This window comes from Malus domestica, chromosome 10, assembly GCF_042453785.1.
Source record: "Malus domestica chromosome 10, GDT2T_hap1".
Taxonomy (NCBI): domain Eukaryota; kingdom Viridiplantae; phylum Streptophyta; class Magnoliopsida; order Rosales; family Rosaceae; genus Malus; species Malus domestica.
Window position 1 is genome coordinate 5,304,440 of NC_091670.1, and position 72,089 is coordinate 5,376,528.

Here is a 72,089-nt window from a genome sequence, read left to right on the forward strand (position 1 = left end):
CCGCAAAATCTTATGTTATACTTAGCGAAAATATGAATAAACTCTTAAGTGTTAGTGAATCTATTGTTTTGATGAGATACGCATTTTGCGAAACTAGTTTCAACGATCCAACCGTCAAACTTGTTCGTATATGCTTCGAGATTGCATATGCCAAAAATTGCAAAAAACAAACATTCAGAGATCAAGTAACGGGACAAAACTTTTCGACGGTTATAAACGAAAAATCACAATTTAACGGTTATTTTAACTCCGATTTTGATGATTTTTTACAGCTACACTCCTTGACCCTATATAAATACAATGAATGAATTCGATCTTCAATTTAAAATATTTACACTAGTGGATACCACAAAATCTTATGTTATACTTGATGAAAGTATGAATAAACTCTTAAGTGTTAGTGAATCTATTGTTTTGATGGGATACGCATTCTACGAAACTAGTTTCAACGATCCAACCGTGAAACATGTTTGTATATACTTCGAGATTGCATATGCCAAAAATTGCAAAAAACAAACATTCAGAGATCAAGGAACAAGACAAAATTTTTAAACGGTTATAAACGAAAAATCACGATTTAACGGTTATTTTAACTCCGATTTTGATGATTTTTTACAGCTACACTCCTTGACCCTATATGAATACAATGAATGAATACGATCTTCAATTTAAAATATTTACACTAGTGGATACCACAAAATCTTATGTTATACTTAATTAAAGTAAGAATAAACTTTTAAGTGTTAGTGAATCTATTGTTTTGATGCGATACGCATTATACGAAACTAGTTTCAACGATCTAACCGTCATACTTGTTTGTATATGCTTCGAGATCGCATACGCCAAAAATTGCAAAAAAAAAAACATTTAAAGATTAAGTAACGGGACACAACTTTTCGACGGTTATAAACGAAAAATCATAATTTAACGGTTATTTTAACTCCGATTTTGATGATTTTTTACAACTACACTCCTTGACCCTATATGAATACAATGATTGAATTCGATCTTCAATTTAAAATATTTACACTAGTGAATACCTCAAAATCTTATGTTATACTTAATGAAAGTACGAATAAACACACTAGTGGGTCACTTTCATTAAGCTTTGAGTTCTATTGGCAATGTTTAAACTTTTGAGAAAGGCTTCACAACCTTGAAAACAAAAACACTTTCATTTTGCATATCCTTGCACATTTAATATTTGTAATAGATTAGTAGTGTATGGATGTATTTTTTATGAGGCTCTTATTTTCGAGTGTAGATGTAGTACTTAAGCGACAAATGTGTTTTAATGTTTTGAACTAATATTTATGTGACAATGTGTGGTATGTGTAAATTTAAGAAAAAAAATATATTTTTCTTAACGGGTCATAATGGGTCATAACGGGTCGGGTAAAGTGACCCGACCTGTTAAGGACCCGTTAAGATAACAGGTGTGACACGACACGACCCATTAAGATAACAGGTGTTACATGAAAACGACACGAATACGACTGACACGACCTGTTTGCCAGGCCTAGATCATGCCCACATACACGTTCTTTGTTTTTTCGTTTGTGTTTGTTTCCCTTTTTTTATTTTAATTTTTTGGGATCATATAGTGAATAATTTATAGAACTTATATCAAATTTAACAAGGTGGCATTCTGGGTGGCGGCGGCAGCAACTTTTCCTCATGTTTTCCGTTCTTTACAATGAGAACGGTGTTCATTCCCCAGGTTAAGTGACGCTCCAAATGGCAATGCATTAACCACACTCCTGCATTTTTTTTTTCAGAAAAGAAAGATTGAAAATTAGGATGAAAAATTTATCAATCCCATATATTAAACAAATGTTAACTAGTTGTCGATGAGATTAGGAGAAGAAAAAAAAAGCATGCGGCCACATTCTCGTCACTTATGTTTGTTGTTGACGTGTTAGACATAAAAGTTCGTCACAAGTGTAGGAACGTGTGAGAATGTGAAAAAATATGGAAGAGGATCCTCTCCTGAGCATTGTATGGGGATCCTCATGACCAGACCATCTGGACCGTTCAAATTTAATCCAATGGCTCCAAACAGGGGGACTCTCTAAAAGTTATAATAATTGCAACCGTTGGATTAAATTTGAACGGTCCAGATGATCTGGTCATGAGGATCCCCATACAATGCTCAGGAGAGGATCCTCTTCCAAAAAAAATCACACATATACAAAAAAATGTCACCATGTTGTAAACATTCCTAGTTTAAGTGTGATTGTATAAATCCTGGATTAGATTTGATTCTAGTTATCCTTTTCTATTGTATCTTGTATTCCTTGGGGATGAAGGAATATCCTTTCTCTTTATATTACTATAAATAAATGCACAATGTAGAAGGGATAACAACACACATTCCCCTACAATTCTACAAACACATCTCTCTCTCTTCTTCTCCTTGCCGCCGACCACCCTAAATATTGTCAGATAAAATAGGCTACAACACGTTATCAACACATTTTTACTTCTGCGCTTAGGAATCTGACGCTAGAGAATTTTTCTGCATCAAACCAGTTCATCCATATCATCATGCAATCAGGTTCTTTCAAAACAACGGTTTTTAACTCGATATTTTTGCAACCTTGATAGCATGAACATTCACCATGATACATGACCCAACTTCACGTTTTACGAATTTTAGATTCTACATAAATTGTGTATGCCTCGTAATCATAATTGTTGAATTTTTTGAATTTGATAGTGGTTATGAATTGCATCAAATATATTTGTATATGCATCAAATTGAATTCAATTAACATATTATTGTTTTGAATATGCATATAATTGAATTATATATGAATTAAAAAAAAAATTGGGAACCTAGGGTTCTTTCGAACCCGTGACCACCATCCTGCAGATGGGTTTCCCCAAGCCAAGCCGAGAGCCTGCAACTCTCTTTCTCCCTAGAAAACCCACAGAGCCAGAAGCTCCGAGTCTCAAAACCTGACACCTTTCATGGTGTCCTCGACCATGGCATGGCCTGTAGCCATTGCCTTGAACCTTTGGTTCATGTTGCTGACGACCAGAAGTCGTCCCACGTAAAAAAAATTGGACTGAGATTCGCTGGAATCTTGTCAGAATTTTTTTTTGAAATTCTGATTCAATTTTTCTAGGGTTTGATTGAAACGATTGAGATTTTAATATCTCCAAGTTGTAATCATAGTTGAAAACACCCCGAAAGGGTACCCCCGAGTCTTCCCGTCCAAGATTTGGCCACCTGCAGTGGCGGCACCAATCACCTTCTCCAGTGGAATCACCTAGCCTCGCTAGGATTTCTTGGATCAAGCCTGACCCCAAATTTTTTGGGCCTGGCCTTGACTCAGGCTGAAAAACATAAAGTTTTTTTTCTTTTGGGCTCGCCACTGCAACCCCAGTTCGACCCACTCATTTTTCGGCCCAGCGCTGCATCACACCAATCCAAATGGGCTTTGGTGTTCTCCCGTGCCTAGCGCTGCAGCGGAACCCAGCCCGTGCAACTGCTGTGCTTTCGCTGCATCGTGATTCAAACGATTGAGGCCTTCTTTGGGCCTCTGCCACCTGGGCCTACGTCTGCAGCCTAACCCTATGCATACGGGCTTATTGCCCTGTCTCGGCCCGACTTATTTCCAGCCCAGATTGGGCTTGGACCCCTCGACACCCATGCTTATGTATTCTTTTTGGGCCCCGAATTTTATTTGCCTAATTATTTTAGGCCCAATGGGTTTTATATTTTTTCACCCACACTTTAACTTGGCCTGAAGACCAAATAAATTCAATTATAATTATAAACCTAAAATTATATTTTTCGCATATTCTTGTTGCATATTTTGTTTGCATATATATTTGTGTTTGCTTGCAAGAATATATGAACCTGAAGTTCAAAATTATTTTGAAACCTGAAGTTTCTTATAAACATGCCTTGTTTGAAAACCTGAAGTTTTTCATTTAAACACATCACCCATAAAAACCCGAAGTTTTTCATGCAAAATTAAACCAAATCGTGTCTATTAGAACCTGTATGTTCTACTCCTATGTGAATGGATTGATTTTTCTCCATTACATTAACCACATCTTGTCCATCTATTTTGTGATAGGAACATGTCGAATTTGAACAAACTCGATTTCACCACTTTAGAGGTCTCTGGAAGGAACTACCTCAAGTGGGTCCAAGATGTGAAGCTCCACCTCATTGCAAAGAACTTGTGTCCTGCCATTGAAGAAGCAATAGACGAGCCTGTTGGTGAAGCTGGAAAAGCTACTGCTATGATCTTCATTCGAAGACATATTCATGACACTCTGCAAATTGAATATCTTGCTGAGGAGAATCCACATGCACTATGTGTTGCTTTAGCTGATCGTTTTGATCACCAAAAGGACATATTTTTGCCTGAAGTAAGACACGACTGACAACATTTGCACTTCCAAGACTTTAAGTCTGTGAATGAATATAATTCTGAAGTTTATTGAATCCGATCACTTCTCAAGTTTTGCAATGAAACTTTGACTGAAGAAGATCTCTTGGAGAATACCTATTCGACCTTCTCTGCTTCTAATATTGTCTTGCAGCAACAATATAGAGCTCAAAAGTTCACTAAGTTATTGGATTTGATCTCTGTTTTACTTATCGCTGAAAAGTAGAACCAGCTGTTGATGAAGAATCATCAAGCTCGACTTACTGGGGCGACTGCTATGCCTGAAACACATTATAGCAATCACCAATGCCCAAAACGCCAAAGAGGGAGTGGTAGGGGCGGCCAGAAGCCATCCCACCAAGGTCAATAGAGTCAAGGCCCATCCAAGGGAGGAAACAAAGCCTAGAAGTGCCCAAACCTCGCTCTCAAGGCCCCAAACTTCAAGAATAAAGGCAAAGCACTTGAAACCATGGATGCGGACATGTGCTATCGCTGTGGTTCAAATGACCATTGGTCCCGTGTTTGCCGAGCTCCCATGAAGGTTGTAGATGAATATCATTCTCGTCGTAAGAAGTTTGAATCAAACTTCATGCAAGTGGACGAACCGGAAACTATAAAGATGGAGGTTTCTGATTTTCAGGCGGATACCACCCTTAGGGAAGATTAGAATCTTAGACATAGACTTATTTTTAGTTGAAATAAGACAATTGGGGCTGAATTCCACCTAGTGGCCTAACCCCTCTTTCGTTTTTGGTTGATTTTTGAACAATTTTCCTTTCTGTTTGGATTATTAGTTGGTGATTTGTTTTGGATATTAAGTTTTAATCCTTGAATAAATGAAAATATTTTGAATTGATATTTGTTTTTATAATAAACTTTTATGCATGTGACCGATTCAAATTAATTCTTCATTTTAGGTATGACTAGTAGGAAAGTTAGTTGTCTGGCAGATAGTGTAACCACGCACACAATTTTGCATGAACGCATCTATTTTACTAACTTTATACCTAAGAATGCACCTCTGACAACCCTCTTAGGCCCATCCAACCTGATAGAAGAGTACGTTAAGGCTGTATAATGTTGTCTAATGGTACAATCTTGACCATTTCTGAGGCACTCTATTCTCCACGTTCCGGAAGAACGTTGTTAAGTTTCAAGGATGTTAGAGATAACAATTACCACGCTGAAACCCACGTAGAAAACAAAGTTGAATTTCTGTGCATAACTTCCTACGAATAAGGCCAGAAGCGTATTTTAGAGAAGCTGAAACGTATCCCAAGTGGTTTGTTTACTACGACCATACGCCCCATTGAATACCACTATGTGGCCCGCCCTACTATTGGGACCGCGCACCAAATTACACTTTGGCATGATCGTTTGGGACATCCTGGACGAATAGCGATACGTCGTATCCTTAAATCTTCACATGGGCATCCACTAACCTAAAGTTTAGGTTCGATCCAAGGAATCACATGTCAAACATGTTCGATGGGAAAGCTTATTACTAAGCCTTCTTATGACAAGATTCATTCGAATCCTTCCATTTTTCTACAACGGATTCAGGGGGACATTTGTGGACCTATTCACCATTCTTGCGGACCAGTTATATACTTTATGGTTTTGGTTGACACTTCTACACGTTGGCCACACGTGTGTTTGTTGTCCACAAGGACTGCTGCATTCTCCAAACTGTTGGCTTAGGTTATCAAGCTCAGGGCTCACCACCCTGATTATCCGATCAAATCTATTCGATTGGATAATGCTGGAGAATTCACATCTAAAACTTTTGATGACTATTGCATGTCGGTTGGGGTTGAAGTTGAACATCATGTACCCTATGTTCACACCCATAAAGGCCTGGCAGAGGCTTTCATTAAGCGCTTACAAATGATTGCTCGATCGTTGGTCTACGTACTAAGCTCCCGATTGCTGCTTAGGGTCATGCAATATTGCACGCAGCAAAGTTGGTCCGCCTGAGACTTGTTGTGACACAACCATTTAGTGCCCTTCAGTTGGTTACCGGATACGAACCCAACATATTGCATCTGCATGTTTTTAGTTGTGTGATATATGTGCCGATCTCACCACCCTTACGTACAAAAATGGGGCCTCAACGAAGGATAAGAATCTATGTCGAAGATGATTCTCCTTCCATTATTCGTTATTTAGAACCTTTAACAGGTGATCTGTTTACTGTTCGTTTCGCGGATTGTCACTTCTATGAGACAGTCTTCTCGTCGTTAGGGGGAGATAAAAATGTCAACATTTTTGAAGAAAGACGCGAAGTATTGTGGACGACTCCCACTTTGTCTCATTTAGATCCTCGCACTGCTCAGTTTGAAACTGAAGTGCAGTGCATATTAGATCTCCAGAGCATAGCTTAGAGCATGCCAGATGCTTTCACCAATCTAGCGCGCGTGACAAGATTACATATTCCAACTGTGAATACGCCTGCAAAGATAGATGTACCAAATGTACGACAGACTGCCCTTTTGGAAGCCCGAGACGCCAATCTTGGTGATCCACGTACATTAGTGGCTAGCCAATCATCTGCCCCTACACAAAAGCGTGGCAGACCCCTTGGTTCAAAGGATTCACACTTTCGGAATAGGAAAACCACGACATAAGGTAAGGTCCTGAAGAACCGTGAAATTTTGGTTTATTATGCTATCTTGGATGATGTGTGGCGTAGAAATGAGATGATTGTCGACGATGCCTTAGCATTTACAGAAGCTACTGAGATCATGTTGAGCGATGACATTGAACCGCGTTCCGTTGATGAATGTCAACGTAGAACTGATTGGTCAAACTGGATACAAGTAATCCAAGTCAAACTTGATTCGCTTGTGAAACGTAAGGTGTTTGGACTTGTAGCTCCTACTCTTCAACATGGGAAGCCCGTTGGCTACAAGGGGGTTTTCGTTCGGAAGTGTAATGAGAAGAACGAAATTGTGAGTTACAAAGCTCGTCTTGTTGCACAAGGCTTCTCACAACGCCCCGGGATTGACTATGATGAAACCTATTCACCCGTTATGGATGTAATTACTTTTCGCTACCTTATCAGTTTGGTAGTTTCCGAAAAATTGGATATGCAGCTGATAGACGTAGTAACCATGTATCTCTATCTGGATCTTGATACGGAAATCTATATGAAAGTTCCCGAATGACTTACATTGACTGGTTCAAATATTTCCAAACCCCGGAACACACTCTCAATTCGGCTGAGGTGTTCATTCTACGGTTTGAAACAATCCGGAAGAATGTGGTATAACCGTCTAAGTGAGTATTTGAGTAGTTAGGGATATGTGAACAACAAACGATACCCTTGTGTGTTCATTAAGAAGTCACATTCTGGATTTGCGATTGTTGTAGTATATGTCGATGACATGAATCTTATTGGAACTCCTGAAGAGCTCGCGAGAACTGTTGCACACCTGAAGTCAGAATTTGAGATGAAAGATCTAGGTAAGACTCGATACTGTCTCAGTCTCGAGATAGAGCATTGTTCAGATGGAATTCTATTACATCAATTGAACTACACCCAAAAAATGTTGCGCCACTTTAATGAGGATAAAGCGAAGTCTTCGAGTACTCCTATGGTTGTTCGTTCGCTAGATGCAAAACAAGATCCCTTTCGTCCGAAGGAGGATGATGAAGAGATTTTGGAGTCTGAAGTTCCTTATCTAAGTATGATAGGCGCTTTATTGTACTTAGCTCAATGCACTAGACCCGACATCTCCTTTGATGTTAATCTTTTGGCAAGATACAGTAATGCACCTATACGCTGACACTGGACTAGCGTGAAAGACATCTTTCGTTACCTTAAAGGTACTACGAATTTGGGCTTGTTCTATCCCTACAAATCCTCGAATGGTGCCGCACCCTATGCTCTTCAAGTTGATTCTCACCTTGTTGGTTATGCCAACGCATGATACTTATCTGATCCGCACATGGCGCGCTTTCAAACGAGTTATATCTCTATCGTTGGAGGCACTGCAATCTCTTGGAGGTCAACTAAACAAACCTTAGTTGCCACTTCGTCTAACCATGTTGAAATTCTTGCCTTACATGAAGCAACTCAGGAATGCTTTTGGTTGAGAGCAGTAGTGGGCCATATTCGAAGCTCCTGTGATCTTCATCCCGCCGTTGATGTCTCGATGACGATCTTTGAAGACAACGCAGCTTGCATCGAACAGCTCAAGAAGGGTTACATCAAATGAGACAACACCAAGCACATTGCGTTGAAGTTTTTCTTTTCACATCAGCAACAAGAGCATCAGAAGATTGAGGTCAAGCAAATCCGTTCACAAGACAATCTGGCCGACCTCTTCACCAAATCACTGCCGAAGACGACGTTTCAGAAGCTTGTTCATGGAATTGGTATGTGTAAACTTTCTAAGTTGTAACTTTGCTATTTCTCTTTGGAATTATGTCAAACTCAGAGGGAGTAGATACTTGCTTGATCTTAATGTACTATTTTTCCCAACGATTAGGAGCATTTTTCCCACTGGGTTTTTGCTACCTAACTAGGTTTTAACAAGACACTTACTTTGGGTTGGTCATATCCCCGATGACGTCCCGTAAACGTTTATTTGACTTTTGCATTTCTCACCATTTTTCCTTAGACTATGGATTTTGTCCCTCCTCGGGTTTTTGCCATAGCCTTAGGGTTTTTTTAGTGAGACTTACTACTTATGCAAGTTCCTATCTTATTGAGAATAAGCGTTATTCCTTAGAATCGGTGCCAATGAGTCGACTTCCTCAACTTTTGCATGATGCTAAATCTACCTTGAGTATTTACACACTCAAGGGGGAGTGTTGTAAACATTCCTAGTTTAAGTGTGATTGTGTAAATCCTATATTAGATTTTATTCTAGTTATCCTTTCCTATTTGGGAATGAAGGAATATCCTCTTTCCTTATATTACTATAAATAAAGGCACAATGTAGGAGAGATAACAACACACATTCCCCTACAATTACCATATAGTTGTGCCCAAATTTGGCACGTTAGCATCAATTTGGCAATATTAGTCTCTGATAATTAATTTTATTAAGATTAATCATTTAATGACTGACTTTAGGAATACTTACCCGGATTGTCGGCTTTGAATCTGATGGCAGTCCAACCACTTATGGGCACAGTGGCAGTGTTCCTCATAGGAGGATCAACGAGATTGTAATTTAATGGGTCCTGATTTTCGTCGAAGTTCCCTGGCCCTCGTCCTACTATAAAGAAGCTATAGCCGTGCAAATGCATTGGATGATCTATCGGTGCAGTCACAATCGTCCCTTGAAAAACAATTTCCACATTTGCTCCGTATTTAATAACTTTCACCTTTGTCGCTTTCTTTGGTATCTGTACTAGGAATGGTAGGGTTTCACCGGTAAAATTAAACACCAGCGGTGGAGAATTTGGGAACCCCATTTTGTAGACCCCATGAATGTGATAGTAGTAGGCTTCTAGGATGTCTACTGTTGTGGGGGTTACAAAGCTTATATTGTTCATGCTAGCGGATAGGCGGGTGCCATTTGGAGCACATGAATTGTTGGGGCATGGCAATGTGTTGACTGAAATTGTGGTGAGTATTCTTCTGGTGATGTTTAACGGGACATCAATTGGGTGGTCTTTATTAGCAAGGCTTCTAAGGCTATCAAGGAAATTGAAGGCCGAATTTGTGTCGTTGTAGTACGGAAGGTAAGGGAATACTGGAGTTGAAAACGGAGTGGAGTTACCACTGTATCGTAATATTGCTGTGGTTGTGGTGTTGTCAAAGGCAATAGAAGGACTGCTTGAGTAAGCCCTAGCAGCCATGTAATATTGACCAACTTGTTGGTTCGTGAGCAACAAGGCATCCATGGTTTGTCCTGGGGATATTGTGACATAATCTCTTGCCACCGGCTTTGTGTAGCTCCCGTCTACTCCCACCACTGTGAGGTTATGTTGAGCAACTGAGAAGAAGAGAATGCTATTCATTGCCGCGTTTACAAGTCTGAGCAGATGGGTCTTGTTTTGATCAACAAAGAGTTTGAATGTATCTGCAAAATTAAAGAAGTGGATTGAAGAAATTTGAAAAAGTCTAAATTACTCGAAGTAGCCTTTAATTAATAGTTGTTCACATCCACAAAGTGAAAGTAGGTCACGTGCAAGACTTGACTCAAAATAGCATGCTGCGGAGAGATGCAAAATAGTTGTATATACCTGGACCTGAGCAAGGATAGAGGTCTCCGGGCTGTCCATTTATGGTGTGAGCATCGGAAACATTGGGTTCTCCTCCGTTTCTAACGAATTCTTCCAACACTGCCATTACATCGCTCTTCCACCACTGGCCTGCGTTTTCAACAAGTTTAAGCTGTTTGTTCAAGAGACTCCATTATTAAGTATACGTATGCCTATATTTATACTTAATTACTCAGTAAATTTAGGATTGCTTGTGCTCAAATTTATTTCTTTTTCCACATATGTAAGCCGGTGAGTTTAGGGTTATTGTCCTTATTTTTGGTGATCGGGAATTGATATATATGTAGCTCCTCGTTTAAACAATGGCTTTGATACCATGTAAACTATGAGTTGGAGAGGCCAATATGTATTACACAGCCCAATCGACTGGGGTTCCGTTATATAATTATTTGCCGTAATTTAGTTTGCTTAAGAAAAGCACCTAATATTATTGGCACTTCTTCGTGATCAGGTTTAGGAAATGGATAGCTAGCTCCTCGTTTTGGATAGACAATGATTGCTCCATGAACTGTGGCTCTTGACCAGTCACTGTGTGCATGCCACCAGATGGTTCCCTCCTCTTCTGAAAATATAATCTTTTGTGTGAAATTATCCCCAGGTTGAATTGGACATTGCGTGATGTATTCAGGGCCATCTGACCATGGATTCCTTGGTTGCCTTACTCCATGCCTGCGAGCAAAAATTGCATTTTATTTTACAACTTCTTGCTCCAATTTGTTTACTGAGCCATATACAGACTTAATTTAAACTAATTAATTAGTTAAATTACATAGGAAGTCACATATTGCATGTTAATTATATATTACCAGTGAATTGTGATGTTGTGGCTGCCTTCGTTGTGGACATTAACATAAACTGTATCACCTTTGTGAGCTCGTAAAACTGGTCCAGGAAATTTTCCATTTACTGTTAATATTTTCTTAGAGCTACACAGCCTTGTATACGTAGCTTCTTTCACCTGCAAATCCAAAATATACAGAGTAACTTGAAGAAAAACTCAAAAAAATAATAAAAATAAAAGATAGGCATGCACGAATGCACTTGAAGTTGAAGAAAGCATGTACATACCACCCAATGATACTGGTTCGATGCAGTACAATCAAATGAGAAGAAGTATAGTAGTAGTAATGATAAAATTTGCACGATTCCAGCACTATCTCTCTTTCCAGACCACATAATTTTTATTCTGCTTTTGCTTCTACTTAAAACACATCTGAAAGCATTCACTTGGTCAATTTATAGAAGTTGTAGTACATCAAGTTAAAGAACAAATGTATTTTCCATTTTTTATAATTATCTCAATGATAGTGAAGTTATAGATAAACATGAAAATTTGTACATGGATTGGTCACCTACAAAAGTTTACGTATATTGATGGGATAATACTTTAGTACTCACTAGTTAGTACCATATATATTCACTTTTTAATTTGGCTCAATCAAAATATGTCATATGTTTTTTGTTTTTAAAAGTCCAAGAAAAATTAAATAACATATGCACTATTTTTTTTAAACAATAAAAGTTATTAAACACGCCTTATAATATTATTGGACCACATCTAAAATGTGAGTATATAAAGTACTAACTAGTGAGTATCTAAATATTATTCTATTTGACGCTATATTTACTCTTTTTTTGCAGTTTTTCATGCAATTAAGTTGTGGAACCGGAACATTTCAATTTTTTAATATTACTATGTTGCTTATTATTATTATTTTTACATAAAAACAAAGAAATAAGTTAATTTAGTCAATACAGCTCACTATACAGCTATTTGGACCACTGTCCCTTTTTCGTAAATGTGGTAACATTCTTCTTTAAATATATATGATTGTATCAAAAAATTTGTGATAAAAATAAGGAAAAATTACACATAGAGGATACTTTAATATTTAATTTTTTTATTAAGACAACATGCTTTTAACATTTTAAGGAGAGACAAAAGTTAATAGATGACATCATTGACCTTTTTTTTCTTTAGAGTGTAAATTATAAAAATACCCAAACGACTACAATTCTTTGCTTGACAAGGGCCTACAATTCTCCGGAGGGTATTGATCGAGTTCACATGTATCCCCACCTTGCCCAACTTGAAGTTGTAATCAAAGTCGAAAAGCAAGCCGCAATGGATTTGATTCGTGACAAGAAAAAGGAAAGAGCTTGGATATGCATGTCCCTTCATGCATTTACTAATACTATTCTAAGTCATGCATGAAACCTACACATTTGTCCCTTCATGCCACTTGGATATATATGTCCCTTCATGCCACTTGGTTATAAGCAAACATCATGCATTTACTAATACTATTCTAAGTCATGCTTGGTTATAAACAAACATCATGCACATCATGCATTTACTAATACTATTCTAAGTCATGCTTGGTTATAAGCAAACATCATGCATTTACTAATACTATTCTAAGTCATGCATGAAACCTACACATTTGTCCCTTCATGCCACTTGGTTATAAGCAAACATCATGCACAGGTTGTTTACTAATTAGTATTACTACTATTAAGCTTGTATCATGACCGTTTTCTTTCTGTTATTCATACGCCCAAGACATTGTAAGAAATAATGTTGATTATTCAAAACGAATCAACAACTAGTTGCACAGGGTCACAGTCAATGATACTCCCAACTTGATAAAAAAAGAAAAAAAAAGGAAGTCTGACTTCCAAACTAAAATAAAATGTATAAATACAGAAAATTGTTATTAGCACTTCAAAAATTTCATTTGGCACTCCAAACTTTTTATAATTAGAAAGAAAAATACGCTTGTGCAAAGAGTAGAATGAGATTTTTGGAGTGCTAATAACAGTTCCCTAAATATGTCATAACAAATACTGTATGTGGCATTGACTTAGACTTTCACGAATAGGCTTATAATTTTTGGTATCTAATAAATATCTAGATTGAAAATATCCATCGATCTACAAAATTTTCTCATGGAGGTACCCATTTTTTTGCCACAAATACCAATATAGAGGCTAAAAGACAATATGTTATTAAATTCATATGTGGTCGAGATATTTATGAATTCAATCATTAAAGCGCATAAGTTCAATGATACATTCAAGTTAGATCAATTCCCGAAATTTTGGTCAACAATAAAACTGCTTACCTATGAGTTCACCTATAAAACGTGCAAATGCAATATACTTTTTAACCACAGTTCTATGTATTGTGAATTTTTTTTCCGCAACTTTTGTGGCATATAGAGGCTAAAAGATACTACGATATCAAATTCATATATGGTTGAAATATTTATCAGTTTAATCATTAGAATGCATAAACTCAATTACACATCCATGTTAGATCAATTCCCGAAGTTTTGCTCCACAATAAAAACTGCATAGCTATAAGATTCTCATGGTTTCGACAAAAAGTTATCATGGACATACCCATTTTTCTACCATAGATAGGAATATAGAGGCTAGAAGATTCTCATTTAATTGAAACATACCAAACTCATTAAACACTCTAACCAGAAGCTCATACCGATTGTGGAGCCAAAAATAATCACAAGGCGACACATGAATTTTTGGGTTAAAGGGACAAAATTACCCTCAAGGCATACCCGGATTCTTACACGCGAGTAGTGGGCAATCAACCCTCAACCAAGTCAAAAGTGCCCAAAATAGGTAATAATTCAAAACATATTTCATCCATCCTCATCAAATCCTCTCCACAAGGTAAACCCCCAAAACATTCCTTTCAAAATTATATTAATTAGCCAATTAATTGATTTATTACCTAATTAATCTATTAATTGGCTAATTAACTACAAATTACACCCAAAAATGCCACAAAGGGCTGGTCACCATCTCTCCAAAGGGGACCGGCCATGCCCTATATATACCACCCCATTTTCTCTAAAAACCTAAGTTCTACACTCTTGCTAAATTCTCTAAATTCTCCAAACACTTTTCCCTCAAATTCTAACTTTGGCATTGGAGGTTCTTCGGCCAAAGCGCCCCACTCCCCCCAATTCATCATGGGCGTGTGACGCTCTTGGCCTTGACCTAAGGTGTTGTTTGTTTTGTAGGTGCAATTTTGTCCAGGAACAAGGAGGAAGAAATTTGCATCCACACCGATTATTAAGCTAGTTAGTGCTCTAGAAATTTAGAGATGTCAAATGATGAATAAAAGGAAGAGGAAGAGGTTTGGATGACTACAGAGGACTAGATGGGGGTGCAGAATGACAACCATGGGAGATGGAAGGATTTTTTTAAAGAGAGAGAGAAGGGGATTTGCTCCATGGAGATGATGGACTGTTTAGAGTTTTATTTTTTATTTTTAAGTATATTGAGTTGGGTGTAAAAAGAAGTTTGATTGAGTTGAGTTTTGATAAGTAAAGGCGGTTTCGGAAATAATGTTGGGTGTAAATAGATAATGATAGATAAATCAAATACAATGTGGATATAAAAAGTAAGTTGGGTGTTGAGATACAAAATATGGGTTCAAATAAAATTTCCCTATTAATTTTGTTAGAGTTGTGAGGGTTGTGTTATATTAATAGCCTTAAAGCCTTAGGAGTATGATTGATATTTTAAAACATTGTTTTTATGCTTTTAGGCTGAGCTTTAGTTGTTTTTATGTTTTTATCTCTCATTGACATGTTTAAAAACTAGTGGAGTTCTTTGAAATATAGTGAAATTTTTTGTCTCTATATATAAAACTCCCTAAAAATTAATAGATCTTTTCTTAGTTGGTGAAAATAATTATTATATATAGTCTTTGAATGACAAACTTATAATTTTCTACATATCTGAAGAATTTGGAAAGTCTATTACGATTAAATCATGGAAACTTTAACGAAAAGCTTCCTGTACTGTTCACTTTAACAAAAACCACATTTTTACACTAAAAAGTCAATCCTGGTACTATTTACTTTACCCTTTATTTTGTCCTTATCGTTAAAACTCAAAATTTTCAAGTTTTTTTCATTAGTTTTCCTTTAAATCATAGTTACACACATTACAGAAACCAATGGGAATTATTGGTTGGTGAATTTAGTCAGTGCCCCAACCTAATAGATGTCTAGGACGATTTTGCCTATATTTGGAATTGGAATGGCTCAACTAAGTTTTAAAGAGCATCTTAGCTGAACATATATACTGACAAGTTCTAGGCCATCAAAGTAGCCTTAATTTGTCGTGTTCAAGTTGTAGTCTAGCTAAGTTTTAAAGAACGTGTTTGCGACCTATGAGTACGTAAAACACTATAAATGGCCACAATACAATTTAAGCATCATGTCTCAGTTTAGTCTTTATTTTCAGCTAAGGTATTAATTTTAAGATTAGAATTGTATTTTGCTCTGAAAATGGGAGTTTGTCTAAACAAGTGGATAACCGCGATTGATTGACCGCCAATAATTTTAATTAAGGTGTCATTGCTCAAAATCTTATTAACTTGAATATTTTGATTGAAGGAAAAAAAATGTTAATTTTAGTACTAATTAAAAATTTACTAACCAATATTAATAAATTTTCCCTAAATTATGCAAAGATTAATATCAAATACGGATTTTTTACTTTTTACTCAAATTTGAATTGTGTGAAATATGATTAGATTTTTTATTTTTTAAACATAAAATGTTTTATTTTTTAAATATAGCTACGTTTTAAATTAAGAAAAAGGTTAAATTTTATAATAAATTATGGGTATATTATAGATTAAAAAAATAAATAGATATTACATTAAAAAAACAGATACAAACTTTATTATAAATATGGGTATATTATAGGTTAAAAAAAATTGAATATATAGATATTACATTAAAAAAATAGGTACATTTTACAAAAAAATTTGAGTACACATTATTATATAAAAAAGTGGTACACTTTTTACAAATAAAAGAAAAGAAATTATGGGTGCAAACAAAAGTTAACAAATATAGGCACAAATAAAAATTAAATATATGGTACAAATGAAAACTAAAAATAAAATTGGAACATTATATATAAAAAAAATTGGTACATTTTTAACAAATAAAAGAAAAGAGGTGCATTATAAATATATGAATAGTACACTATAACTAAATTATTGGTACAAATAAAAGAAAAGAAAGTATGGGTATACAAATAAAAGAAAAGAAATTATGGGTACAAATAAACTTAAAAAATATGGGCACAAATATAAATTAAATATATAGGTACAAATGAAAAGTAAAAAAAAAATTGTTACAAATTAAAAAAATGGTTGCAAATTAAAAAATAGGTAGAAATTAAAAAGTAGAAATATATTGACACACCCCGACCCTAAAATCAGGGCGTGCTGGCCGTCACGCCCTGATTTTAGGGTCGGGGTGTGTCATATATGGTACAATATTTAGCCATAAGTATAAATATACCAAATGAACCGTTTTTAATTATAAAAATTTAAATATGCTGATGTGTAAACCTTTTATTGTTGAAATAATGACATGAATAAAAACTAAAAACCTTAATCGAAAATTGAAAATGAATAAAGTTTTAATCAGTGATATGAGAAAATGAGGAATAAAAACCTAATTTTTCCTTTAATTAATTTGGTATGTTATGTTCCAAATTAGAGCTTATTTCTGGTATTATCTCATTCTCATCAATGTGGGTTGTGTTAAGACAAAATCCCAACCCTTCTCTCTCAAAATATACATGTGAACACAGAGACATTTTATTTTCATTGGTTTTTTATTGGGCAACTTTAGTTTCAATGATTAAAGAACTGTTATGCCACGAAAAACTTAGAAGGTCATCCAGTGAAGTGGGGTGACAAATGACAATAGCACACAAAGTCTCCCTACTATAATAGGGATATTTCTTTTTTCTTTTTAGCATATAAGAAGCAAAATGGATTGCTTGTTAGTCCAAGGGATTCTCAATGCGGCCCAATGGTGAAATCTATTCACTTGTAATTACGTGCTCGACCAATTATCTTTCAAAAAGTTAATTCTATCAGAATTCCCAACCAACTATTGACGACAAAATGAGGTGGCCCAAATCCCTTTCGTTTCATAAATACAAACATAAAAATACATGTAAATGTCTAAACAACGGGTTTATAAGTTTGAACCTCGTTGTAACAAATAATTACTTGTACTTCGCTTTCAAATAGGGTTTACGGGGTTCACTCCAACTTATAATTCTGTGGCTATTTTTAAGTCCCAGTTCAATGATTATTCTTGCAAAGCAACCCAATGAAAAACTATTTAGGCCAAACTGAAATACCATGTTATTTGTGTGTTGATTTGATAATTAAATGGATTGCCACCAAGCCTTAATTTTCTAATAAGAGAAAAATATTAAAATCAAAGAGTTCAAGTTTCTTATGCAGGTAGTTGAGCTCCTATACTCTAGGTATACACCATATATATCCAATAAGACACACATACGCATTGTATTAGCAAGATACGATATTTTACCAGTACATTGTCGAAAGAGATGTGCAGATTTCGACATTTGAAAACGAAAATGTTGAACACATTGTTCTATATATATATTGACACACCCCGACCGAAGTCGAGACATGCTGGCCGTCACGTGAGAGTGACGTAGCCATGTGCGCAAAGCGAAAGCGAATAAGAGTAAGGGAATATGAACAATTTAAAACCAAGCAACTAGCAATCCCAGATAAGAAAGGATGCTAATGAGAGTTTAAGTGTATAAATACACTTTCAGAGCCATAAGAAAATCTAGTTGTAGTCAAGTAGGACAATTACTAAGATACATCACCCTAAATCCTACTATTCAGATTCTGTCAGAACATCGTTGGATTCCTTGTGGCTACCAACTTTGCTACCTAAGACCTGGAGGGGCAAAAAACAAAGTTGAGTGGGTTAGTAAAATACATTTACATGAAAACCTTATTTTCCTTTGAATATACTAACCCCTCACCGTAAAACAAGTATAATTTTTCCCAATATCAAGATATAAGCATATGTATGCCATGCCAAAATATAACAAAGTAAGCAATTCAGGTAAGAATAAATTCATAGAAATATAACATGCTAGCCGGAACCCCTGTGGTAGTCTGTACAGCTAAATTCATAGCTCAAAATCAATCTAGCTGAAGTCATTACAATGACCTATACGGCAACATACTGCACAAGAGTAAGAACCAAACACAGAGGTCTGTACGACAATAATGGGTGTAATATAATCATGCTCAATACTACTCTCACATAATAGCCGGGCGATAAATCGCTAGTCACCTACGAGTCGGAACCATAAATAAGGTCTGTTCGACAAGACTGTGCACTTAAATTGGATCCAATATGAGCATGTAGTGCGGGAGGTGACATAATAAACAGGCCTGTATCATATCTCTGGCTAAATCACAATCACCCTAGGTGCAGTTTTATGAGCTCAACGTTATTCAATCACATATCACATCATCGACAATTCACATAACCAAACATAACTTACCTGAGCTTACCTGAGCCTCCACATCACCCCATTTATATATATATATAACACCACATATCAAATCATATATGAATTACAAAACTATATGCATGGCATTCATGGCATGGCATTTAAATCACATTTCTTTTAAATACGTTTTTTGGGAAAAACGTCAAGTATATATATATATATTGAAAATAACTGCCCACTCACAGATATGTCGATGGGTCGTAGCCCCCGAGCCTCGATTGATTACACACGTCCTGAGAATAGGCCTCACCTATAGGCGTAATAACCGAATAAACGTTATTTAATGCACATAACCAACAATAGGTAATAACTGCTTATATATTGCTTAAATTGGGTATATGAATATACCACAGTGACCTACCCAAACTTAGGATCATCCCCAAATTTTTAAAATAATTTTCTGACCCCACACGTGCCGGCGAGTGCACGGACCTATGCGCCCCCATGTGCGGCCACGTGACAAGCATGCTGACGGCGTCAGTCAACGCTGTCAGGAATATTCCGTTAAATCCTAACGGAATCCGTCCAAACTAACTGACGACGTCAGAATATTCTGTCAATCCTGACGGAATATTCCGTCGTCTTCAACCTCAGACTCCGGCGACCGTCGCCGACGTTAGAAAACTGGAAAATTTTCTAAACCTTGTATCTTCGTCGATTTTCATCCAAATTACATGAAATTTAAACCATTTTAAAGATCTCATCAATATGAACAAAACCATACCTTTTTTGAGTCCTAAAACCCACGGGATTCGCCGAAAAACTCCACGATATTCCGGCCAAACCTGCAACTCAACGTTCTGGCTATTCCGACGTCCAAAATCATCCAACGAACCACTCCTAAACTCGTGAGGACCTCCTTAAGCTCTCTATGAGCTTAAAATTTCCAAAAACACAAGATTTAACGTTTCACGAGTTTTCATGAGTTTTCGAGGGTTTCCTTACCTAAAAATGGTACCTTTGAACTCGTATGGTCCTCACGAACACAATGGTGATCTTAAAACCTTCGATCTGTAAGTTTCCTTCAGGGTTTGATGTTGTCCGTACATGAGGGAAAGAGAGAGAGAGTGAGTCTGAGGGTGAGAGAGCATGGGAGATAAATGAGAGGAAAAGGTTGTGTGTGTGAGTGGTCCACGTGGTCACCAACCAAAACCACAAACCAAATTTCCAATTTAATTTTTGTTCCAAAAGTTAGGGAAATAAAAGTTTGGAACAAGACTTACATACATAACACACCACAACGCTCCTAACCGAGGGTAAAATAGTAAATTCACGTCCCGATAATAAAATAATACATATCTTTGGGATGGGCTGTGACATATATAACACGGTGTGAAACCTTAGCAAACATTCCCAGAGAAGAAAGACTTGGTATATATGGGCACGGTTTGGTTGGGCGTCTTTTTATTCTCAGTTGTAGACCCTCAAAATCAGTTAATTATTTTCTCATATTTCCTTGTCTAGTCGTTACAAGTCTTGCAAGTCTTCCCAATATTACTCTACTCAATGCAAACAAGATCGATGAACTAGAAAATGGCTCTCAATTATGAGTACTCTTCCACCATGATGGATAAATATTATGAGAACATTATCCTTCGCCAAGAAAAGTTTGGGTAGCTTCAAATTTTCAAAGCATCTCTAATAATGGGATGTGCAAAATAGTTTGGAATGGGCATTTTATATTTTTTGGTTGGCTAGAAAGATCTTTAATAGATGAGATGTAAAATTAAGAAGATAAAAATAAAATTGTAACTCAAATTGATTTTACATGATGTGGTAAGTATTGAACTAAACATGGTAAATACCAATATTAAACTAAACATGGTAAATACCAAAAATATATATGACAATATTTGAGAATTTCTTATATATTCGTTAATCTCCAAAGTGGAGTAGATATAAGAGTTACAATTGGTATTACATATGTACTTCACCAATGTGGGACAATAAACTACTATTTACACTCTAACTAATATATAACTCGCAACACTCCCCCTCAAGTTGGTGCAAAGATGTCACGCATGCCCAACGCGAGTTGGAAAACACACTATTAGACACAACCTTAGTAAGAGCATCAGCAAGTTGATCTTCAGATCTCACAAACGAAAACATAATAATTTCAACATCCAATTTTTCCTTAATGAAATGTCGATCAATCTCCACATGTTTTGTTTGATCATGTTGCACTGGATTATGAGCAATCTCAATAGCAGTCATGTTATCACAATGAAGTTTCATAGCATCCTTGGGGTTAAACCCAAGATCTCTCAACAATTTTTTCAACCACAACAACTCACATACACCATGCGACATACCACGAAACGCAGCTTCTGCACTTGACCTAGCCACTACTTTTTGTTTCTTGCTTCTCCAAGTAACTAAATTACCACCCACAAACGTAAAGTATCCAGATGTAGATCGTCGATCAGTGATAGAACCTGCCCAATCTGCATTTGTATACCCTTCGACATTCAAATGACCATTCTTGGAGAAAAACAGGCATCTGCCAGGAGCCATCTTCAAGTACCTCAAAATACGGGTTACTGCATCCATATGAGCTTCACTAGGTGAGTGTATAAACTGACTTACCACACTAACTGCATAAGCAATGTCAGGGCGAGTGTGAGACAAATAAATTAATCTCCCCACAAGCCTCTGATACCGTTCCTTATGAGTATGAACTTGATCTGGAAATAAGCCGAGACGATGATTCTGCTCAATCAGAGTGTTAACAGGTTTGCAATCTAACATACCTGTTTCAACTAACAAATCAAGAACATATTTCCGTTGAGACAGAAAAATACCATGCTTGGATCGTGCAACCTCGATTCCAAGAAAATAGTTCAATTCACCCAATTCTTTCATCTCAAGCTCAGTAGCTAGGTACTTTTGAAGACGTTGTATCTCCTTCTGATCATCACCAGTCACTATCATGTCATCAACATAAATAATCAATGCAGTTAGCTTACCATTTTGTCGCTTTAGAAACAAAGTATGATCTGAATGACTCTGGATATACCCAAACTTCTTCATTGAACTTGTAAACCTCCCAAACCACGCTCTAGGAGATTGTTTCAAACCATACAAAGCCTTTTGTAACCTACATACAACAAATTTTCCAGGAGATGTTCCAATACCAGGTGGGAGATCCATATACACTTCCTTTTTAAGATCACCATGAAGGAAAGCATTCTTAACATCAAACTGCAACAGAGGCCAATCCTGGTTTGCTGCTAAGGACAGAAGAACACGCATAATATTAAGTTTGGCAACAGGAGCAAATGTCTCCTGATAGTCCACCCCATAGGTTTGAGTATAACCCTTAGCAACTAATCTAGCTTTATACCGGTCAATATAACCATATGCTTTGTGCTTAATAGTAAATACCCATCTACATCCAACGACTTTTTTTCCGTTTGGTAAAGGAACCAAATCCCAAGTAGAATTCTTTTGCAAAGCTTCCATCTCAACTTGCATGGCATTAACCCACTTAGAGTCAGACAAGGCATCTTGCAATTTTGTTGGAATGGATACACTAGATAGCTGACATATGTAAGATGCATATGGTTTGGATAAACGATGAGTAGACACATAATTGTTGATAGGATAGTTGGCTTTGGCATGCATATCAGGCTCTGATGCGAAAATTAACTTAACACACAAATTAAACCCTCTTGTATCAATTGTAGTAAAGAATGTAAGTAGGGATCGTTCTGGACCGGGGATTAGAAGGGCTTGCTAATAACCTCTAAACTGACTTAAAAACGTAAAATTAAGTTTAAAACACCAAACTAGACTCAAAAGATGCAATACAAACTAAAAAGACTCAAAACTAGTTTTAAAAGACTCAAACAGCTTAAAACAATGAATTCGACTCTAAACTGACTCTAGGGATGGTTTTGGACGAAATTAGGTTCTAACTTGATTCAAGACACTTAAAAACACAAATCAAAACAGATTTTGACTAATAAAACACTTTAAAGTAAGGAGGGATTTGATTTTGACGAATTTGAAAACAAACAAACAGATTGTAAACTAAAATAGATTTTGGACGAATTTGGGTAAACTATGGATGGAAGGCTAGCTAGGAGGTTCTTCTCCACACATGACACACTTGCAAACAAAACGATTTCCAGCTGCTTTTCAATAAACTAAGAATTCTCAATGCCCCAGATTAACTGTGAATTTCACTAATTAACCCTCAAATTTTCCTAATTTCATTGAATTGGATGATTGCATACAACAAATGGATAAGTAAATTGAATTCACAATTTATGAATCGCAACTAACAGTAATCAAATCATATTGCAAGCATGAACATGGTTTCGAATTCCCCATAGCTAAAGGGGGTTTAGTTCCTCATACTTACAAGGCAAAGATAAACAAATTTAGACATGGAAAACAAAAGAAAGAAAACACCTAAACGCTCCAACGATCCAAGTTGGACAACAAGCACGTCCAAGCACTTTCTTTCCCTTCCTTTGCTACAACACAAGGTGTTGGTGAGTGTTTGAAGGTTTGGTTGTATGGAGGAATGGATGTGAAGATGAATGGAAGTGTTTGGATGAAGGTTGTATCGAAATGGGGATGAATTATCAAGCAAAAACTGAACTAAATTTATGTTACACACACTTCCTTTTATAGAGGAAGTGCATGGCAATGGAGGGGAACATGGAGTGGTGTAGCAATTGAGTGCAATGATGCATGAAATCTAAAATGATGGAGGGAACAAGGAATGGTGTAGCAATTGAGTGCAATGATTCAATGTAATGATGCATGAAATCTAAAATGATGGAGGTAACAAGGAATTGTGTAGCAATTGAGTGCAATGATTCAATGTAATGATGCATGAAATCTGAAATGATGGAGGGAACAAGGGTGGTGCATGACAATGAAGTGTAATGAGTGTAATGGTGCATGAATGAGTGCAAGAAATCTGGTGCATGAAGGGGACAAGGGTGATTATGCATGGCATGGGTGGAAAGGTGAGTAAGTGGTGAATCAATGAGTGCAAGGAGGTGAAAGGATATTGTGCACATGGTAGACAAAGGAAAGGAAGTGGAATGATGCAACAAATGAGTCAATGGAGGGAACATGGATGCTGATGCACGGCATAGGAATCCAAAGGGAGTGCGATTGTGGTGCACGGCAATGATGGAAATGTGAATGGTGGAGTGACACCCCTTTGTGGTTGAGCTCTTTGTCCTTCTTACATTAATTCTTCTTTCTCTTTAACACATTCCTAGCCTCTTTAGTCTTCAATTTCGTCCATCCACCTTGCTGCATGCATGTGCTATTCATTCCAAGCCCAAAATTGCTCCAAAATGCATCTTATTGCTTTATAAGACCTATGGACCTACAAACACACGAAAATAGCTTAAAATACATAATTAACTAAAGAAATAACAACATAAATGTATGAGAACAAGCTAACTCAGTCGCATAAATATGCTCCTATCAAATTCGCCCACACTTAGCTTTTGCTAGTCCTCGAGCAAAACAAAACAAAAGAAACAAAACATAAAATCTAAACCTTCCAACATTTACCTCAGGGATTTCCAATGAAACATGACATGTCAAAGATCACCACTCACATAGATTTAAGCAATCCTTTCCCTCGAGCATACTTAATCATAGTCACCATTCACTAGCTCACATTTAATCGATTAAAACAACATTTTGAATGTAGTAACATACCTTAGAGAATTCCCTCAATTCCTTACTAGATATGCACTCAATTTTCACTCAAATTTTCTGACTACGCACCCTACACTAGGTATATGTGAGAAGATTGATGTAAACATGAAAACTAGTACTCACATATGTTATAGCAAAGAAAGCACTTTTCTGGAATTATTAATGCATGTATATATATGATCTCATGAACGGAATGCCACTACTTAGAAGCGAGAACTAGGGATTCCATATGCTCATACCAATTCCAAACTCCACATATTGAAACACATAACACTCAAGATAGAAGTTAAGGGTTGTAACAGGGCTAAGGTATTGATTAACAAAGAAAGGTAAGGGGAAACAAACGTTCTTAAGGCAATAGTGAGCAAAGTAATGATTTTGACACTTAGAATTCACTTTTGTATGTAAACATCTACTTAAACACAAAGGGAAAGTTCATGCAACACTTAGGGTCAAATTCAAACTTTTGGACCCTTTCTTCAACAATCAACACATGTGAGTTCATTCTCACTTATTTTTCAACTCTTTTTCATTCTTTTCATACACTTTTCTTCTTCTTTTTTCTTTCCATGAATTTTTCTTTTCTTTTTCTTATTATTGCCGTGCCTTATGGCACACAAAATATACAATTTGAAACCTTTCCCCCACACTTGTTTTCTGCAATAAAGTTACCCAAAAGGAATTCCTTCTAAGTCATGCTCCACTATACTTCAAGAACAAGGGTATGGAAAGTCCTATTCTAGGCTAGGTAGGGATGAGGTTGTTAACAAAGAAAATAGGCTAAACAAGGCTCAACGGGGTTTAAACCTACAAAACAAATGGGTTCGGCTATTTGGCTTTGGTTCACTAAATAACTTCATCTTGAATATGTGTTATGCAAATCAATATCATGCTTTGAATGGAACGGGCATGAGTTCTAGTATTTAGATCTATAATGATGAAACGCATTCTAAGTAGCAACCAAGCAAAGAATAATGAGATCATGCAACGACTTTAGAAAACAAGAATGCATAGATTAATAACTTTCCAAATAAACGTTTAGGCTCAAGTCTCTCAGGGATGTAGCGTTAATTTGAGTTTCTTTCTTCAAGCATGTTGCAAAACTGATTTTTCTTTTGTGATTGCATGTGAATTCATAAATAATAACCACAACCAAGCATACACCAAAGAGTAAACCAAATTTTCATCCATGTTTATAACTCTCTTTAACAGTCATGTAATTAAAAACCAAATCCTCATCATTGTGTTGGAAGGTACCCTAAGACAAACAAACACACAAAAATAACTCTTTTTGGGTTTTTCAAAACAATTTTTTCAAATTTTTATGAGATTTTCGGATTTTTATGTCAAAACACACTAAAACACTCCAAAACAGCTTAAAAATACTTAAAAACAGCAAGGAACAACACTAGAAGTAAAGGGTGATAAACTCCTACGAATTTCATGCAAAACAACTTGGTTACCCCCCCACACTTAAATCAAACATTGTCCTCAATGTTTCAAGCATAAACTCACCCAAAAACAAGCAAACAAACAAACAATGAATAAACATGACAAGTATAGCAAAGTAAAAACTAGATAGAGTAGAGTTTAAGAACGCAAATCTGGTTTTGGGGATAGATGATCTTGTTGACTTTCCACAGCTTTGATCTCGAACTGGTTTGGAATTTTGAGTAAGGAATAGGAGAGTTCCTTGGTGGTAGTGGGTTGATGGCATTGTACGGCGAGGCTTTGCTCTTTGGCGACTGATGCGTCCATATGTTGTTGAAGCTTCTCGAGCTCTTGGTTTCAACTCATACTCCTTGTGCAGGCAACATTCTTCTCTGCTTGTTTCTTCTGCACGGCAGGTAGGCACGAGGTAGAGATGATGGTCTGTTTTCAATCTTTCCAAGTGCCGACCATTTGCTTTCTTTCTCCTTGTCCCTAGCTGAGGATGAATTAGCACATTGTCTCCAAATGCTTCGAGGTATCAACTTCACTTCCCTTATCTGTTCCCCAGGCAGATGTGGTAGACGAAGAGGAAGCATAAGATGTTAAAAAATGAGTACTCGGGAGCAAGGTTAGGTAAGCAATCAAGAAGGGTTTCCAGGCAGTTGGTTCTAGATAGGAAGATTGATACCAAATGCTGGCTGATCACTCTCTTTCTCCTTGTCCCTAGGTGAAAACAAAGACAAGGAGAAGGACAGGGAGAAAGCATGATATGAGATACTCTTGCTTTCAACCTTCATGATATGAAATATTTTTGCTTTCGATGAGTTGTTTGCAGAGGTATCCCAAGGAATAAGGAACACTGAGTGACTCGAGAGGCTTTGTTGGGAAGGCATTCTCGGAGATGAAGAAAGGTTATGTATGTCTGCCTTGCAATGGGGGGTGAAAGTCGACATTTATAGGAAATAATAACCGGTATTATTCTTTCACTCTTGTCGGCAATCGTTGGATGATTGAACAGTAGACTTCATGTGCTTTCTACTTCACCAGAAATCTTCGACAGATTGCCCATAATTTCCGCAAGGCTGAGTGTGCATGTGACAGTTGCTGACATGTTTGGAAAAGCAGATGGCTCTTCGATTTCTGAGCTTGCCTCTTCGAGTTCTGAGCTCCGTCGAGTGCATAGGTTGCATGTGACGAGTGTGGACAAATCTGGAAAAGAAGATGGCCTGTGGTTTCTGAGCAAGCCCAACTTTTGAGAAAGTTAACGCCTCTTCGATTTTTGAATTGGCCTCTTTGAATTCTGAGCTCGCCTCTTCGATATCTGAAATCCTGTCGAGTGTTGATTTTTATAGAGGCACGCAGTTCATTTCAAAGCACACTTGAATTTGCGCTTGTAGAAACTCCCTTCTTGCACTTCTAAGATCTTGACTTGTCCTATCTCTTCTTTCTTCAACACCTTTGAAAATGTCTGGCCCTTCCGACCGTCGTTTTGACTTGAATCTCAATGAAGAGGCAGCCATGCCTTCTCCTGACAGCATATGGCACCCATCCTTTATATCCCCTGCTGGTCCTCTTACCGTTGGGGATTCGGTGATGAAGAATGATATGACTGCTGTGGTGCTGGCCCGAAACCTTGTCACTCCCAAAGATAACAGACTGCTTTCTAAATGGTCTGATTTGGCTGTTAAGGATTCTCTGGCTCTCAGTGTGCAGTGTGCAGCTTATGTGTCTAATATGGCCCAACGCCTATTTGCTCGAACCTGTCAAGTTGAATCATTGGCAGCTGAAGTGATGAGTCTCAAACAGGAGGTTAGAGGGCTCAAGCAAGATAATAAATAGTTGCATAGGCTTGCATATAACTATGCTACAAACATGAAGAGGAAGATTGACCAGATGCAGGAATCTGATGGTCAGATTTTACTTGATCATCAAAGGTTTGTGGATTTGTTCCAACAGCATTTGCCTTCATCTTCTCGGGCTGTACCGCGTAGTGAAGCTCCAATTGATCAACCTCCGATACCTCCTCCTTCTGTGGCTTCGCCGACTGCTGAGGCTCCGCCGACTATTGAGACTCCACCGACTACTGAGACTTCTCCCAAATAGCCTTTGTGAAGGCTCCCTCTTGTATTTCTTTTCCACGAATTTTAATTTGAAAATACCTTGCATATCTGTCAATGTCTCAAAAATAAATCCAAACCAAAAAATAATTAAATAAGCAACAAACAAATAAATTAAAAAAATGACAATCAGGCAAAATAAAAATGCAGAAAATGGAAGGTTTTTAGAAACTCAAAACTGCTTGTGGAGCGATTCAAAAATCTTCCTTATTTGAATACATGGGTTGCCTCCCAAGAAGCGTTTGCTTTAACGTCTTCCAGCCAGAAGATACATCCGTTTAAGCTTGAACAAGGCCCACGGCATGGAGGGGTATGTCCTCCACGACATGCTCCTCAAATGCCTCATAATAGGGCTTTAAACGATGCCCATTTACCTTGAATTCTTGTTGCGTCTTCACACTTTGAATTTGGACTGCACCATGAGGAAAAACATTAGTAACCACAAAAGGACCAATCCATTTGGAACGCAACTTACCAGGAAATAAGCGAAGGCGGGAATTAAAGAGTAACACTTTCTGCCTAATGGAAAATGATTTGCCTCGAATCATCTTGTCATGGAAAGCCTTCGTCTTCTCCTTGTAAATTCGGGCGTTTTCATAAGCCTCATGCCTAATCTCTTCAAGTTCATTTAATTGGAGCTTTCAATGAATTCCAGCGGCGTCAAGGTCCATGTTGAATTTTTTGACGGCCCAATGCGCCTTATGCTCCAATTCTACGGGAAGATGGCATGGTTTGCCATAGATGAGCCGAAATGGGGACATGCCAAAGGGTGTTTTATATGCCGTGCGATATGCCCACAATGCATCCTCCAAATGCAAGCTCCAATCCTTCCTTGTTGGCCCAATGGTCTTCTATAGAATCTGCTTGATCTCCCTATTAGACACCTCGGCTTGCCCATTGGTTTGAGGATGGTAAGGTGTAGAAACCTTATGGTTGACATTGTACTTCCTCAACAATGCCGCAATGGTTCGATTGCAAAAGTAAGACCCTCCATCACTGATGATTACTCGTGGCATTCCAAACCTTGCAAATAGGTTAGTTCTAATGAAATCTGGGACCACTCGAAAATCATTAGTTCGGGTGACTTTTGCTTCCACCCATTTCGATACATAATCCACAACAAGTAAGATATAAAGGAAATCATGTGAGGAAGGGAAAGGACCTATAAAATCAATACCCCAAACGTAAAAAATTTCAACATTGAGGATGGAAACCTGCGGCATTTGATCCCTTGCACTTATATTTCCTGTTCTTTGGCATTTATCACATGTTAAGCAAAAAATTCTAGCATCCTTAAAGATACTAGGCCAATAGAACCCACATTGTAATACCTTAAGTGTTGTTCTTTGTGTGCCAAAGTGACCACCACATGCATATGTATGACAAAAGCTTAAAATGGAATGAAACTCAGAATCATGCACACATCGACGAATAATCTGATCCGGGCAATATTTCCACAAATATGGATCATCCCACACATAAAACCGTGCGTCATTTCTGAGCTTATCACATTGGTGTCTAGTGAGAGTGCTTGGAATTTGTTTAGACACCAAAAAGTTTACCAAATCAGCATACCAAGGTTCACTCACCTTAATGGACATCAATTGTTCATCAGGAAACGTTTCAGCAATGGGTAGGGACTCCTCATTATGCATCATACGGCTTAGGTGGTCAGCCACCATGTTTTCACTTCCCTTTTTGTCTCGAATCTCAATATCGAACTCTTGAAGAAGCAATATCCATCGAATTAGCCTTGGCTTGGCTTCCTTCTTGGAAAGCAAATACTTTAGAGCTGCATGATCAGTGAAAACAATTACTTTAGTACCAATTAAATATGATCGAAATTTATCTAAAGCAAAGACAGCGGCAAGAAGTTCTTTTTCCGTTGTGGAATAGTTTAATTGGGCATCATTCAACGTCCGTGAAGCATAGTAGATGACATGCGGCCTCTTATCCTTCCTTTGTCCTAAAACAGCCCCTAAAGCATAATCGGATGCGTCACACATGAGCTCAAAAGGAAGGCTCCAATCTGGTGAAACAATAATGGGAGCCGTGGTCAGCAACTCCTTGAGTTGTTTGAAGGATGCCGTGCACTCCTTATTGAAGTCAAACGCCACATCTTTTTTAAGGAGACGGCAAAGAGGTTGGGAAACCTTTGAGAAATCTTTGATAAATCTTCGATAGAAACCTGCATGTCCAAGAAAAGAACGAACCTCTCTAACCGAAGTAGGAGAGGGTAAGTGACGTACAAGATCGATCTTTGATTTATCAACCTCCATTCCTTTTTCAAAGATGATTTGTCCTAAAACTATGCCTTATTTAACCATGAAATGACATTTTTCCCAATTGAGAACAAGGTTAGTTTCAACACATCGTTTTAAGATCAAACTGAGATTATGCAAACAACCATCAAATGAATCACCAAAAATGCTGAAATCATCCATAAAAACTTCAATAATTTTCTCAACATAATCAGAAAATATGCTCATCATGCATCTTTGAAATGTGGCAGGTGCATTACATAAACCAAATGGCATGCGACGATAAGCAAATGTACCAAAGGGGCATGTGAAAGTGGTTTTTTCTTGGTCCTCGGGTGTTATGACAATTTGATTATAACCAGAATAACCATCAAGAAAACAATAGAAAGCATAACCCGCTAACCTCTCAAGCATTTGATCAATGAATGGCAAAGGGAAGTGGTCCTTCCTAGTGGTGGCGTTGAGCTTCCTATAATCGATACACACCTTCCAACTTGTTTGGATTCGAGTAGGCACAAGCTCATTTTCAGCATTTGTCACCACAGTTACTTCGGATTTCTTTGGAACATATTGAACGGGCGAAACCCAACGACTATCGGAAATAGGATAGATCACTCCACAATCTAAAAGCTTGATTATTTCCTTCTTCACAACTTCCATCATCAGAGGGTTGAGTCGGCGTTGAGCCTCTCGAGATGTTTTAGACCCCTCCTCCAAAAGTATACGATGCATGCAAGTGGTGGGACTGATTCCTTTTATGTCGGCCAATGTCCACCCAATTGCTGTTTTGTACTCCCTTAGCACCCTTACCAACTGTCCTCCTCTTGTGCCGTGAGTGTACTTGAGATGATGACGGGCAATGTCTCATCATCGCCCAAGAAAACGTACTTTAAATGGCTTGGCAATGGCTTAAGTTCAAGTGTAGGTGGCTGCACAACTGAGGGAAGTAACTTATTAGCCGAAACTGAAATGGAAATTGGGTCCAAAAACTTACCAGATTGTAGTGGCAATGATTCGAGGGCAGCCACCATCTCAATCACATCTTCATTAGGGGGCATGGCAAGGGAAAAATCATTCATGCCGTGGGGATGCATGGTTACTGCGTCAATGTTTTGCATGTCCATTCCTCGTGCAATGACCAATTCAAGTGCATCGTTATTCAATTTGTCAAGATGGTCCTGCACCAAAGGGTCTATTACATCAATAGAAAAACATGAATGACTCTCACTAGGATACTTCATAGAATCAGAAAGATTGAAATTGATAACTTCCCCATCAAATTCCATCGTCAAAGTTCCATTAAACACATCAATCTTAGTACGGGCAGTTTTCATGAATGGCCGTCCAAGGAGGATGGGCAATGTAGGGGAATGGTTCGACTCGTCCATTTCAAGCATGTAGAAATCTGCCGGAAAGATTAAGTGATTGACCTGCACTAAAACATCTTCCAAAACTCCCTTTGGATAGACATTAGATCGATGGGCTAATTGTATAATCACACCATCATTTTTCAATTCGCTTAAGTGCATAGATGCATAGATTGAATAAGGCATGACATTTATAGATGCACCTAAGTATAACATAGCCGATTCAAAACGAGTATTACCGATTACACAAGGAATGGTAAAACTACCCGGATCCTTGCATTTAATGGGCAGTTTACGTTGTAAAACAACTGAGACATTTTCACTTACCTTGACAACCTTCTTGCTTGAAATTCTCTTCCTAGTTGTGCAAAGTTCTTTTAAAAACTTGGCATACCTTGGAACTTGCTTAATTGCATCTAACAGTGGTATATTGACTTGAACTTTTCTAAACGTTTCCAAAATATCCTTTTCAGCCTCCTCATTCTTTGGTTGCATAAACCTACGAGGAAAGGGTACATTTGGAGGAACAACGTTAGAATTAATCAAAATTGGAACTTCCTTACCTTTGTTGGCAGAATTCGATGATTTAGGAGCTTTTGGGGCCTGCGGCAAAGGTGTTTCCACCCTTTCCGTCGGGGTGCTTTGCTCCTCCTCTTCAATTATCAACTCTTCAACCTCATTGGAACGTGAATTGGACGGTTGGGGATTAAATCCAACTTGTTTTCCACTTTGTAAACTCATGGCTTTTGCAGATTCGAATCCTCCTTTCGGGTTGACGACGGTTGAACTAGGTAACTTACCTTGCTCTCTGAATTGTCCTACAAACTCCGCAATTTGCCCAATTTGCTTATCCATTTGGTCCACCCTTTTGTCTTGGTTTTGCATTGCTTTGGCTTGATTTTCTTGCCCCTGAGACAAATTGGTGAGTAACTTAAGAAGTGTCTCATTATCTAAAGATGTACCTGAGGTATTTTGGGCAGGTTGTTGTGGGGCTTGTGTTGGTGCGTATTGCTTGGTATAGAAGCCCGGAGGTTGTTGCCTAAAGCCTCCTTGTTATTGGGGTTGTTGGGGCTCCCGCCACTTGAAATTTGGATGGTTTCTCCAACCTGAATTGTACGTATTAGAATATGGATCGTTCATTGGCTGGTTTTGGCCGTGAAATTCAATTGCATTGGCGCTTTCCCATCCATCATTTTCAATCAATTGAGCGCACTTTTCAGAGGCATGTCCTTGGATAGAACACACATCACATACACTTGGTTCTTTCATCCTCATTCCTTCGGCCATCTGAGACACAATGGAAGTAAGTTTAGCTAATTCGATTGAATGTTGGATGTGGAACTTACCTTATTCACTTGCTGCCGTGGGGTGTCCCTTTGACCAACGCCTTCATATTGTTGAGCATTCAATGCTCGGTTAGCAATCAAGGTCTTGGCAGCCATGGGTGTTTTGTCCACCAAAGCTCCTCCCGCTGAGGCGTCTAGCATTTGGCGTTCAATTGGTAGAAGCCCTTCGTAGAAATATTGAAGAATAAGCTCCTCCTTCATCTGGTGCTGTGGACATGAAGCAACAAGGGTTTTAAAACGCTCATAGTAAGTGGGAAATGATTTACCTTGGTTTTGCTGAATGCCACTAATCCTTTTGCGTAGTAAAATGACTCGAGAAGTTGGGAAAAACTTCTCCAAAAATGCCCGTTTCATACTCTCCCATGATGTGACAGTTCCGGGGGCTAGCTCATATAACCAATCTTTAGCCTTTTCCAAGAGAGAAAAGGGAAAAGCCTTTATTTTTAGAATGCTCCCATCAACATTCACAGGGGTCATGCTTGAACAAACAACCTCGAACTCCTTCAAATGTTTATTAGGATCTTCCATGGACATCCCGTGGAACTTAGGAATGTGGTGTAACAAACTTGATTTCAATTCGAACTCGTCCGTCTTCCCTAGGGCAGCCATGGGGTATTGGATGCATAGGGGGCGACATTGTCCAATCCCGAAGCGGAAAGCTCCTTGATTGTTCGATTGTCTGCTGCCATGTTGGGATTTTCCTCTTTTTCTTCAAGTGGATGTTCTTCAAACTCAGGTTCAGGAATAGGTGGGTTACGATCTTGCTGATTCCTATTCCTTCTCAAAGTCCAAGATATGCTCACGAATCGGATGAGAACTTCGAGTCATAAACTAGTACCTTAAACAAGAAAGCAAACAAGGTCAGTAACTAACATAAAAAAAAAACACACAAAAATAAACAACAAAAAAAAGAAATAAAAAGGGATTAGCAATGTTACTAATCCCCGGCAACGGAGCCAAAAATTTGATGCGAAAATTAACTTAACACACAAATTAAACCCTCTTGTATCAATTGTAGTAAAGAATGTAAGTAAGGATCGTTCTGGACCGGGGATTAGGAGGGCTTGCTAATAATCTCGAAACTGACTTAAAAACGTAAAATTAAGTTTAAAACACCAAACTAGACTCAAAAGATGCAATACAAACTAAAAAGACTCAAAACTAGTTTTAAAAGACTCAAACGCTTAAAACAATGAATTCGACTCTAAACTGACTCTAGGGATGGTTTTGGACGAAATTAGGTTCTAACTTGATTCAAGACACTTAAAAAAACAAATCAAAACATATTTTGACTAATAAAACACTTTAAAGTAATGGGGGATTTGATTTTGACGAATTTGAAAACAAACAAATAGATTGTAAACTAAAACAGATTTTGGACGAATTTGGGTAAACTATGGATGGAAGGCTAGCTAGAAGGTTCTTCTCCACACATGACACACTTGCAAACAAAACGATTTCCAGTTGCTTTTCAATAAACTACGAATTCTCAATGCCCCAGATTAACTGTGAATTGCACTAATTAACCCTCAAATTTTCCTAATTTCATTGAATTGGATGATTGCATACAACAACCCAAAGCATTCCCCACAAGTTCCCTATATGAATTGCATAATAGAGATACAAGCAAGAATCATTAAGTTCTATGAAAATCATAAGCATTGACGAAACACTTGTAACTATGAATTGCATGAAACTTATGCCAAGAATTTACTTAACACGGTTGTGACGAGCAACATTTACTACTTGTGAATATAAGTTCATAACAATTAGGTGAAACTCCCTTATATCCTCGCATCAGATTTATGCATGAAAATTAAGCGTGCACTCTCAACCAACATACACAAATAAGTTTTAATTCAAATGGATAAGTAAATTGAATTCACAATTTATGAATCGCAACTGACAGTAATCAAATCATATTTCAAGCATGAACATGGTTTCGAATTCCCCCTAGCTAAAGGGGGTTTAGTTCCTCATACTTACAAGGCAAAGATAAACAAATTTAGACATGGAAAACAAAAGAAAGAAAACACCTAAACGCTCCAACAATCCAAGTTGGACAACAAGTACGTCCAAGCACTTTCCTTCCCTTCCTTTGCTACGGCACAAGGTGTTGGTGAGTGTTTGAAGGTTTGGTTGTATGGAGGAATGGATGTGAAGATGAATGGAAGTGTTTGGATGAAGGTTGTATCGAAATGGGGATGAATTATCAAGCAAAAACTGAACTAAATTTATGTTACACACACTTCCTTTTATAGAGGAAGTGCATGACAATGGAGGGGAACATGGAGTGGTGTAGCAATTGAGTGCAATGATGCATGAAATCTGAAATGATGGAGGGAACAAGGAATGGTGTAGCAATTGAGTGCAATGATTCAATGTAATGATGCATGAAATCTGAAATGATGGAGGGAACAAGGGTGGTGCACGGCAATGAAGTGTAATGAGTGTAATGGTGCATGAAATGAGTGCAATAAATCTGGTGCATGAAGGGGACAAGGGTGATTATGCATGACATGGGTGGAAAGGTGAGTAAGTGGTGAATCAATGAGTGCAAGGAGGTGAAAGGATATTGTGCACCTGGTAGACAAAGGAAAGGAAGTGGAATGATGCAACAAATGAGTCAATGGAGGGAACATGGATGATGATGCACGGCATAGGAATCCAAAGGGAGTGCAATGGTGGTGCACGACAATGATGGAAAGGTGAATGGTGGAGTGACATCCCTTTGTGACTGAGCTCTTTGTCCTTCTTACATTAATTCTTCTTTCTCTTTAACACATTCCTAGCCTCTTTAGTCTTCAATTTCGTCCATCCACCTTGCTCTATGCATGTGCTATTCATTCCAAGTCCAAAACTGCTCCAAAAACCAAAATGCATCTTATTGCTTTATAAGATCTATGGACATACAAACACACGAAAATAGCTTAAAATACATAATTAACTAAAGAAATAACAACATAAATGCATGAGAACAAGCTAACTCAGTCGCATAAATATGCTCCTATCAGGCTCATATTGTACTTTAGGTTTTCCATGATTAGCTCGTGGAGGCAACTAATAAGTAGAAGAATCGTCAGAATTTACCTCATTTATGCCACCATCTTGTACCAAACTGTTAGAAGAATCATCACTGGATGAACCATCATTAGGCAACTCGTTAGACATATCAGCAGCATGCAACCGATCATTAGAAGGCAATTCGTTAGACATACTAACAGGCAACTCACTGGGCACATCTGATCTATCGTCAATAGAAATAGTTCCAGGAATAAAAGGTGACCGATCACTATCTGTAGTCGACTGATCAGTATCACACAACATAATAGGTTATTTTCCCAACTCTGCCTGTAACATATCATCCATACAATCTCTTTGAATCTGTACTTTACTCCCCGTCTCCCCCTGAAGTGGAAAGTCGGAAGAGGGCTTCGCAAAATACGAAACTTCCTCATGGAAGGTGACATCCATGGTAATATAAGTTTTTTGAGTCGGAGGATGATAACACTTATAGCCTTTCTGATTGTTAGCATACCCAATAAAGACACACCGGAGAGCACATGCATCAAGTTTACTCTGCTGATGAGAGTAGACATGCACATACGTAATACACCCACACACTTTCGGAGGAAGCTTTGATACAGAAACAAGAGAAACATGTTGTTGTAGCACATCGAACGGTGTCTGAAAATCAAGAACCCTACTTGGAATACAATTGATCAAATACACAGCAGCCAAAACAGCATGACCCCACAAATGATTAGGAACACATTTATCCAACATCAAGGAGCGAGCAACTTCCATTATTTAACGATTATTCCGTTCGGACACACTATTTTGTTGGGGTGTAAACGGAGTAGTCGTCTGGTGAATAATACCATGATCACGAAAAAAACATGCCAAAGTGTGATTCACATATTCTCCCCCGTTATCAGACCTGAAGACCTTAACTTTGGTCTGAAACTGAGTAAACACCATTGTACAAAATTCTTGCAGAAGTAACGGAACATCACTCTTATTCTTCATCAAGAACACCCAAGTTAACCGAGTACAATCATTAATAAAAGTAACAAACCAACGGAATCCATTAGAAGTAACTTTCGTTGGACCCCACACATCAGAATGTATCAAATCAAATGGCAAAGTAGCTTTAGAATCACTTATAGGAAATGAAGCACGATGACTTTTAGCCATGACACATGTTTCACACTTGAACTTTGAATCACTATAAGTGCGAAACAAAGAAGGAAATAGATGTTTCATATAACTGAATGATGGATGTCCCAATCGTCGATGCCACAACCAAATTTGATGTCTATCATCCACTTTAGCACTTAAAACTTGATGATTATTTGAACCAGAAACAACCGTATCCTTCATAGTCAAGATGTACAAACCCCCTATTCTTTTACCATGACCAATTATCTTCTGAGTTTGAATATCTTGAAAATAACAATACGTAGGGTAGAAGTGAGCAGAACAATATAAGGTATCAAGAAGTTTTCCTACTGACAAAAGATTGCACTTAAGATCAGGAACAAGTAAAGCACAGACCAATGATAAGGTTGGAGTCAGAGAGATAGTGCCTTCACCCTTCACAGGGGAATGTGCTCCATTTGCACTAGTAATATACGGATCACGAACATAGTCACATAATTCATCAAAAACTCTAGGGTTACTAGTCACATGCTCAGTGGCCCCAGTATCTATTATTTATTTATTTATTCCACCAAGATACATAACAACACTATGATTATATTGAGTCATTGAACAAAAATCACGAACAATAAAGGCACAAAAAATACGCAGCGGAATGAAAACAATTTACCAGATTGTAGCAAAGCACTGTTCACGTATTGTAGCAGAGAGACTATTCACGGCACTGTAGCAATCATTGTTTACGGCACTGTAAATGACCACTGTTCACGCACTGTACTGTAGCGCGCCACTATTCAATTTTTTTTTTTTACGAAGGAAATCACGAAAAATGTGGGCACAAAATTAAAGCACACAGGTCACCAAGATCGAACTGCTCTGATGCCATATTGAACTAAACATGGTAAATACCAATATTAAACTAAACATGGTAAATACCAAAAATATATATGACAATATTTGGGAATTTCTTATATATTCATTAATCTCCAAAGTGGAGTATATAAAGGAGTTACAATTGGTATTACATATGTACTTCACCAATGTGGGACAATAAACTACTATTTACACTAACTAATATATAACTCGCAACAGTAAGTAATGTGTACAATTATTAAATATAGTAAAATCCAAAATAATTATATATATATTGACAGTTGAAAGTTGACACATATTAGGATTGACACCAAAATTAATCTTGCAAATCCAAAGCTATGATTTTGGAATGGGACCCCAATTCATCTTGGATTTTGGATTGGGCCTCCATTGATAAGACCCACGGCCTCGGTTCTTGTTTTCACAAAGTGTATTATTCCTGCACTTGGACTGTTCAGGTTAGATAAGTTGGAACAATGTAAAACTCTCTTCATTGACGAAATATAGAAAAGGTTTGATATACGTTTGACATTCTTAATGATTCTCATTGAATTTCAAGAGGGTCCAAAAAGAATTAGTAATTACCTTCTCATTTGGATCTTCTCGACTCTTATTTTTATCCTACAATGTTGCTTGATAATTATAACCGCCTACTTTTTAGATCATATTTTAAAGATCATATATATTTGCAAAAATTTAATTATGTTTAAAATCGTTTAGTCATCTATTGGTTATTCAATGAATAAACGAACTATGTTTCTCACTTCAAAACTGAGATTTTAACAACGTTAGTCTAACAATTAAATTAAATGATTTTCTGATTCGGTTGATTTTTTACAAAATTAATTTTTGATATGTGATCGAGAAAGTAGACCATTTTGATTATCAAGTAATATTACAGAAAGTGGACCATCTACTCTCGCAGCCTTCTTATCCATGAGCCACTTTACCAGCTTTTTCCACGAATCAGAATACAGCGCATATTACTTTTAATCTACAAACATCCTAACTTCAGATGTTTGTTCAGCCTTTTATGCCGTCCATAGCCTATACTTCAAAGAAAGCTGATGGGATTAGAATTCTTCGGAACCAGAAAAAAAAAAGGAAAGCTTAGCTTCATTGTGAAAAGTAAGGCTGGGACTAGTCGTATTTTTGTTGTAAAAGAGGGAAATGTTGGATTTGGATCCTCTCTCCTGAGTTAACGGAGAGGATCCTCTTGATCAAGTATTGTCGGCCGTTGGATGAAAATCCAACAGTTATGATTATTTAAACTTTAAATGGACTTTTATGTTTGTAACTGTTGGATAAAAATTCAACGGCCCACAATACTTGGTCAAGAGGATCCTCTCCATTAGCTCATGAGAGGATCCAAATCCGGAAATGTTTATTCGGCTAGCCCATGCACATAACTGCGATGACACTGGATTCGGATTGTTAGGGGTATAGGCTTTACTAATCCAAATCCAGTGATTTAAAGACTGTGCATACTATGTGTTATCCACACATTCCATTTTATTTCTTACACACCTCTTGATAATTTATGTTCGTTGATTTTCGTCAATTCATCTGATCCGATGGCCAAAAATTAAAAAGGTGTGTGAGAAATAAAATGGGGTGTGTGGATATCACATCCCTTGACGATTTTCATATAAAATAATTGTAATTAATGTCGTTTGCGTGTGCAGTTTTGTGCATTGTGTATCCCAATTACATTAATCCAGAAACTATAGTACTATATTAATGCTGATGACGAAACTTGTTTGTTTTACTTTGTACACTTGGATTGGTGCTTTGGTTGTTACTATAATGTTGAGCATTCTACAAATATAGTCTGCACATGCAGCATGTATATTCATTCAAATTGCAGTGGCAGAGATCAGATAATATGTGCGATAAGGTGACTATATTTTATCTTGTGGGGCTTCTTTGCATTGGATGGGAAAGTGGCAACCTTCCACTGCTCTTTCTTATCAAGTTTGACGATGGATATAACTGCTGTCGGTACAAAGGGAACTCTGCATGTTGATGGTTTTGTTATCCCTCGTGAAGGGAAAGAAGCCGCTTTTTCTGCAGCTTCAGAAAGTGGATTTAATGAATTTGTCACCTGTTGGGTTCCACCACCAAGTCGTCACATTGTGACCACAGATCTTCCGCATGAGGTCCTCATGGTAAGAGAGTTTGCTCGTTTGGTAGGGGCTATTAAAAATGGTGCAAAACCTGAGAAGAAGTGGCCAACCCTTAGTAGGAAGACACAGATCGTACTCGATGCTGTCAAGGCATCAATTGCCAAGGGTTTTGAATCCATTGTTATCGCATATTAACCGAGACTCATCTGGTATGTGTTTTTCATCTTATCTTTTACCTGGGGCGTTCTTGTAGCGAGTAATAAGATCCTTATTGGCTCAGAGCCTCATCAACTCATCGTATTGGAACATTAATGTTGAAATGTATGGTAAATGAATTAAATGTAAAATAAAATGGCCGTGGCGCAGAGTGTGAGTGAAGGTCAAACAGAAACACAGCATGCATGATAACCTTTACATATCTACTTAGCAAAGTCCGGTACCTGGATTGTTTGCCCTCCCCATTCCATACCCTTCCCATCCCCTCCTATTTCTGTAGTCACAGTTAAAATATGTCAACATTTTATATTGATTTTTTTATAAAAATAATAAGACAAAAAATAATGAGAATATAAAATGTTGATGTGGTTTAACCATGATCACAGAAATAAGAGGGGATAGGAAGGGTAAGGGAAGAAATTCTATCTATTTTTTGTCTCCTTAAACCCTTTAATTTTAGATGGAAGTTCATTAGTCAAAATGATCATTACTCCACATTATAACAACTACATGGATCAACACTCGGAGATTTTAAAACTCAGCTTCTTATCTAACTCTCTTTGCATATATTTGTTTTAAATTAAGAAAGTGTTTTTTGTTGTAAACATTTCTAGTTTAAGTATGATTGTGTAAATCCTAGATAAGATTTTATTCTAGTTATCATTTCCTATTACAACTTGTATTACTTGGAGGAGAAGGAATATCTTCTCTCCCTCTACTACTATAAATAAAGGCACAATGTAGGAGGGATAACAACACACACATTCCCCTACAATTCTACAAACACACATCTCTCTTCTCTCTCCCACTGCCGCCGGCCCTCTCTATTTTGTCCGATAAAAATAGACCACAACACGTTATCAGCACGCTCCTACCGCTGCGCTTAGGAATCTGATGTTGGAGATTTTTTTTCTGCATCAAACCAGTTCATCCATATCATCACGCAATCAGGTTCTTTCCAAACAACGGTTTTTAACTCGATATTTTGCAAGCCCTGATAGCATGAACATTTACCATGATGCATGACCCAACTTTACGTTTAACGTATTTTAGATTCTACATAAATTGTGTATGCTTCATCACCAAAATTGCTACAATTATGTGAATTTGATATTTGCCATGAATTGAATCTTACATATGTACATGCATTGAAAATATTATTTTTCATATGCATCAAAGTAAATATGTGATTCATTGAATTATATATGTATATAATTGAATTGAAACAAATTTGGAATTGGGGAATTAGGGTTCTGTACGAACCCGTGCACTTGCACCATGCAAGCCGCAAGCCACCAGGCCCGCAGCCTGCGATGGCCCAACCAATCCCCTATCTTTCCCGAGCCGAGAGCCCGACGCCCATCGCGTCCCCAGCAAACCAACCCCGACACCTTTTATGGTGTCCATTGGCCACGGCATGGCCTGCAGCCATTGCTTTGAACCTCTGGTTCACGTCGTCGACGACTAGAAGTCGTCCCACATTTCAAATTGAACTGAGATTCACCGGAATCTCGTCGGATTTTTTTAATTCGATTTCAATTTTTTTTTAAGGTTTTATAGTTGTTGATACGTTGAGATTTCCTTATCTCTGTGGTTGTCCACGACAACCGTGACTCACTCTGAGCTCCAACAACCTCGCCACGACCACCTGCAGTGGCACCGTCCACCTTTTTCCGGTGTTCTTCTCCGGCAACACACACCCAGCACTCGCTGGGGTGTTTAATCCCAAAAAACCCGAGCCCTAGTGGGCTCCTGTCCCTCGGCCTGCATCAGCGCCTTTGGGCTTGCTGATGCTTTGAGATGTCACGGCCCAGCCCGTGCATAAAGAAAAAAAGTTTTTTTTTTTTGGCTGCTTAACGCAGCCCAGTCCACCCCGTAGGCCTGCAGCCTACACCCGAGACCCTCCCCAGTCCAATTTTTGGGCCTAGGTCTCACGGACCAAATTTTTCAAGCCACCCATGGCTTCATATTTTCTTTTGGACCGCAAATTTATTCTCGGCCTATATTTTTAGGCCCCGAGATTTTATTATTTAATATTTTTTTTAAATAATATGGGTTTTTTATATTTTCACCCACGCTTTAATTTGGCCCCGAAGACCAAAAATAAATTAATTCAATTATAATTATACAATATTTTTGCATATATTTGTTGCATATTTGTTTGCATATATATTTGTGTTTGCCTGCAGGAATATATGAACCTGAAGTTCATAATTACTTTGAAACCCGAAGTTTCTTATAAACATGCCTTGTTTGAAAACCTGAAGTTTTCTCTTAAAACATATTACCCATGAAAACTCGAAGTTTTTCATGAAAAATTAAACCAATACATGTCTATTAGAACCTGTATGTTCTACTCCTATGCGGATGGATTGATTTTTCTCCATTACACTAACCACATCTTGTCCATCCATTTTGTGATAGGAACATGTCGAATTTGAACAAACTTGACTTCACCGCTTTAGAGGTCTCTGGAAGGAACTACCTCAAGTGGGTTCAAGATGTGAAGCTCCACCTCACTGCAAAGAACTTGCATCCTGCTATTGAAGAAGCAACGGATGCACCTGTTGGCGAAGCTGAATAAGCCACTGCTATGATCTTCATCCGAAGACATATTCATGACGCTTTGCAAACTGAGTACCTTGCTGAGGGGGATCCACGTGCATTATGGGTCGCTTTGGCTGATCGTTTCGATCACCAAAAGGACATATTCTTGCCTGAAGCAAGACACGACTGGCAGCACTTGCGCTTCCAAGACTTTAAGTCTGTGAATGAATATAATTCTGAAGTTTGTCGAATCCAATCACTTCTCAAGTTTTGCAATGAAACTTTGACTGAAGAGGATCTCTTGGAGAAAACCTACTCGACCTTCTCTGCTTCTAATATTGTCCTGCAACAACAATATAGAGCTCAGAAGTTCACTAAGTTCTCGGATTTGATCTCTGTTTTACTTCTTGCTGAAAAGCAGAACCAGCTGTTGATGAAGAATCATCAAGCTCGACCTACTGGGGCTACTGCTGTGCCTGAAACACATTATAGCACTAATCAGCACCCAAAACGCCAAAAGAGGCGTGGTAAGGGCGGCTAGAAGCCATCCCACCAAGGTTAACAGAGTCAAGGCTCATCCAAGGGAGGAAACAAAGCCCAGAAGCGCCCAAACCTCGCTCCCAAGGCCCCGAACTTCAAGAATAAGGGCGAAGCACCTGCCACAATGAATGACGATATGTGCTATCGTTGTGGTTCAAAGGACCATTGGTCCCATATTTTCCGTGCTCCCAAGAAGGTTGTAGATGAATATCATTCTCGTCGTAAGAAGTTTGAATCAAACTTCATGCAAGTGGACGAACCGGAGACTACAAAGATGGAGGTTTCTGACTTTCAGGAGGATACCACTCCTATGGAAGATTAGAATCTTAGACATAGACTTTTTTTTAGTTGAAATAAGACAATTGGGGCCGAATTCCACTTAGTAGCCGCACCCCACCTTTTTTTGGTTGATTTTGAACAATTTTCCTTTATGTTTTGGATTATTAGTTGGCGATTTATTTTGGATATTCAGTTTTAATCCTTGAATAAATGAAATTATTTTGAATTGATACTTGTTTTTATAAACTTTTATGCATGTGACCAATTCAAATTAATTTTTCATTCTCGGTATGACTAGTGGGAAAGTTAGTTGTCTGGCAGATAGTGCAACCACGCATATTGTTTTGCGTAAACGCATCTATTTCACTAACTTCGTACCTAAGAATGCACCTCTGACAACCCTCTCAGGCCCATCCAACCTGATAGAAGGATACGGTAAGGCACGTATAATGTTGTCCAATGGTACAATCTTGACCATTGCTGAGGCACTCTATTCTCCATGTTCCGGAAGAACGTTACTAAGTTTCAAGGACATTAGAGATAACAATTACCACGCTGAAACCCACGTAGAAAACGGAGTTGAATTTCTGTGCGTAACTTCCTACGAATATGGCCAGAAGCGTATTCTAGAGAAGATGGAGCATAACCCGAGTGGTCTGTATACTACGACCATACGCCCCATCGAATGCCACTATGTGGCCGGCCCTACCACAGGGACCGCGCATGAAATTACACTTTGGCATGATCGTTTGGGACATCCTGGACGAATAACGATGAGCCGTATCCTCAAAACTTCACACGGGCATCCACTAACCCGAAGCTTAGGTTCGATCCATGAAATCGCATGTCAAACATGTTCTATGGGAAAGCTTATTACTAAGCCTTCTTATGACAAGATTCGTTCGAATCCTCCCATTTTTCTACAACGGATTCAGGGGGACATTTATGGATCGATTCAACCTCCCTGCGGACCATTTAGATATTTTATGGTTTTGGTTGACGCTTCTACACGTTGGTCATACGTGTGCTTGTTGTCCACAAGGAACGCTGCATTCTCCAAACTATTGGCTCAGGTTATCAAGCTCAGGGCTCACCACCCTGATTATCCGATCAAATCTATTCGATTAGATAATGCTGGAGAATTCACATCTAAAACTTTTGATGACTATTGCATGTCGGTTGGGGTTGAAGTTGAACATCCTGTACCCCATGTTCACACCCAGAACGACCTGGTAGAGGCTTTTATTAAGCGTTTACAAATGATTGCTCGATCGTTGGTCATACGTACCAAGCTCCCGATCGCTGCTTTGGGCCATGCAATATTGCATGTAGCAAAGTTGGTCCGTCTGAAGCCTATTGTGACACAACCATTTAGTGCCCTTCAGTTGGTTACCGAATGCGAACCCGACATATCGCATCTGCACGTTTTTGGTTGTGCGGTCTATGTGCCGATTTCGCCGCCCTTACGTACAAAAATAGAGCCTCAGCGAAGGATGGGAATCTATGTCAGATATGATTCTCCTTCAATTATTCGTTACTTAAAACCTTTGACAGGCGATCTGTTTACCGCTCGTTTCGCGGATTGTCACTTCTATGAGACAATCTTCCCGTCGTTAGGGGGAGATAAGAACGTCAACGTTCCTAATGAACGACGCGAATTATCATGGACGACTCCCACTTTGTCTCATTTAGATCCCCACACCGCTCAGTCTGAAGCTGAAGTGCAGCGCATATTAGATCTCCAGAGCATAGCTCAGAGCATGCCAGATGCTTTCACCGATCTAGCGCGCGTGACAAGATCACATATTCCAGTTACGAATACGCCTGCAAAGATAGATGTACCAAATGTACGACGGATTACCCTCCTGGAAGCCCGGGACGCTAATTCTGGTGATCCACGTACATTAGCGGCTAGCCAATCATCTGCCCCTACACAAAAGCGTGGCAGACCCCTTGGTTCAAAGGATTCACACCCCCGGAAGAGGAAAACCACGACACAAGGTCCTGAAGAGCCTACTGTGAATCCGACTATCGCTTACTCATTTTACCCAACTCATGAGGAAATTCTAGATTATGGAAGCGTCCTTGAAGAGACGAATCCTCCTCCCGAGAATCGTGAGATTTCGGTCTATTATGCTAGCTTAGATGATGTGTGGCGTAAAAATGAGATGATTGTCGACGATGCATTAGCATTTACAGTAGCTACTGAGATCATGTTGAGCGATGACATTGAACCGCGTTCCGTTGATGAATGTCGACGTAGAGCTGATTGGTCAAACTGGAAACAAGCAATCCAAGTCAAACTTGATTCACTTGCGAAACGTAAGGTGTTTGGACCTGTAGTTCCTACTCCTCCACATGTGAAGTCCGTTGGCTACAAGTGGGTTTCGTTCGGAAGCGTAATGAGAAGAACGAAATTATGCGTTACAAAGCTCGTCTTGTAGCACAAGGTTTCTCACAACGCCCCGGGATTGACTATGATGAAACTTACTCACCCGTTATGGATGTGATTACTTTTCGATACCTTATCAGTTTGGTAGTTTCCAGAACTGGATATGCAACTGATGGACGTAGTAACCGCGTATCTCTATGGGGATCTTGATACGGAAATTTATATGAAAGTTCCCGAAGGACTTACATTGACTGGTTCAAATATTACCAAACCCCGGAACACGCTCTCAATTCGGTTGAGGTGTTCACTATACGGTTTGAAACAATCTGGAAGAATGTGGTATAACCGTCTGAGTGAATATTTGACTAGTCAGGGATATGTGAACAACGAACTATGCCCTTGTGTGTTCATTAAGAAGTCACATTCCGGATTTGCGATTGTTGCAGTATATGTCGATGACATGAATCTCATCGGAACTCCTAAAGAGCTCGCGAGAACTGCTTCGCACCTGAAGTCAGAATTTGAGATGAAAGATCTAGGAAAGACTCGATACTATCTCGGTCTCGAGATAGAGCATTGTTCGGATGGAATCTTAGTACATCAATCGAACTACACCCAGAAGGTGTTGCGCCGTTTTAATGAGGATAAAGCTAAGTCTTCGAGTACTCCTATGGTCGTTCGTACGCTAGATGCAAATCGAGATCCCTTCCGTCCGAAGGAGGATGATGAAGAGATTTTGGAGCTTGAAGTTCCTTATCTAAGTGCGATAGGCGCTTTATTGTACTTAGCTCAATGCACTAGACCCGATATCTCCTTCACTGTTAATCTTTTGGCAAGATACAGCAATGCACCAACACGCAGACATTGGACTGGCGTGAAAGACATCTTCCGTTACCTTAAGGGTACTATGGATTTGGGCTTATTCTATCCCTACGAATCCTCGAGTGATGCCGCACCATATGCTCATCGGGTTGATTCTCGCCTTGTTGGTTATGCCGACGCTGGATACTTATCTGATCCGCACAATGCGCGTTCTCAAACGAGTTATGTCTTTACTGTTGGAGGCACCTCAATATCTTGGAGGTCAACTAAACAGACCTTAGTTGCCACTTCGTCTAACCATGCTGAAATTCTCGCCTTACATGAAGCAACTCGGGAACGCTTTTGGTTGAGAGCAGTAGTGGGCCATATTCGAAGCTCCTGTGATCTTCATCCCGCCGTTAATGCCCCGACGACGATTTTTGAAGACAACGCAGCTTGCATCGAACAGCTCAAGAAGGGTTACATCAAAGGAGACAACACCAAGCATATTGCGCCAAAGTTTTTCTTTACATATCAACAACAAGAGCATTAAAAGATTGAAGTCACGCAAATCCGATCACAAGACAATCTGGCCGACCTCTTCACCAAATCACTACCGAAGGCGACGTTTCAGAAGCTTGTTCATGGAATTGGTATGTGTAAACTTTCTGAGTTGTAACTTTGCTATTTCTCTTTGGAATTATGTCAAACTCAGGGGGAGTATCTTCTGGATACTTGCTTGATCTTAATGTACTCTTTTTCCCTACGATTAGGAGCATTTTTCCCACTAGGTTTTTGCTACCTAACTAGGTTTTAACGAGGCACCCACCTTGGGCTGGTCATATCCCTGATGACGTCCTATAGACGTTTCTTTTGACTTTGCATTTCTCACGCATTTTTCCTTAGACTATGGATTTTGTCCCTACTTGGGTTTTTGCCATAGCCTTAGGGTTTTTTTAGTGAGACTTACTACTTATGCAAGTTCCTACCTTATTGAGAATAAGCGTTGTTCCTTGGAATCAGTGCCAACGAGTCGACTTCCTCAACTTCTGCATGATGCTGAATCTACCTTGAGTATTTACACACTCAAGGGGGAGTGTTGTAAACATTCCTAGTTTAAGTATGATTGTGTAAATCCTAGATAAGATTTGATTCTAGTTATCCTTTCCTATTACAACTTGTATTACTTGGAGGAGAAGGAATATCTTCTCTCCCTCTACTACTATAAATAAAGGCACAATGTAGGAGGGATAACAACACACACATTCCCCTACAATTCTACAAACACACATCTCTCTTCTCTCTCCCACTGCCGCCGGCCCTCTCTATTTTGTCAGATAAAAATAGACCACTACCTAAACTAAATCAAACCTACCTGCATGTCACGTCGGCCAACTAGGTGGTACGTCGAATGGCGTCGAATTGCCATTTTGTAATTTGACTTAAATGTAAGAAGCTTGATACAAAATGCGTTTACATTACAATAGCAGACCATATCTGATCTTAAGAGCAAGTCCACTCCTAAAAAAATACATCAGCACCCAGCTCATTTAATCCACTCAGTGAACAGTGATAGATCGTAATGAACAGTAATAGACCAAATGCATTTCCACCCCTAAAAAATACACTAGCACAAATGATCTCTACCCTTACAAAATGCGTTGGCACTCAGCCCATTTAAAATATTATTAAATTGTTTATAAAATAATAAATAAATAAAATAGTTTTTATTTAGGATAGGATTAAATAAAGACGAAATTACATTAAGTACTAAAAATTAAGACGAAATTAAATAAAGTACTAAAAATAAAAACAAAATTATACAAAGTTTGTGGAGCTAGGATGTGTGGTGCTAGGATCTTCGTTGCTAGGATCTGTGTAGCTAGAACCCCATCGACTTGTTTCCGCGTCTCTTGCACGCCTCCTTCGTACCACATCTCTTTTTTCCGATGTCCAAAAATATTTTGAATTCGGAGACAATCCTACTAGAGGCTTGTTCATAGTGTCACGATCTGCTTGAGCCATCCTTTCATCTCTAAGCATCTCGTTTTCTTGATTAACTATTTCTCTTTGTCTCTTAGCCGCTGCATCACGTCTCTCAGTAGCTGCTAATATTGCTGCCATAGCAGCAACTTTTTCCTCATCTTTAGCCGCTTCCGCGCCATGTTCAGTTCACCTTGGCGCGCAAGTTCGTCCATATATTTTGTGTAGTCATTTTTGGAAGAACTCTTTTTTTTCTTTGCCGCCTTCTTACCTTGAGGCCTTAAGGATCGACAAGTCGCCTGGGTCTTTGGCACTTCTTCGGGCATCCCTTCCGGCACTTCTTCAAATGTGTCTTCTTTATGTACGGTCGTGTCTTCTTCCTGTTCGGCCGTGTCTGCTTCTAGCGAACTGTGTACACATGTCGTGCATGACACCTTATGGACTGGTTGCCACAATTTTGTATTTGGGGCAATCTTTGACAATTTGCCAACATTCCCATTTGTTGAATGATTTGTTGTGGTTCTTCGCATTGTAGAATGCTTGTGCTTGTAATGTCTATAAATGTGGGATAAGACAGTATTATAAAATGCGGGTGTAACACAAATAAATAAATTAAAATATTGATGTGGGTGGAATACATATAAATAAATAAAAATATTGTCACTTAATCCGCTAAACTTGTACCACTACGCAAATTACCGGAAGCATGAGAGATAACGTTTTTCCAACAAGTAAATGATGCATTGAGTTTTTTCCAATGACCTTGACTACTTTTGGTGTCTTTTCCATGTACATCACAAAACGCTTTTGTAATTTTACTCCACATTTCTCGCTTATCCATCTTATTACCCGTAATCAGGTCATGAGTAGCGTGAACCCAGCATTCACACAACGTAACATCTTCGATGAGCTTCCACGTAGTCATTTTTTTCACTAAAAAATTATATGAAAACTTTGGTAGAAAGTGTTGAAAATATTGAAATGTGATGTAAGGTGGAAAATGATGGTTAGGTATTTATAGAAAATTTTTTTTAATTTTTTATTAATTTTTAATTTTTTTGTATTTTTATATTAATTTTAATTTAGTTAATTAATTTGGACAGTTGGATATGAAAAAAGATTCAAATCCAACAGCCTATATGTTGACACATGGCCAACGGTCATAATTCTGACTGTTGTGCCATTTAAAAAAAAAAATTGGGGGAAAAAACGTGGACCGTTGATCTCTGGATCGGACAGTCCAGATCTAGCCACGTTACTAGCCGTTGGATGTCAAATTCAAACTTCCAACGGTCCAGAAAACTAGCCGTTGGAAATCCAACGGCTTAGAAACAAACACGCGACCTCCCCATCAGATCCCTAAGTGCGCCTGCATTGGCTGGCCACCCTCACGTTTTCCTGTCGGGACGCGCGGCCACACGCGCATGTATTGCACGTGCCTAGGGACCAGCTTAAGCTGGGTGCCGTCCTATCCACTGGGCTGGGTGCCGGGCCATTAATGGTGCTGGGTGCCAGCCTAAAAGTCCCTGGTTGACTTGCTCTAAAGGGCAAAGCTTATGGCTGTTATATAGGTCATGAGCTTTCAGGTTCATATGCAATCAATGCGTCCTTTGGGCCTATGATACCCCTATTCCTGCCATTATGCCTTTCCTATCTCAATGAAGCAGAGGTTGACTCTTCGAAATCCTGTCGTGCACTCTGGCGCATCAACTTGCTAGAGGCCTACCATTAGGTACTTCCTGTAGATGCCAGCTGGGTGTGGTAAGCACCACACTAGCAAAACATAGAGGCTTGCATAGTATGGCCTGCAAGCTTACTTCCCAGTTGCCTGTGAAAATCTCTCCTATAAATAGCCATATTAAACAAAGAAATAGGTAATCTTTACTTACTAATTAGAATTCTCTATGATGATATAGCTTCTTTCAACTATTTCTGGCTTTAGCATCAAAGACCATTTGTCGAACACCCTCCCCCATTTTCTCAAGTGTTCATCAATTAGGCTAATAATGCTTCTTATTCTGTATGTGTGATTTCATCAATCCAACCGTATGAAGTTTGCATCCACAATACTCTGATTGAGATGGATAAAAAATTGTGTAAGCAAGAAGATTAGGCACCAAATAACAACGCTTTTGAGAAGATTAATATATACTTATTCCTCATGAGGCAGGGAAAGGATACTCTTCTGATCCCTTACATTCGGATCCTCTGAATCTTGAAAATTTGCTGCAAGCTTTGCCTCCGGCACAGTTGTGAAGCCATCATAGCTTCTTCTTCCTTGAACAGGTCTGCGAAGCCACGATCGCAACCTTGCCTCGAATATGACTGCGAAGCCATTGATCCCAACGACGCCATTGTCTCCTCCACCTCCACTCCCCTCTCAACCCCTCCCACCATCAACATATTGTTAGGGCCTTGATGCAAAGGATACGATGGTCGCTGCTGCCATTGTAGCTTCCTATTCCAATGGCGTCAAACATTTTCTTGACCGTTCAATTTTTTTTTTTGAACGGCTAAGATTAAAGATATTTTCTTTTGAACAGCCAAGATTGAAGAATCCTCTGGGTACGGAGAAGATCTCCCATGATATTTATGTACAATACTGAGTATTTTCAACAACTACATGTGTGCTACTAGTATTTACTATAAGGTCATCAATCACATACTAAAATACATGAGGTCTGCACTAACCTAGTGCTTATGTTTCTAAGTCCAAGACATGGACATTTAAATGTCATTGGATACATAGATGTAGATCGGGTACGTAGACTCATTCATTGATAGACGTTCTACTTCAGGTTATTTCATATTTGTTTATGCAATTTGTACCTAGTGAAACAAGAAACATAATATTGTAGTAAGACCAAGTGTTAAGTCTGAGTTACAGGGTATGCCACATGGTATTTATGATTATTGTGGATTTGTAATTTGTTATCTGAGTTGGATTTTAGACTTGGAAGCCCCATGAAATTTTATTATAATAATAAAGTCGTGATAGTTGTTGCACACACTTTAGTTCAATGTGATCAGAATAAACATGTTGAAGTTGATACTTGATAGATATTTCATCAAGGACAAATTATAAGCTGGATTAATTTTTTTTTTGTCATTCATGAAGTTGTAAGATCAACTTGCATATGTTCTCAATAAGGATCCAACTGAGTATATCATAACTTACCCAACAAATTAAACATTGATGTTCTATCGACAAAATTAAGGGAGTGTTAGCGCGAGCCCACACTATTGGGCCCAAGTTACTTATTTATCTATTGTATCTAGAGTTTAGATCCTAATCCGATCCCCACAAACAAAATTATCTCAAAAAGGTAAAACCTGTTATAGAATTAGTGGATGAATAATGAATGCCCACTTAAAGGTTTTAAAGACTTAGTAATAGTGTTTGATACTTTCAAAAGTATCATCATTATATTTTGATGGTTGTAGTTACGGGAGTTGCTCTATAAATAGAGCACTCTGTCTATTATCAAACACACTGCGAAAGAAAGCAAGAGAAATAATATTGGTATCCCTCCCTCTCTTTATCTGCCATCCTTTTTGTGTTATAGCAACTAAAGTTATAGTGTGATATTTTGCACCTGCTTCGCTCCTGTCCTTAGAAAGGTTATCTCTCTAACTTTTGCATATTTATAACACGTTATCATCACGACTCTCTAACCTTAAATAGTTTCCATCTACCTTCACCGAAAGAAAGAAAAAAAAAAGCTTCCCTTAAGGTTTTTCCTGTTTTTCTTCTTCTTCTGCTTCATCTGCGTGATGCATCCTCGCGATGAACTGTTAGCACCATGCCTGCTTCTCATTCTAAATTTAACAGTTACTTATATCTTTGATTTCTTGTTTGGTGCAGTTCCTGGTTTCTAACGCAGTGTTTATTTATGTTAATTTTACTGTAATCAAAGATGGTGCGATACAATCGCCCATCTTGAACTGCAAATTAATCTTATTGCAATCTAAGATGGTGCGGTATCATCGCCTATCTTGGACTACAAATCTAATTTTACTACAAATTTTAGGTGGAGCGGTATAATCGCCCACCCTACCCTGCATATTTAAATTTGCATGCTGTTTAATTTCATTGCAATTTTAGGTGGTGCAGTATAATCACCCACCCTGCTCTGCGTATTTGAATTTTCCTATTGTTTAAGTGGTGCGGAATAATCGCCCATTCTATGCTTGTTTCGATGAGAATGGTGAGGTACAATCGCCCTTCTCATTAATCATGAAAATCTCATTTTACGTTGTTCAGAATTACCTCTCAGATGAAGCTTTGTGGGGATACCATTACTGAGGAAGATATGCTGGAAAAGACTTTCAACACATTTCATGCCTTTAACGTGCTCCTGCAGCAGCAGTATAAAGCGCGAGGCTTCACTGAATACCAGCTGATATTTGTGCTCTTGGTAGCTGAACAAAACAATGAGCTCTTGATGAAAAATCATCAGTCCCGACCTACTGGATCTGCACCATTCCCAGAAGTGAATGCTGCTTCCCTTGAAGTGAATGCCACATCCTCTGGTGGCGATAATCATAAACGAGGACGTGGCCACAAGCGAGGTCGGTTGAACAGGAAAGGCAAGAACCATGGTGGTCAATCTCACAACCAAGTTCCAAGGTAAAATTCAGGCCTGAGCTTTAAAAATGGAAATCGCCATAAAGGCAAAGCTCGTATGAACAATGCTCCTAGAAACTCTGATGGAGCCTACCATAGGTATGGTGGCTATGGGCATTGGGCGTGTATCTGTCGTACCCCAAAACATCTGGTAGATCTATATCAAGCCTCCCTCAAGGAGAAGGGTGTCGAGACTAATTTCCTCAACCAGGCTAGACCAATGGATATACCTGATCCAGTGTGCGACTTATCAGGATAGTTGAACACAACCTACCTAGATGTCTCGGACTTCATTGTGGAAAGGGGGAATGAAGTGTATCGGTCCAACTAAATCATTTATGTTTGATGTACTTTTATTATTCTGAACTTGTAGTTTAAAACTAACATTTCAATTCAATAAAAGTGGCATTTAAATTTCCTGTTATAAGTTGTTTTTAATTGTGATCCCCTTTACTCAGAAAGTATGGATAAAAACTATGGTTATTCTCACAACATGAGAAATGGCGGAGATATTTGTCTTGCAGACAGCGCAACCACACATACAATACTTCATGATCGAAAGTATTTCTCAAGCTTGATGATTACAAGAGTAAGGGTAACAACAATATCAGGCCAATCAGATGTAATTGAAGGCTCGGGGAAAGCCCCAGATTATGTTACCAAATGGAACAATATTGTCCATACAGAATGCATTGTATGCTACTCGATCTACTCGAAATTTGTTGAGTTTCAAAGACATACGTTTAAATGGATACCACATTGAAGCGAAAAGTGCAGAAAGTGTGGAGTATCTATGCATTACCTCTAATGATACCCAGAAGCGTATATTGAAGAAGTTGCGTTATACATACATAAGGACAATGGAATCACATACTGTCATGAACCAGAAGTTCATTGATTCAAAAGTTTATATGCTTTGGCATGACCGTTTGGGTCATCCATGATCCACCATGATGCGTAGGATCATTACCAACTCTAATGGACATCCATTATTGAGCAGAGACATTACTATCTCAAATGATAACCTTTGCAAGGCTTGTTCTCAAGGGAAGTTGGTAATTAGACCATCCCAACTAAAGGTTGATGTTGAATCCCCATCATTTTTGCAAAGAATTCAAGGGGATATTTGTGGACCAATTCAACCATTATGTGGACCATTTTGATATTTTATGATTTTGGTTGATGCATCTATTATATGGTCACATGTTTGGTTCTTGTCTACTCAAAATGTAGCTTTTGCGAGACTTCTTGCTCAGATAATTAAGTTACGAGTACAGTTCCCAGATTACCCTATTAAGCCAATCCGACTGGATAACGTTGGTGAATTTACATCTCAAACCTTTGATGATTACTGCATGACATTGGGCATTGATGTTGAACACCATGTTCCTCATGCCCATACTCAAAATGGTTTAGCAGAAGTATTAATCAAGCGGCTTCAGTTAATAGCTCACACTCTGCTCATGAAAACAAAATTGCCAATTTCTGCATGGGGACATGCCATCTTACATGTTGCATCATTGGTTCGATTGAGACCTATAGCCAACCACTAATACTCTTTAGTCCAACCCGTGTTTGGGCATCAGCCAAACATTTCACATTTACGAGTTTTTGGTTGTGCTGTTTATGTGCCTATTGCACCACCGCAACGCACTAAAATGGGACCTCAGCATAGACTGGGAATTTATGTGCGTTTTGATTCACCATCTATCATTAAATATTTAGAACCCCTGACAGGTGATATGTTTATAACTCATTTTGCTGATTGTCACTTTGATGAGACGGTCTTCCTGTCATTAGGGGGAGAAAAGACTGTTCCAGAAGAACGGCAAGAGCTGACATGGGTTGTAACCACCTTGTCTCATTTTGATCCACGTAGCACTCAATGTGAAAATGAAGTGAAAATGATCGTTCATCTTCAAAGTATTGCCAATCAAATGCCAGATGCATTTAATGATGCTATGAAAGTGACAAAATCACATATACCAGCTGCAAATGCACCTGCAAGAATTGATGTCCCTGTTGGACAAAATAAAGTGGCAGCGAATGATTCATTTGGTGCATGCCTGAAGTATGGTAGACCCCCAAGTTCAAAAGATTCAGCCCCTCGAAAGAGAAAGACAATGGCATAACTGAATCCAAATGAAATCATTCAGGAAGAGAGAATGAATGACAAATCCATAATTCATGATTCTGTACTTCCAGAAAAAAGAAAATGTCCTTGATGAAACACATGTCCCTGAAGAGATAGCAGTACATGAAAGGAAAGAAATCTCCATAAATTATACATGTACAAATGAATTGTGGGATCAGAATGAAATAATCATTGATGATATGTTTGCATTCGCAGTAGCCACTGAAATCATATTAAGTGATGATATTGAGCACCATTCTGTTGATGAATGTAAACAGAGACAAGATTGGCCTAAGTGGAAAGATGCAATCCAGACAAAATTAAATTCCTTGGAAAGGCGAAGTGTTTTTAGACCATTAGTTCAAACTCCGCCTGATGTAAATCCCATGGGTTACAAATGGGTATTCACAAGAAAACGCAATGAGAAAAACGAGATTGCAAGATACAAAGCACGACTCGTTGCACAAGGCTTTTCACAAAGACCTGGAATTGATTATGAGGATATATATTCCCCTGTAATTGATGCAATTACGTTCCGTTACTTAATAAGTTTAGTGGTTTCAGAAAAGCTTGACATGCTACTTATGGATGTCATAACTGCGTATCTATATGGAGAATTAGATACTAACATATACCTGAAGGTCCCAAAAGGACTTAGGTTGCCTGAAACAACTAACAAACCACGAGGTATGCTCTCGATCAAATTAAGGCGATCATTGTATGGGCTGAAACAATCTGGACAAATGTGGTATAATCGTCTCAATGAATATTTGATCAAAGAAGGATATATCAACAATGTCATTTGCCTTTGTGTGTTCATTAAGAAATCCAATTCTGGATTTGCTATAGTGGCAGTATATGTTGATGATATGAACCTAGTTGGAACTCATGAAGAGCTCAATAAAACTGCTGAATATCTAAAAAACGAATTTGAAATGAAAGACATTGGGAAAACAAAATATTGTCTCAGCCTGCAGATCGAGCATTGTGCTAATGGAATTTTGGTCCACCAATCAGCTTACATTGAAAAAATCCTGAAGCAATTTGGCATGGACAAGGCTTATCCACTCAGCACGCCAATGGTTGTTTGTTCTTTGGACATTAAGAAAGATCCATTCCATCCAAAAGAAGATGATGAAATGGTCCGTGGTCCAGAAGTACCATATCTGAGTGCAATAGGTGCTTTATTGTATTTAGCACAATGTACTAGACCAGATATAGCTTTTTCAATTAACTTGTTAGCAATGTATAGCTCTGCTCCAACAATTCATCATTGGAAATAAGTCAAAGATGTTTTGCGATACCTTCGTGGGACAACATATATGGGTCTCTTCTACTCAGTTAACTTGCCCAAATGAAGGAAGGATTCATTAAGGGCGACAAGACTAAACACATATCTCCAAAGTTTTTCAGTGCACATGAGTTTCAGAAGGCTAAAGTTATTGAAGTCAGACAAATCCGTTCCAATGAAAATCTGGCAGACCTGTTCACCAAGTCTCTACCAAAGTGCACGTTTCAGAAGTTAGTGCAGAGTATCGGATTACGTCGACTTACCAATAAACTAAATTTGAAGAATGCAGAATCAGGGGGAGCATCCATGATACATGCTTGTTGTACTTTTTTTTCCTTCGACTAGGATTTTTCCCACTAGGTTTTTCCTATCAATGTTTTAATGAGGCAATATAAGCATACTTAACACTATATCAACAATCCAGGTAAAGTTGTACACTTGTTCCTTCGCTATGGTTTTTTGCCACTGGGTTTTTCCGAGCAAGGTTTTAATAAGGCAACTGATGTTGATATGTGGGCATCCAAGGAAGAGTATTATAGAATTAGTGGATGACTAATGAATGCACACTTAAAGGTTGTAAAGACTTAGTAATATTGAGTAATAGTATCAGTATCCCCCTCTCTTTATCTGCCATCTTTTTGTGTTATAGCTACTACAGTTATAGTATAATACTTTGCACATGTTTCGCTCCTGTCCTTAGAAAGATTATATCTCTAACTTTTGCATATTTATAACAAAACCTTACTTGTCCCAATTTTTTTGATCCATAATATAATCCAACAAAAACTAACAATACAAAATAAATAATCATTATTAACGCAATAAATTTATTACAGTTTTTAATACCTTTTATTTTTGTTTCTTATCTCTATATGATTTTGGAGGTCAGGGATCACACCCACATACACGTTCTTTTTTTTTTCTTTTTTTTTTTTTTGGTAGAAACACGTTCTTTGTTTTTTCGTTTGTGTTTGTTTCGTTTTTTTTTGTTTTTGTTTTTTGAGATCATATATTGAATAATTTATAGAACTTATATCAAATTTAACAAGGTGGCATTCTAGGTGGCGGTGGCAGCAACTTTTCCTCCTGTTTTCCGTTCTTTACAATGAGAACGGTGTTCATTCCCCAGGTTAAGTGACGCTCCAAATGGCAGTGCATGAACCACACTCCTGCATATATATATTTTTTTTCAGGAAGGAAAGATTGAAAATTAGGATGAAAGAGTTATCAATCCCATATATTAAACAAATGTTAACTAGCTGTTGATGAGATTAGGAGAAGAAAAAAAAGCATGCGGCCACATTCTCGTCATTTATGTTTGTTGTTGACGTGTTAGACATAAAAGTTCGTCACATGTGCAAGGACATGTGAGAATGTGAAAAAATATCACACATATACAAAAAAAAATGTCACCCATTAAATTACCATATAGTTGTGCCCAAATTTGGCACGTTAGCATCAATTTGGCAATATTAGTCTCTGAGAATTAATTTTATTAAGATTAATCATTTAACGACTGATTTTAGGAATACTTACCGGGATTGTCAGCTCTGAATCTGATGACAGTCCAACCACTTATGGGCACAGTGGCAGTGTTCCTCATAGGAGGATCAACGAGATTGTAGTTTAATGGGTCCTGACTTTCGTCGAAGTTCCCAGGCCCTCGTCCTACTATAAAGAAGCTATACCCGTGCAAATGCATTGGATGATCTATCGGTGCAGTCACAATCGTCCCTTGAAAAACAATTTCCACATTTGCTCCGTATTTAATAACTTTCACCTTTGTCGCTCTCTTTGGTATCTGTACTAGGAATGGTAGGGTTTCACCAGTAAAATTAAACACCAGCGGTGGAGAATTTGGGAACCCCCTTTTGTAGACCCCATGAATGTGATAGTAGTAGGCTTCTAGGATGTCTACTGTTGTGGGGGTTACAAAGCTTATATTGTTCATGCTAGCGGATAGGCGGGTGCCATTTGGTCCTGCACATGAATTGTTGGGGCATGGCAATGTGTTGACTGAAATTGTGGTGAGTATTCTTCTGGTGATGTTTAATGGGACATCAATTGGGTGGTCTTTATTAGCAAGGCTTCTAAGGCTATCAAAGAAAATGAAGGCCGAATTTGTGTCGTTGTAGTACGGAAGGTAAGGGAATACTGGAGTTGAAAACGGAGTGGAGTTACCATTGTATTGTAATATTGCTGTGGTTGTGGTGTTGTCAAAGGCAATAACAGGACTGCTTGAGTAAGCCCTAGCAGCCATGTAATATTGACCAACTTGTTGGTTCGTGAGCAACAAGGCATCCATGGTTTGTCCTGGGGATATTGTGACGTAATCTCTTGCCACCGGCTTTGTGTAGCTCCCGTCTACTCCCACCACCGTGAGGTTATGTTGAGCAACTGAGAAGAAGAGAATGCTATTCATTGCCGCGTTTACAAGTCTGAGCAGATAGGTCTTGTTTTGATCAACAACGAGTTTGAATCTATCTACAAAATTAAAGAAGTGGATTGAAGAAATTTGAAAAAGTCTAAATTACTCGAAGTAGCCTTTAATTAATAGTTGCTCACATCCACAAAGTGAAAGTAGGTCACGTACAAGACTTGACTCAAAATAGCATGCTGCGGAGAGATGCAAAATAGTTGTATATACCTGGACCTGAGCAAGGATAGAGGTCTCCGGGCTGTCCATTTATGGTGTGAGCATCGGAAACATTGGGTTCTCCTCTGTTTCTAACGAATTCTTCAAACACCGCCATTACATCGCTCTTCCACCACTGGCCTGCGTTTTCAACAAGTTTAAGCGATTTGTTCTAGAGACTCCATTATTAAGTATACGTATGCCTATATTTATACTTAATTGCTCAGTAAATTTAGGATTGCTTGTGCTCAAATTTATTTCTTTTTCCGCATATGTAAGCCGGTGAGTTTAGGGTTATTGTCCTTATTTTTGGTGATCGGGAATTGATATATCTGTAGCTCCTCGTTTAAACAATGGCTTTGATACCATGTACTATGAGTTGGAGAGGCCAATATGTATGACACAGCCCAATCGTCTGGGGTTCCGTTATATAATTATTTGACGTAATTTAGTTTGCTTAAGAAAAGCACCTAATATTATTGGCACTTCTTCGTGATCAGGTTTAGGAAATGGATAGCTAGCTCCTCGTTTTGGATAGACAATGATTGCTCCATGAACTGTGGCTCTTGACCAGTCACTGTGTGCATGCCACCAGATGGTTCCCTCCTCATCTGAAAATATAATCTTTTGTGTGAAATTATCCCCAGGCTGAATTGGACATTGCGTGATGTATTCAGGACCATCTGACCATGGATTCCTTGGTTGCCTTACTCCATGCCTGCGAGCAAAAATTACATTATATTTTACAACTTCTTGCTCCAATTTGTTGACTGAGCCATATACAGACTTAATTTAAACTAATTAATTAGTTAAATTACATAGGAAGTCACATATTGCATGTTAATTATATATTACCAGTGAATTGTGATGTTGTGGCTGCCTTCGTTGTGGACATTAACATAAACTGTATCACCTTTGTGAGCTCGTAAAACTGGTCCAGGAAATTTTCCATTTACTGTTAATATTTTCTTAGAGCTACACAGCCTTGTATACGTAGCTTCTTTCACCTGCAAATCCAAAATATACAGAGTAACTTGAAGAAAAACTTTAAAAAATAATAAAAATAAAAGATGGGCATGTACGAATGCACTTGAAGTTGAAGAAAGCGTGTACATACCACCCAATGATACTGGTTCGATGCAGTACAATCAAATAAGAAGAAGTATAGTAGTAGTAATGATAAAATTTGCACGATTCCAGCAGTATCTCTCTTTCCAGACCACATAGTTTTTATTCTGCTTTTGCTTCTACTTAAAACACATCTGAAAGCATTCATTTGGTCAATTTATAGAAGTTGTAGTTCATCAAGTTAAAGAACACGTCTTTTCCATTTTTTATAATTATCTCAATGATAGTGAAGTTATAGATAAACAAGAAAATTTATACATGGATTGGTCACCTACAAAAGTTTACGTATATTGACGGGATAATACTTTAGTACTCACTAGTTAGTACCATATACATTCACTTTCTGATTTGGCTCAATCAAAATATGTCGTGTTTTTTGTTTTTAAAAGTCCAAGAAAAATTAAATAACATATGAACTATTTTTTTTAAACAATAAAAGTTATTACACACGCCTTATAATATTATTGGACCACATAAAAAATGTGAGTATATAAAGTATTAACTAGTGAGTATCTAAGTATTATTCTAGTTGACGCTATATTTACTTTTTTTTTTGCATTTTTTCATGCAATTAAGTTGTGGAACTGGAACATTTCAATTTTTTAATATTACTATGTTGCTTATTATTATTATTATTATTTTTACATAAAAACAAGGAAATAAGTTAATTTAGTCAATACAGCTCACTATACAGCTATTTGGACCACCGTCCCTTTTCCCTAAATGTGGTAACATTCTTCTTTAATATATATGATTGTATCAAAAAATTTGTGATAAAAATTAGGAAAAATTACACATAGAGAATGCTTTTAATATTTAATTGTTTTATTAAGACAACACTTTTTAAACATTTCAAGAAGAAACAAAAGTTAATAGATGACATCATTGACATTTTTTTCTCTAGAGTGTAAATTACAAAAATACCCAAACGACTTCAATTCTTTGCTTGACAAGGGCCTACAATTCTCCGGAGGGTATTGATTGAGTTCACTTGTATCCCACCTTGCCCAACTTGAAGTTGTAATCAAAGTCGAAAAGCAAACCGCAAAGGATTTGATTCGTGACAAGAAAAAGGAAAGAGCTTGGTTAGCATTAAATTTTTTCTCTTTCTGATGCACTTTCAATTCGCAAACATGATCAGAGCCTGGAGGCTGGAGGCCCTTCCTCTTCCTTCTCAATTCTTTCTACTGCTTCCTTGTTCCTCTGTAATCTTTTGTCTGCACGTATGTATGAATTGTTTGTCTAATTGTTGAATTTGGCTTTGTCTAATTGTTGCATTTGTTGCCAAATTCAAGAGCCCATTTATTGCTTTCGGTGGCAGACAAAAAATAGGTGAAAGGCAATTTATGCCTTAGGCTCACGTTAAAAAATGCAGAGAATTAGAAATGGTGAAGATGCTTCATTTAAGTTACGACCCAGAACAAAAATATAGCTCCATTTTTTAGAGCACAAGATGCAAACAAGCAGAGAGTAAAAGAAAAGTCATGGGCAACCTCATTCGAAGAGAATAAGAAGAGCTCCTGCTCTCCACATTATGTAAGCAATCACTCCATCAACTCTAAGGACCTCCAATTTTTTTTGGAGGTTGAATTGATTGAATTTTAAAATTTGATGTACATGTTCTTCACATCTTCATTTCGTAATAGAGAAATTGTTATTTTTTATGCGGAAGGAATGATACATGTATACACAAGTTGAAGTCAATTCTCTCTTTATAAAGCATCTTAAATGGTTAAAAAGACTTAGTAGAAAAAAAAAAAAGACCTCTTTAATCACTTGCTCTAATAATGGGTAAGTTACCGGTTGAACTGATTCTGCAAAAATGGTTGAGAACGGATTGAACTAATTTTGCAAAAATGATTGATGACGGTTTGAACTATTCTGCAAAAGTATAGATGACATGTTGAATTGATTCTGCAAAAATGATCGAGGACGGGTTGAATTGATTCTGCAAAAAATATCGATGACAGGTTGAACTGATTCTGTAAAAATGTATGAGGACGGACTGAACTGATTTTGCAAAAAGGTCAATGACGGGCTGAACTGATTCTACAAAAATAGTCGAGGACGGGTTGAATTGATTATGCAAAAATGGTCGAAGACGGGTTGAACTGATTCTGCAAAAATAATCAAAGATGGGTTGAACTAATTCTGCAAAAATGGTTGAGTACGGGTTGAGCTGATTCAACTAAAAAATGATACAAATTGATTTTGCATATAGTTTCAAAATTGATTCTGCAAAAATAGTTGAGGATGGGTTGATCTTAAACATATTAATTTTGTTAGAGTTGTGAGAGTTGTGAGAGTTGTGTGACATTTTTATTTTTTTGTCTCTCTTTGACATATTTAAAAACTAGTGGAGTTCCTTGAAATATAGTGCAAGTTTTTGTCTCTATATATAAAACTCCCTAAAAATTAATAGATCTTTTCTTACTTGGTGAAAATAATTATTATATATATCTTTGAATGACAAACTTATAATTTTCTACATATCTGAAGAATTTGGAAAGTCTATTACGATTAAATCATGGATACACACATTGTCGAAACCAATGGGAATTATTGGTTGGTGAATTTAGCCAGTGCCCCAACCTAATAGATGTCAAGGACGATTTTGCCTATATTTGAAATTGGAAGGGTTCAACTAAGTTTTAAAGAGCATCTTAGCTGAAAATATATACTAACAAGTTCTAGGCCATCAAATTAGCCTTAATTTGTCGTGTTCAAGTTGTAGTCTAGCTAAGTTTTAAAGAACATGTGTGCGACCTATGAGTACGTAAAACACTATAAATGGCCACAATACAATTTAAGCATCATGTCTCAGTTTAGTCTTTATTTTCAGCCAAGGTATTAACTTTAAGATTAGAATTGTATGTTGCTCTGAAAATTGGAGTTTGTCTAAACAAGTGGATAACCGCGATTGATTGATCACCAATAATTTTAATTAAGGTGTCATTGCTCAAAATCTTAGACAAAATCTTATTAACTTGAATATTTTGATTGAAGGAAAAACTGTTAATTTTAGTACTAATTAAAAATTTACCAACCAATATTAATAAATTTTCCCTAAATTATGCAAAGATTAATATCAAATACGGATTTTTTAATTTTTTACTCAAATTTGAATTGTGTGAAATATGATTAGATTTTTTATTTTTTAAACATAAAATGTTTTATTTTTTAAATATGGTTACGTTTTAAATTAAGAAAAAGGTTAAATTTTATAATCAATTATGGGTATATTATAGATTAAAAAAATAAATAGATATTACATTAAAAAAATAGATACAAACTTTATTATAAACATGGGTATATTATAGGTTAAACAAATTGAATATATAGATATTACATTAAAAAAATAGGTACATTTTACAAAAAAATTTGACACATTATTTGTTATATAAAAAAGTGGTACACTGTTTACAAATAAAAGAAAAGAAATTATAGGTGCAAATAAAAGTTAAAAAATATAGGCACAAATAAAAATTAAATATATGGTACAAATGAAAACTAAAAAGAAAATTGGTACATTTTTAACAAATAAAAGAAAAGCGATGCGTTATAAATATATGAATAGTACACTATAACTAAATTATTGGTACAAATAAAAGAAAAGAAATTATACAAATAAAAGAAAAGAAATTATGGGTACAAATAAACTTAAAAAATATGGGCACAAATATAAATTTAAATATACAGTACAAATGAAAACTAAAAAAAAAATTGTTACAAATTAAAAAAATGGTTGCAAATTAAAAAATAGGTAGAAATTAAAAAGTAGAAATATATGGTACAAAATTTAGCCATAAGTATAAATATACCAAATGAACTGTTTTTAATTATAAAAATTTAAATATGCCGATGTGTAAACCTTTTATTGTTGAAATAATGACATGAATAAAAACCAAAAACCTTGATCGAAAATTGAAAATGAATAAAGTTTTAATCAGTGATATGAGAAAATGAGGAGTAAGAACCTAATTTTTGCTTTAATTAATTTGGTATGTTATGTTCGAAATTAGAGCTTATTCCTGGTATTATCTCATTCTCATCAATGTGGGTTGTTTTAAGACAAAATCCCAACCCCTCTCTCTCTCAAAATATACATGTGAACACAGAGACATTTTATTTTCATTGGTTTTTTATTGGGCAACTTTAGTTTCAATAATTAAAGATCTGTTATGCCACGAAAAACTTAGGAGGTCATCTAGTGAAGTGGGGTGACAAATGACAATAGCACACAAAGTCTCCCTACTATAATTGGGATATTTCCTTTTCTTTTTATAGCATATAAGAAGCAAAATGGATTGCTTGTTAGTCCAAGGGATTCTCAATGCGGCTAAATGGTGAAATCTATTCACTTGCAATTAGGTGCTCAACCAATTATCTATCTTTCAAAAAGTTAATTCTATCAGAATTCCCAACCAACTATCGACGACAAAATGAGGTGGCACAAATCCCTTTCATTTCATAAATACAAACATAAAAATGCATGTAAATGTCTAAACAACGGGTTTATAAGTTTGAACCTCGTTGTAACAAATAATTACTTGTACTTCGCTTTCAAATAGGGTTTAGGGGGTTCACTCCAACTTGTAATTCTGTGGCTATTTTTAAGTTTCAGTTCAATGATTATTCTTGCAAAGCAACCAAATGAAAAGCTATTTAGGCCAAACTGAAATACAATGTTATTTGTGTGTTAATTTGATAATTAAATGGATTGCCACCAAGCCTTAATTTTCTAATAAGAGAAAAATATTAAAATCAAAGAGTTCAAGTTTCTTATGCAGGTAGTTGAGCTCCTATACTCTAGGTATACACCATATGTATCCAATAAGACACACATACGCATTGTATTAGCAAGATACGATATTTTACCAGTACATTGTCGAAAGAGATGTGCAGATTTCGACATTTGAAAGCGAAAAAGTTGAATCCATTGTTCTATATATATATATATATATATATATATATATAACGCGGCTTGAAACCCTAGCAAACAGTCCCAGAGAAGAAAGACTTGGTATATATGGGCAAGGTTTGGTTGGGCTAGACCCTCAAAATTAGTTAATTATTTTCTCATATTTCCTTGTCTAGTCGTTACAAGTCTTGCAAGTCTTCCCAATATTACGCTACTCAATGCAAACAAGATCGATGAACTAGAAAATGGCTCTCAATTATGAGTACTCTTCCACCAAGATGGATAAATATTATGAGAACATTATCCTTCGCCAAGAAAAGTTTGGTTAGCTTCAAATTTTCAAAGCATCTCTAATAATGGGAGGTGCTAAATAGTTTGGAATGGGCATTTTATATTTTTTTGTTGGCTAGAAAGATCTTTAATAGATGATATGTAAAATTTAGAAGATAAAAATAAAATTGTAACTCAAATTAATTTTTATATCAAATTTGACTTTGCATACAACACCAAAGTCATATAAGAGCATCTTCAATCGAGAGATGGAAATTTAATGAACCTGGCATTTGTGTCGTGTTTTTGGTGTTCGCATTGTCTTCGTCATGTAACATCTGTTTAAATGAAAGGATAATATGACCTGACCTGAAATCGATCCATTAATATTAATGGATATGACCTGACTAGTTATCCGTTAAACAAATATACTTTAAATCATTACAAAAAAGGGAAATGCTTGTAATATCTATAACTTTTGTGATAAGGGTCAACTCCAAAATTTGCCACCATAATCCCATAAACCATAGATTTAAAATTAACTGTTGATTGTCGTTTATTTTTATACTCCATACTTCTCATCAAATAAACAAGATATTTTAGCGGATGTAGAAAGATGAAAAATGTGGATTGTTGATATCATGTTCAGATTTTTACAGTATATTGCTCGGAGTTTATAGAGTCTTTAGAAACCATATAACATCGATTCATATTTCAGTTAACCGTAAACATCGAAACATGATATCAAAGATTCGTACCGTTTATTTTTCTGCTTCCGCTAAAAGAACATGTTTTCAAAAAGAAAATCTGAAAAAGAAATCTGGTGAGAAGAATATAGCTTAAATGATGTTGGAACCAAATTTGTGCACCATCGCGGATTGTGGAGGCACAAATCTAAGCAAGCTACAAAACAGAGAACAACTGTGAGTAGGCCTAAGATCGAAGGGGGGAGGGGGTTGGCCTGGATCTCCGATGCCTAAGTCAATAACTGTGAAAAAAGAGTGAGTGTTTAGGGGTTGTATGTGTTGCAAATGGTTACCTAAGTTTGATGGAGATGAGGTAATTATAGGGAGGTCGCCGGCCTAGGTGTAGGGTTTTGCCCTATATGTGGCAGCTTCCCATTAGCTAAGGATATGTCATCTGTGGGTTGGATGAGGAAAAAATTATACTAAGATATTAATTAAGAAATAATATTTCAGGATGATGAATGTAACATGCTTGATTGATTGTGATGAATATTCCTTGTTTGGGTTGGTCTTCTATTGGGTATGGCATTAAACATAAGAATTGGTGATTAATCCTATCTTTAATGTCTTTGACTTTTTTATGCCACGAGCAAAAGCTTTGAGCATAGTCAACTGCTTGAACCTCCAGAGATGCTGAGTTGCGCGTGAGAATATTTATGCAGCCTGCCTATTTAATGAGCATAATTTCGTCTTCTTCGGAAAATTCTTACATCTCAAATTTACACCTCCATCATAGGAAAAACGCTCTAATTTTTTTAAAAAAAAAATTAATAAATTTTGCCGCAACCTTTTGGTATTTTTAAGTGATGAAAGTTTCCTTTTACTTATCACTTTGCATTTTTCTTACATGACAATTTTGGTATACCCGCTTTCTCTGACTTTTTTTTTTTTGTACAAATGGTAAAATATATTAGGATAAATTACATTTAAACACCTTAACTTTAAGTCACATAATAAACTTATATCTCATCTTTTAAACATTATAATTTCATACATCAACTTACGAATTTGTAGCAATGTGGCATCTATATTAACAAATTCGTCAATTTAATTGTTAATTGCTGATTTGGTAATAAAAAAATTAATTATTTTAAAAAATAAACTTAAATATAAAAACTAATCTAAAAAGGCCCACCATGTCTCATTCTTTCTCTGTCAAGCATTAGAACCAAACATCTTTTTCTGGGTTTTCTCCTGCACCGCCGCCTCATTCCTTCCACAACCACAACAACCCATCTCTCTCCTCGCCGTTGCCAAGTCATCAACAATCTGTCCAGCCTTCCTTACAGGGCAAAACCAGAGTCCTTGAATTCCAAGTTGAAGTTGTACTCTTTGGATTGGAATTCGGGTTCGGGTTCGGAGGCTTGTTAGTGCTCAGGTAGAGGGAGAGAATCCTGAGGCCATATCCAACTGATGGCTGGCCAGATGGCTCGTTTTAGCCTTTTGGCCCTCCAAGATCCTCAAAGATATTAATATTTTAATGAACAATACATGGCCATATTTGCCTCCGTCTCTAACCGAGGGCCAGATGGCTCGTTTTAGCCCTATTACAAAAAACCATCTTTAATCGAGGGCCAGAGGGCCATAATAAGGCCAAACATAATTTATTTTTTTAAAACTACAACTTAAATTCAAATCCAATGGCTAAGTGACGTTAGCATGCCGTCAGCTAGCCGTTGGATTTGAATTTTTTTTTTTTGCTATAAATAAGGTGGATATTGGGATATAATTCACACAACTTTGAATTCAATCTATTTCAATTCAATCTCTTTCAATTCAAGTTTGCAATGAATTCCAACTTTGGATCCTCTTCAGATTCCAACTGGAGGTCCTCATCCAATTCCAAAAGAGAAGCAAAATGGATGCAAATGAGACGAGAAGACGAGGAGTCCGATGAAGAAGTTCAAGTAAGGCGCAACAAACAAAACAGAGCATCAGCCATAGCTACGACCATGGTGTGTCAGCCAACTGAGGAACAACCTCAATGAGGTGGCTCTATTGATGGTCGCTCTTACAAACCACGAAGCAGAGTGATGATGCATGCCAATCTGATGAACAACTACTTCAACCTTAACTCGGTGTACACAGAAGAGGATTTCAGACATCACTTCCAGATGAGGCGTCATGTCTTCGAGCTTTTACTTCGTGATGTCCAGCAAGTTAATCCGTACTTTGGACAGAAGCGGGACAAAGCAGGCCGCCCTGGTTTCTCACCGTATCAGAAGGTTACTGTTGCACTCCGAATGATGGCCTATGGCTCCTCAGCTAATTCGATGGATGAAACCCATGATATGTCTGAGTCTACATGCCTTGATGCTCTTGAACAATTTTGTGACACAATTGTTCAGGTTTACAAAGATAAGTACCTCTGCGAGCCAAATCAAGAAGATCTGAATCGGTTCATTCGCAAAGCTGAAGACCGTGGGTTTCCGGGCATGATAGGGTCATTAGATTGCATGCATTGGGATTGGAAGAACCGTCCCATTGGATGGCAATGAGGCTTTAGCGGATGGTCGAGAAAGCCAACTGTTGTGTTAGAGGCAGTTGCCTCATATGACATATGGCATGCTTTCTTTGGAGTCCCTGAATCCCAAAATGACATTACAGTTCTTGGGCGTTCACCCCTCTTCAATAACTTGACGGAAGGTAAAACACCTTAACTTGACTACTACATCAACCGCTGTCAATACAATATGGGGTATTACTTGGCAAATGACATCTACCCAAAGTGGGCGACACTTGTCTAAGCAATTCCAAACCATAGGAATGATGCAGAAAAGTTGTTTACCTTACACCAAGAGACATACCGGAAAGATGTTGAAAGAGGTTTGGTATTCTACAAGCACGGTGGAAGATCATCAACGAATCGACAATAGGGTGGAATCAAGAAAATTTGGACTCCATCATGATGTCTTGCATCATATTACACAATATGATAATGGAGGATGAGGGAGATGGGTATATTGATGAAGAATCCGATGACGACCAAGAAGATCCAAATAGGTCAAGAAGGGCTCGTGCAAAAATATATGATAGGCCTAATTTGCCTTTCAATCCAAGAACTGGTAGTATCTCTATAAATGAGTACATGAAGCGCTATAGAATGATACGTTCTCGTGCCACAAATAAGTACCTACAACAGGATCTTGTTGCACATCGTTGGGCCAAAAAAAGCATGGAGTAGGCGTTTAAGTTTTATGTTGTTAAATGTTTTTAAAAATGTTGTTTAAGTTTCATGTTGTTAAATGTTAAAACAATATGAAACAAATATAATTTAAAAAAAAATATGAAACTGTTTAGGCCCAAAATAATAGTTTGGGCCGAGTATAGAATCATTCTCGGCCCGGAAGGCCTTGCGACAAGGGTGCTATGAATCGTTCAGTACGTGGGCCTCCAAACCTAGGTCGGCTAGGTCATGACGTAAGACAAGTCGAGTCCTGGTGAAATAAGGAGTTTCGGCAGGATTAATAACCTGAAAGCGAATCCAGATCAATAAAGGACTAGGTTCACAGTCATAATGAAAGTAGGATTGGTCGAGTCAGTGTTTGATCAGGAGAAGAAGTCCTAGTCCGAATAGGGTTTTAACTCGACCTTGGGGGGTCCGTTGCTATAAATAGAAGAGGCTGTGCATCATTTAAACTCTCTCCAATTCAACACACAATTGCCCTGCGCAAACTCTCTCAACAACTTGAGATTTTTATTTTCTCTTTTCGCTGACACATCTTCCGTTGGCATCAACAGCACTGTGGAACCAACCAGTGATATCTTAAGTCGGCATAGATAGCTCTGTCACCGCAGAATCAGTCGATCTCGTAGCATCTTCCGTTGGCATCAACAGCACTGCGGTGAGGACGGTTGGTTACCTATCCAAGTCTCGGTCGAGAAGGATTTCTGAATCCTTATTGGTCGAGGTCATCTCATTAGCCGTCTCGGCGAAGTGAGGTGTTACAAGTTATTACATTCGGCACATTGAAAGCCGAATTTGATATTGAACTTCGTAAGAATAGTAACCTTGTCTTCAGGTTCGAGAGCCCAAGAGGTCGAGACGTGTTCCTTTCTCGGCCGCAATCGCAAGACGCAGAAGTTAGCTGCGCACCCAACATCAACAAATTTACTCCTCGACCGAGCTCGGCCGACGAGTTGGCACGCCCCACATTCACATATGGACGTAGTTAGCTTATAGATTACTCGGCCTGCGCGCCACGTAGGCTTGGTAGTTTTTAGGATCAACATTTTGGCACGCCCGATGGGACCCAGTGCTAAACTACGAAGTTCATGCCAATTGAAATGCGATCAGTAAAAAAGAAAATAGCTATGGGAAAATAACAACCGATTTGCCAATTCAGAACACAGGACAAAATATGCCACAGGCGCAGAATCCCATCAGCGCCGTAACACCTGAGTCCACGAGCGCGACTCGTCGAGAAAGGGAAGTTAATCTCGGCGGTCAGTTTCGTAGCCTCGAGATCCCTAACAGAAATACTTGCGTTCTCACTGAAGGGATAATAGAGGATTGTGATGAGGATGGTGGCGAAGGATCTGATCCACTAACAAGATCGTTTTTACGGAAACGACTTGACGAGCAATCTCGGACGGTTGAACAGACGTTTAGTCGAGGAATCGATAACCTTCATGACGTGATACACCATACCAGTGAAGCACAAACTAGATTACTCGAAATACTGGTTAGTAAGGTCAGCGACGGTAAGTCTTTCGATCTTGCCCAACACTTACCATCAAGGAATAATCTATTACCAAGTGCACCGGTCGAGTCAATCCCTGCTCGGCTCAAACCAATCGACTTGGAAAAAAGAGGAGGATCAAACAGTAAGTCAGACGGGTCCAACCAGAGAGTGGAAGCAATACCCGTAGATATGACCGAGGTTCAGCGGATGATCGATTTGGCCATGAAGAAAGGGCCGAAGTTCCCTAAATTTATACATCCCTATCCCGCTTATGTGGAACAATTCGAATACCCTAGAGGTTTCAAAATCCTGGATTTTAGCCTTTTCGTCGGAGAATCATCCTTATCCTCGTTGGAACATGTGACTAGGTTCACCGCGCAATGCGGAGACGTCAAAAGCGACTTTCACAAGCTGCGACTTTTCAACTTTTCACTGACCGGTTCAGCGT

The 72,089-nt window shown here is 37.8% G+C and overlaps 5 protein-coding genes across 5 annotated transcripts; 2 read left to right on the forward strand and 3 right to left on the reverse strand.

Annotated features, from left to right (window-relative positions):
- Nucleotides 1-1,329: 1,329 nt before the first annotated feature.
- Nucleotides 1,330-11,897, reverse strand: LOC114827523 (laccase-15-like). Its single transcript, XM_029109433.2, has 6 exons — nucleotides 11,718-11,897; nucleotides 11,456-11,607; nucleotides 11,071-11,318; nucleotides 10,611-10,739; nucleotides 9,503-10,447; nucleotides 1,330-1,760 (listed from the first exon to the last, which is right to left on the reverse strand). Exons 1-6 carry the CDS (start codon nucleotides 11,823-11,825, stop codon nucleotides 1,633-1,635), a joined length of 1,710 nt encoding a protein of 569 aa, XP_028965266.1. The 5' UTR covers nucleotides 11,826-11,897; the 3' UTR covers nucleotides 1,330-1,632.
- A 17,266-nt stretch (nucleotides 11,898-29,163) lies between these two features.
- Nucleotides 29,164-32,795, reverse strand: LOC139188508 (uncharacterized). Its single transcript, XM_070806091.1, has 2 exons — nucleotides 31,568-32,795; nucleotides 29,164-29,474 (listed from the first exon to the last, which is right to left on the reverse strand). The coding sequence occupies exons 1-2, from the start codon at nucleotides 32,793-32,795 to the stop codon at nucleotides 29,164-29,166; spliced, it is 1,539 nt and encodes a 512-aa protein (XP_070662192.1).
- A 7,507-nt stretch (nucleotides 32,796-40,302) lies between these two features.
- Nucleotides 40,303-40,641, forward strand: LOC103448824 (uncharacterized oxidoreductase At4g09670-like). Its single transcript, XM_008388087.2, has one exon. The coding sequence runs from the start codon at nucleotides 40,303-40,305 to the stop codon at nucleotides 40,639-40,641; it is 339 nt and encodes a 112-aa protein (XP_008386309.2).
- A 17,627-nt stretch (nucleotides 40,642-58,268) lies between these two features.
- LOC114827524 (laccase-15-like) lies at nucleotides 58,269-61,129 on the reverse strand. Its single transcript, XM_029109434.2, has 6 exons — nucleotides 61,009-61,129; nucleotides 60,747-60,898; nucleotides 60,362-60,609; nucleotides 59,904-60,032; nucleotides 58,793-59,740; nucleotides 58,269-58,425 (listed from the first exon to the last, which is right to left on the reverse strand). Exons 1-6 carry the CDS (start codon nucleotides 61,114-61,116, stop codon nucleotides 58,298-58,300), a joined length of 1,713 nt encoding a protein of 570 aa, XP_028965267.1. The 5' UTR covers nucleotides 61,117-61,129; the 3' UTR covers nucleotides 58,269-58,297.
- A 7,860-nt stretch (nucleotides 61,130-68,989) lies between these two features.
- Nucleotides 68,990-69,454, forward strand: LOC139188509 (uncharacterized). The gene has a single exon (XM_070806092.1). It carries the CDS (start codon nucleotides 68,990-68,992, stop codon nucleotides 69,452-69,454), a length of 465 nt encoding a protein of 154 aa, XP_070662193.1.
- The last annotated feature ends 2,635 nt before the right edge of the window (nucleotides 69,455-72,089 follow it).

Coding starts and splice junctions, on each gene's coding strand:
- LOC114827523 (XM_029109433.2), bottom strand. CDS start 11,825: ATGTGGTCTGGAAAGAGAGATAGTGCTGGAATCGTGCAAATTTTATCA. Junction 11,608..11,717: donor CGAACCAGTATCATTGGGTG/GTATGTACATGC, acceptor TTGGATTTGCAG/GTGAAAGAAGCTACGTATAC. Junction 1,761..9,502: donor ATTCAAAGCCGACAATCCGG/GTAAGTATTCCT, acceptor AAAAAAATGCAG/GAGTGTGGTTAATGCATTGC.
- LOC139188508 (XM_070806091.1), bottom strand. CDS start 32,795: ATGGATAAGCAAATTGGGCAAATTGCGGAGTTTGTAGGACAATTCAGA. Junction 29,475..31,567: donor ATCATTGCCACTACAATCTG/GTAAGTTTTTGG, acceptor TTGATTTTATAG/GTCCTTTCCCTTCCTCACAT.
- LOC103448824 (XM_008388087.2), top strand. CDS start 40,303: ATGGATATAACTGCTGTCGGTACAAAGGGAACTCTGCATGTTGATGGT.
- LOC114827524 (XM_029109434.2), bottom strand. CDS start 61,116: ATGTGGTCTGGAAAGAGAGATACTGCTGGAATCGTGCAAATTTTATCA. Junction 60,033..60,361: donor AGAAGTGCCAATAATATTAG/GTGCTTTTCTTA, acceptor TTGAAAACGCAG/GCCAGTGGTGGAAGAGCGAT. Junction 59,741..59,903: donor CTATCCTTGCTCAGGTCCAG/GTATATACAACT, acceptor TTAATTTTGTAG/ATAGATTCAAACTCGTTGTT.
- LOC139188509 (XM_070806092.1), top strand. CDS start 68,990: ATGATGCATGCCAATCTGATGAACAACTACTTCAACCTTAACTCGGTG.